Genomic DNA, 72,089 nt, shown 5'->3' on the forward strand with positions numbered 1-72,089 from the left:
TGAGATAAGGAAAGGAAATTAAAGACACCCAAATTAGAGAGTAAAATGTATAACTGTCTTTATTCATAGATAACATGATTGTCTATTTAGAAAATTCCATGAAACCTATCAAAATACCTCTAGAAATAATAATGTCTTTAACAAGACTTTGGGATATAAGACCAATTAAAAAAATAAATTCTATTTCTCTACACTGGCATTGAAAGTTTAGAAATTGAAATTTTAAAATCACTATTTACATTAGCTTCGAGAAATATTAAATATGAAGGCTAAGTCTGACTGAAGATATGCAAGACCCACACATTATAAACTATAATACACTGCTGAAAGGAATTAAACAAGATTTAAATAAATACAGCCTCATGAGTCTAAAGTCTCAAAATGCTTAAGACATCAATTTTCTCCAAATTGATCTGTAGATTCATTGCAATCCCAAGTAAGATCCCTGAAGGGGTTTGTGAGGGTGTTTTTGGTTTTTTTTTGGTTTTTTTTTTTACTTTATTTTGTTTTTGGTAGTTATTGACAAGCTGATCCAATGCAAAGAAACTAGAAAAGCCAGAACAGCAGAGAAGAAAGTTGGAGAACTTACACTACCCAAATTCTACACTCACTATAAAATTGCAGTAACAAAGACAATGTGATTTTGGCATAAAGACAGAAAAATAGATGAATGAAATAGAATGGAGTCCAGAAACAAACCCACACACTTATGTTCAATTGATTTTCAACAATGATCAAAGGGAATTGGTGTTAGAAGGATAGTCATTATAATGGTGTCTGAACAACTGAAAACCAGTATTAGTTTCTGCAACCCTGTAACAAATTATCACAAATGCAGTGACTTAAAACAAGCCAGATGTAACTACCTTACAGTTGTGGAGGTCAGAGATCTGAAACACATCTCACTGGGCTAAAATTGATGTATTAACAGGGATTTCCATTCTTTCTAGAGGTTCTAGGGGAGAATCTTGCTTCCTTGCTTTTCCCATCTTCTAGAAGCCTTCTTTAGCTTGTGTCTCCCTCCTTCTATCTTCAAAACCAGCAATACAGGCCAAGTCTGTCCTACACTGCCATCTCTCTGGTTCTCTTTCAGTTCCCCCTCCCACTCTTAAGGATCCCTGTGATTACACTGGGCCCACCCAAATAAATCTAGAATAATCTCCCTATTCTAAGGTCATCTGATTATCAATCTTAATTCCATCTAAAACCTTAATTCCCACTTGCCATGTAACACAACATATCTACAGGTTCTGGGGGCCAGAACATAGACATGTTTGGGGAAGGGTATTATTATTCTCCCTACATAATATCCTGTATGCAAAAAGAAAATTAACTTAGATCAGTATCTGATACAATATACAAAAAATTAACTTAAAATGGATCCCTCCTTTGCTGATGTATGGATGGCAAATAAACCCTTCAGAAAATACTCAACATCATTTGTCTTTAGGGAAATGCAAATTAAAACCACAATGAGATGTCACAATCTATTAAAATGTCTAAAATTTGGGGCGCCTGGGTGGCTCAGTGGCTTAAACCTCTGCCTTCAGCTCAGGTCATGACCTCAGGGTCCTGGGATGGAGCTCCGAATCAGGATCTCTGCTCAGCGGGGAGCCTGCTTCCCCCACCCACCCACCCACCCCGCCACTCTGTGCCTGCCTCTGCCTACTTGTGATCTCTCTGTCAAGTAAATAAATAAAATCTTTAAAAAAATAAAATAAAATAAAATGTGTACAATTAAGAAAACTTGCTCATCTCAAATGTTGGTGAAAACGTGAAACAACTGGAACTCTCTTGCACTTCTGGTGGGAATGTAAAATGGTGCAAACAGTTCAGAAAAGAGTTTGACAGTTTGACAGAAATCGTTTGACAGAAAATAGTTTGACATGCACTTGCCATATAACTCATTCTTGATATTTACCCAAGAGAAATAAAAGCATATATCCATGCAAAGGCCAGCACACAAATGTTCATAACAGCTTTATTTATAATAGCCCAAAACTGGAAGCCATCCAAACATCCATCAACAGGTGAGAGAATAAACAAATTACCATAAATACACATAATGGACTACTACTGGATAATAAAAAGGAATGAATTATTCCTATATCAACAATACATGGGTAAGACTCAAACCAGTTATGCTGAGTGAAAGAAGTCAGACCAAAAATAGTAAATACTAAATTATTCCATTTATATAAAGTTCTAGGAAATGCAGCAAAGTGACCTATGCTTGCAGAACACAGATCACTGGTTGTCTGGAGATGACCAGAGGGGCATACTGGGTGAGGAGGACCAGGAGGGTGGGATGACAAAGGGGAACAATGAAACTTTTGGAGGTGACAGATATGTTCTTCATTGTGGAGATGATTGCATAAGTGTATGGTTATGTCAAAACTGATCAAATTGTGCACTTTAAATACATCCAGGTCGGGGGCTCCTGCATGGCTCAGTCAGTTAAGCATCTGCCTTCAGCTCAGGTCATGATCCCAGAACACTGGGATTGGGCTCCCTGCTCAGCGGAGAGCCTGCTTCTCCCTCTCCCTCTGTCTGGTGTTCCCCCTGCTTGTGCTCTCTCTCTTTCTGTCAAATAAATAAATAAAATATTTAAATGAATAAATAAATGTAAAAAACGTCAAACATTTAGCAATAAAGCTATTTTTAAAAATGCTAATTTTTGTTAAAAAGAATGTAGTAAAACTCTACGTGCTTACAAGGAAATAGCAAGTTATCTTGTGGGAATTAAATGGGGTTTTCATGGTTTCAAAATATAGACGTTATATTTAAACATTTAAAATTCCATAACATGATTCTTTACAATGAAAGAGACTCATCACTCATGTAAGAGTCTTTCTTACATGGAGCACAAGAACGTCACAGTAGATGAAGGAGATATATTCATGTACGAGCAATAAAAAAAAAAAACCACTCAACCTTGACAGACACTCCCTTCTCTCCACTCCTCTTTGAAGATTTAAAGAGGAAGGGAAGAATGGGACAAGGTGGAAGAAATGTTTAGGAAGGGAGATGTGCCCAAAAGACTGGCCGGAGGAGTCTGGAGTCCATACCAACAGTTTAGGAGCAGAAGGTAAGCATGTCAAGGAGGAGGGAAGGAGGAGAGTGTGGAAGTCAATGAGAAGGACGGAGCAGTAGCATGTGTTGAAGGCTTGTATCTGGATTGGAGAAGATGTGGGCAGGAAAGAGGGAGTGGTGGGAAACAGGAGTTCAGGACACCTCTGGGCACGAGGCCACTGGAGGAATGCTGGCACAACTAACAGAAGAAAAAGAATCTGGGTGAGAAACCACACTGGGGAAAAAGAGGAAAGCAATTAAATAGGATATTATTTAGTCTAACCCCTCGGTTCACTGATGAGAAAACTGCTAACTGGAGAGTAAAATGACTTGCCCCCGTCACCTGGCAGACCCCAGAACTCATGACTCCTAGGCCGGTTTTCCAGGCTGCTTCCCCGTAATGCGTGTCCTCCTACCTGAGGAGTCTGAGGAGTGAGGGACATCCAGGTTTTCATGTCCTACCAGCAACTAGAACAGTCAGTGCAGCCCCTGGGATGGCTTGGGAGCTGGAAATATTGATTAAGGAGTCAGGAGTTGGCTGAAGCAGCAACAGCAAATGAGATAAAATGTTTTCTATCCATTTCCATTAACTTTCCCTCTTTAGCTATATTATCCACTTGTATGTCCTGCTTTCTACTCAAATTAAATTTGCCTTGGAAACAGCTCCTCTTCCCGACTTTTCTGACTTCATTATCCCAGTGTCACAGACTCAAACCCTGGGAGATTGCTTGGCCCCTCTGCCTCCTCTACGTCTTGCATCCATGCTGTCAGTAGGCCAAAGTTTTCCTTTGAAATGGCATCCATTGCCCCTTTTCCCTCCGACGCCATCCTAGCCCAGTCCTTGGCTCTGTAATCTTAAATTTCTACAATAGCTTGCCAACTGGCTTCCCCAGACAAGGTGTGGAAATAAAGCCAATACCCAAAAGAAACGGAGACAAAGTCACAGGAGCACACTGGCCATGGGGACAGGAGACAAGACTGTGTTGGGAGGCAGATGGGTGCAAAATGTCAGATGCCACAGAGAAGTGAGGGGCAGCAAGGACTGGGACATGGAGACAGGATTTGGTGAGTGCAGGCTACAGGCAGCCTGGAGAGAGAAAGTGGAGGGCAGAACCTGGCTGCAGATGGGGTGGGCAGCGTGTGGTGAGGGGATTGGAAGCAGCAGAGCTAAATCATCTTTCTATGAAGTTTGGGCAGTAAAGAAAGACAAACAGACAGACAGCATAGTTCACCAGGATGATCAAGTTTCCAAATATTCATTCCATTTCAGTTTTCAGAATGAAGCTAGCTATGCAGACTTGAAAGACAGCTGAGAGAAAAAGAGGGAAAGAGAAAATTCTGAAGCTGGAGAATGATCAGAGTCCCTCCAAAACTGGAAGGGCAGGTGACCTTCCTGTTGTAGTGATCAGTCAGCATCCAGAGGGTTGGCCTGCGTAGAGGAAGCCGGTGGAAGATATTTGGGCCTCAAATCTTGATTCCCAGCCCTCAGCCCATGCGGCACAGGAAATTTCTAACACAAAGCTGCTTCCTTTGTCACACTATTTTCTGTTTGGAGTAAGCATAGGAAATAATCTGTCCTTTTCTTTTAACAATTCCAAGGGAACGCCAAAACATCCCCTGGTCTTGGCCTTGCTCAATGTACAGTTGTGACAGAACCAAAGTTCTTCCTGACCTCTACTCTTAATCTTCCCTGCTGCAACTGAAGCGAATTCCCTCTCATCCTGTCTTCGAGGAGAAGCCCGTGGTGGCCAAAAAACCTGACTGGATGAGGAAATCTGCAGCATATCCAATATATCCAATATATTTTCCACATATCCAATATGTGGAAAATATAATTTTATGTGGAAAATATAATTTTAGCAGCAGGTAAAGTAATATGGATTTCTTCCAGATCCTAAGGAAGTTGTCCCCATAGAATGCATACCCACATTCCCCGCCAGCCTTGCCTACACTGAAAAGGTGGGGTACTCCAAAAGATTAAGGAACATGCAAATGCACCTGGATTTCCATTGATTTTGTAAGAGAAGGACCTCTTTGGTCATCTCAAAGATTCAGATCTGAGGAAGCTGGAAAGAATTCTGCAGCTAATAAACTGAAGCGTATCTTTAAGCTACCTAAGAAAAGTTACAAGCACTTTAAGTAGTCACCAGATACATAATCCAGTCAGCCCCAGGAGCCTCTCTTGTCACTAAGTAGACTCAGTGAAGAGTAAAGTTTCCTCTTTGATGCCATCTTCAGAGGCTAGGAGGATCTGCCAAGCATACCTTGGGGACACATCTTATAGCGAGTGACAAGAAAGAAATCAAGACGTTGAAAAGAAAGAGAAACAGATGAGGGTAAAAAAGGAATAAAAACAAAAGTGGGAGAGAGCTGTCGATAAGAAGAAAACAAGATAGGAGAGCGAGAGCTGTTGAGAAAGATGCGGAGCAAGGGAGAGAATTTCTTCCTGCTGTTCAGTTAGAGCAGAATCTCATAAATAAAGTTTTATTCAAACACAGGCATGCCCATTCATTTAATTAGTGTCTATGGCTGTTTCTGTGCTGTAACAGCAGAGCTGAGGAGTTGTGACAGAGACCATAGGGTCTGCCAAGTTGGAAATATTTACTATCTGGTCCTTTAAGGAAGAAGTTTTGATGACTCCTAACTTAGAGTGATAAATAATGTCATGATTTCCTCTAATACTAGTGAACTCTTCATGGTTCTTCAACTGTTCCTAATGCTAAAAGTTACCTTCAAAAACTATTATGCTGAAAAAAAACGAAGGCTGGAGCCAAGCAATGGGAAAATTATTCAGAGCTATAGCTTAGAGAGTGACCAAAGCAAATCTCACCAAGATACAAAAGAAATTTCAAAGCTGAAGAACAAATCTGACTCTCAAAAGACTGTTAGGGATGGGAAATATGTGTGTGGAAAATATAATTTTAGCATTGCTAAATACTAATCATAAATCTATATACAGAAATATATGTGTGTGTTTCTAAGTATTATATTTCTGATATACATTTTTTTCTGACTAGCAGTTAGCAGTACACAATTTCCAACTGTTCCATGGTAGAAAGTTTGTTTAGTATGGTATCCAAGGGAATTAAAGGAGTTGATCAATAGAATATGTGAATAATAATGATATAAAATTGAAATATGGATAACAGGTAAATTTAAGGAAAGAAAATAGTCTAAGGGTTTCCATGACTATGACATGAGTGTACCAGTTTGAAAGTGGTGTTTTTTGGACCTCTATACAACACGCTTGATACTGGAGACTTAGGAGGACAAAGGTTGAGAGCAAAGGAAGAATGCCACCTCACACAACTTGAAACAGGGTCATCTAGGCTGTTCTGAACCTTCTGCAGAGAAATTAAAGAGGCAGATAAAATCCCTATGTCCCCTCCATTTGGCTTATTTTTTTCCAATCTTATCTTCTTCAGATGACTCTTTCCCATACCCTCCCTATCTTGTCCATAGCCATCCCCATTTATCTTGTCCTGCCTACACACATACTCATGCTTCACCTCTTGCACAAGATTCTACATTTCATTCTCACTTATCCAGCAGTCCCTACCCTGAACCCATCCCTAACTTTCTGCTCAAAGGCACAGACACTGCTAGTTACCTCCCCAAATCCATACCTCCTCACTACGAGAACGGTCATATTATTCAGAAGAACAATGTGCCCAGCTAAAATGCTCACCTGTCCCAGCTCCTTTGTAATAGGGGTGGTCATGTAATCCATTACTTGTCATGAGACATGACTCAGAGAGAGTCAGCTTGGGAGTTGGGGAAAGTGTTTGCCTTCTTCATGCAGACCCTCCCTTTCTCTCCCACATGGCTTTCTCCTTTTTCTCTCCTTCCTTCCTCCTCCCTCCCTCCCTCCTCCCTCCCTCCCTCCCTTCCTTCCTTCCTTCCTTCTTCTTTCTCCTGTCTGGTCCACAAACAGGAGGCAGAAGGTAAAACAGCCATCTTGAGGCCAGGAGGCAACAAAGCCATAAGCTAAGGATGGTGGAGCAGAAAGAGAAAAGGAGCCTGGGGGACTGATGCCATCTTGGAGCTGTTGCACAGTCTTGGACTTCTTGCTCTGTGAGAATAATATGCCTCCATTTAGTTAAAGCCCTAGAGTCAGGTTTATTGATGAGTAGCATAATGCAACTCTTTGTCATACCCCTACTCTTCCTTCTACCTGGAAAATTGCTTTCTCCTCACCCCATAGGCAATTTTAGATGTCCTATGCTTTCTCCAAAGCCCACCTTAAATCCCACCTCTTTTGGGAAGACATTCTATGACATTTCTCTCATAGTCACATAGGGTACAACTGAAATCATTAAAATAGCATGGATGTATCAAGCCTGTTTGATGTCATAAATATTTATGTATGTTTATTCACAAACACCCCTGCTAGGTCGAGATCTGCTAAAGGCAAGGATTCTATTTCACTCATTTTGAATGCCCTGCAGCACCCAGTACATTGCCCAGAGCAGCCACTCAATAAAAGGTTGTTTACTTTGATTGGAGAAATGCTCCTTCCTTCCCAAGTGTATATTGTGGGTCAATTTAAAACACCTGGATTCTATGTAGATAGGGTGAGAAAGTTAGCCAGTGGGAAAAGACTTTAGAAATCCCCATCATATTTTCACTATGTTTTGACAGTTTTGAAACTGTGCAGTCTATTGCTGATGGAAGGCCCAGATGTATAAACTAAGTTCAAAAGAAGGGATGGAAAGGAGATGATATTTAAAGCAAGACTGGACCTACATACCATCAAAATAGCATGCTGGTTTCACCAAACTCAACTTCAAATCTGTATCTCCTAAAGGTAGATTCCTATCCACAGAAGTTAATGTATTACATTATGATTCCAATAATTTATTTAATTTATGTTGTTTGACAAGAAGTTCTTGAGCATCTACTAGGTGCCAAGCCTAAAGTGACCAATCATCCCAGTTTGCCTATGACAGAGGGGTTTCCTGAGATGCAGGACTTTTTAATGCTAAGACCAGAGAGTCCCAGACAAACCAAAATGGTTGGTTTCCAAAAAGCTCTGTGTTTGATGTTGGGTACAAAGCAGTAAAAAAAAAAAAAAAAAAAAAAAAGACAGAAATGGTCCCTGCCCATCGGGATCTCTATAGTCTAGCAGGCTTTTCTTTGTGTGTGTGTGGAGGGGGGGTTCCCAGCAATTACAAATAGGTTTGCACCCTTTAACTATACTTTCAAGTCATTCATGTTAGATTCTATTACACAGTAATCAAGTCCATCCAACACTTCCAGGTGCTAACACACAAATCTCTCAGCACAGCTAGCTGTCTGTGCGGAAGGAAGATGAAGGACTTTGGAATAGGAGAGTAAGCAGAAGTTCAGTTCATGAATGTGATCATTGTTCTGCCGGCTGTGAATTCCAACCAACTTTAATCACAGCCTGAGCCAGTTGTCTGTTGTTCTTGGATCAGCAGGCATACTCTATCTTCGGGTTCTCAATCCTCTTTGTGACACTAATTTTGACCTGTTGGGTGGAACAGTGCCTTCTTTGGAAAGGCTGGGAGATCTGAACCTTTCTGGGGGAATGTGGAAGTAATCTGACTGTGGCGTCTACTGATATGGCTATCACAGCTAGCTGGGACATGACTTTTTTTCCATCATTGTTCCATTTGCAATCCTCCTACAACTGTATGCTAGGTTAAAGAGAAAAACTCCTCTACTCTTGCGTCAAAGGCCTATGGATGACTTAGTTTACCTTGTAGAATGTCAACCCTTCTTCCAGATTGGGAGTATGAATTTAACAATCCGATGGTCCTATTCCCCATAGTCACCATCCACTCAACATGGCTGAGGATCCTGGTTCCTCCATTCCAAGAACCAGTGGAATACTTCTAACTCTATGGGGGGCTTTTCCCCCTTCAGTCCACAGTCTTCCATTCTGGTAGGCTTTAATAACAACTACCAGTTGGTTTTCTACACCATGCTAGTCATTTTTATATCCATTATCCTATTTAAACTGTTTAACAATTCAAATTGTTATTTAAATTGTTATTCCCACTTCCAGATGAGGCCCAGAAAGGTTAGGCTACTTTCCCAGGGTCACATATCATACATGGACAGAGTAGAATTTGAATCCTACTCTGTCAGACTCTTCTGAGTTGGTTTGGTGACCAGAAAAGGAACAGATCTTGTATGCTTGAAGGTAAGTGTGAGAACGTCTGCAGGAAGAAAAGCAATTTAGTGTCTGTTGCTTTCTAAATCTTGCCTGGGGAGGGGGTGGATAGAATGCTGCAAATCAGAAGGAAGGCTGGACAAAAGCCTTGGTCTACTGCTCTGCGTTAGATCAAATGTAAACCTAGTTTGTAACTATATATGAGTTTGTGCTTTGAAGCAATAAGAAATAATTTTAAAACTGCCTAAGAAGGATTTTTTAAGGGCAATTTTTTTTCAACAAATAAAACTAAAATGCTTAATTTTATTTCCATGGAACTTTTTATGGCAAAGATGCTCCAAGTAGCCTAGAATTACCCTCTGGAAAGATACAGATCAGAGAAGGGAAGGTGTCCTCCTGGTCAGCTTTGTCATTGAAGCACAACCTTGAGGGGCTAAGAGCCCAACTACATCACTACCCATATGATCCATCAATGCAGTGGTGGGATGGTGCAGGGATCCCAGAAGGAGCATTTACAAATGAGTAAAGTGATGCCTAGAGTCATGTGTCCCTAGTTTCCAGCAAACCACCTGATTTATAGCAGGTGCTCTATAATTTTATTGAATAAATGAACAAATAAATAAGCTAAGTGGTTTTTCAGAAGGTCACACAGCAGGGACAAAACTCCAATGTCCTAAATCTTAACTCCATCCTTGATCTATTTACATCATCCTCTAGGTGAGCTTGGCCAACTTTAAAGTAGATATTTGGATGTCAAAATGAATAGGGCACTGTGCCTACCTTAAGCAATATCAAAAATTTAATTATAGATGTGGAAAAGATGGAATTGTTGAAGCCCTCCTGCTATCCAGATGCCAGGACCATTCAGCATGGTTGGTTTGATTTCTAATGAGCCTCTGCTCCCCCTCTTCCCTCTTTCATACAATGCACAGTTCACATTACAAAGTCAACAGTTCGTTATCATGTGTGGTCATTTACCCTGTTGTTGTCTCTCCTTGGTGATTGTTTAATCTGGCTTCCCCACCACATTTCTTGGCTGCCTGCTCACTCCTGCCCTGTCAGTCAGGTTGTACGCAGGGAATATAAAGGCATAGAAAGCATTTCAAAGTCAATTATAACTGATTGGGTGTTTATCTACTGGTCTGGATTATCTCCATGCCCTATATAGATAAACAGCACAGGCTGTTTGAACAACCATCCGCACATTGGGGGACCATCTAAGATTGGTACTCAACTCTCCATTGTCCGTGGTAATAGAGGGATGAGGAGTGTGGATGCACAGAAGATACATTTTTAAAAATCAAGGTATAATTTACACCTGTTCTAACTGTACATTTTAATGAGTTTTAAGGTATTGTATATCTGTGTGACCATCACCGTAATTGAGACAAAGCACATTTCCAGCATCCCAAAACATTCTCTTGTGCCCCATCTCAGTTAATCTTGCCCTCTCTTGGCCCCAACCAACCAACAATCTACTTCTTGTCACTATAGATTAGATTTGTCTTTTGTAGGGTTTTCATATGAACAGAATCATAGAGAATGCACCCACCAAAGTTATTTTTACTTGACTTTGGAATAGCTTCTCCGATTTCCTTCCCAGTGATGTCTGGTTCAGGCTGATATTAAAATGAGTTCATGTTCCCTACACCCACAGTGATTTGACAAGGTGGGCAGAGCTAGGACTTGGAAGAAATCTGAGAGGTAAGAAGCAGAGGCCGGTGAGAATATAATTGGCAATGAGAAGAATGTTGGCTCTTAACGGCATTAGTAGAATATGACAAAGAGTGTGTGCCCACTTTGTGACCTGAACCTATTTTCAATGTCACTCAATAACTGCCTAGGAATTTTGTGCTCTTTGCCTTGAATGGGCACTTTATTTGGAAACTCCAGACTCCAGCCAGACCCTCTCAGCCACGGAGTCATTGCACCCTCTGGTGTAAACCCGGGGATCTGTCACCCCTGTGGCCTGAGGCATTCCCACCTCCAAGGCCATCTATTGCCCACCACAGCGCACCATCCCCACCCCCACCCCCCCACCCCCCCACCAGGCTTTAGATTCCCCTGGCCCCCTCAAGCAAGAATCCAAGAGTAGGGAAGTGTCAGACTCATTCCAGCTGCTGTTAGGTTCCTGGGTCAGAGGCTGAACTTGTGAATACATGAACATAGAGGAATACCAAGAGATTAACGGCTTGAGAGAAGACAGGAACAGAAGAAAGGAAACCCCAGAGAAGACAGAGCAAGCTAGACATGAAAGATGAAGAGGTGAAGGGCAGAGGCGCAGCCCCCAAAACAAAGCAGTAAGCAATAGAGGATGGGTTTGGTTTTTTTTCCATCTAAGAGAAATCCTAAAAATTCACTCCTTGGGGGCGGGGTAGGGATTCACTCCTCTGCCCAAAATAAATAGATTCAGACCCAAGCTAGGAGAATCCTTGAAAAGTGGATTTTAACATGGAAATCCTGATGAATCTTTTAAACAACTAGTACCCACCCCCACCCCCGCCAGGTATTGCTGGACCAGCTTAATCTCTTTAAATCTCCAATAACTTCAACTATGGTGTTTAAAGTCTCATAAATCTGCACTAGCTTAAAATAGGGAAATATAAATCATGTTCAGGAGCTTAGGGGTAGGGACAAAAGATGGGCACCCTAATGCCATTTAAAACCACAGCACAGGCTTTCCATCAAATTGTTCCAAGAGAAGCTGAAATGGAAAACGCTCAGGTTTCTGAGATGTGGTTCCATACGTTCTCAATTTGTTCTTTTTCCTTCTTTTTCAGGGGGTGGGGTGGAGTGCGAGGGAATGTTGACGAGCTGTGTAGCTGGAGAAAAAAAAAAGTTGTAAAGACCTATCTTGCTTAGTCCTATTTTTACACAAAATAAAACCCAAAACAAACAACAACAATTTTTAAAAACTACTGCCAGAAGTCATTAGCAAACAGCACTATTTCTAGTAAGGCACCAACAAAGATGATGTCTGGTTTTTGTTAAATGATTAATTCATGCCAGAAAGTAAAAATTGTGGATACGCTTCTACTAGTAATGGCTACTTTTTCTTTTTCATTCCTACTATATGCCAGGCACTCCCTGAGTGAAGAGGGCTCAATATCCTCTCTAATTAAATCCTCACAGCAGCCCCATGAGAAATATTATTCTCTCCGTTTTATAGATAAGGAAACTGAGGTTCAGATTGTTTAAGTATCTCGTCCAAAGCCACACTGCTGGTAAATGATGGAGCAAAAATTCAAACCCAGGGTTTGCTTTGGAAGCCCTGATCTTATCTACAGGGCCACCTCTCTTCTGTGGTGTAATGAAGGTAGCCCACAGACCACCTGGATGAATCCCAAATAACATACTCTGAGATCGGATGTGCTTTCATCTCTTTCTGGACCCGGTCCAATAACCTTTTCAAACCCCAAAGCCTTATAAAAGTCTGCTCTGTTAACTGAATCTTTACTCAAAGTTCAGACCCTGTAGAGAAAATCAGAGTTTCCCTGCTTGACGTTGCTTTCTTCAAATCCCAATTTGCCTGCACTGATGTACTACCAAGGGATCCTGGGAAAAGCTCTGAACTCTAGTTCAGAGTTCCTCACCTATTAAATAAGGATCTAGAGGACCAATGTTCTGGGTTGTTGGGAGAATTAATATATAGGAACACGGTCTGGAGATGGCAAAGGCCAGGCAATTGCTGGGTCTTATGATGATCATGGTACTTTAAATATAAGAAGGAGTAACAGCCCTACTAAAGTCTAGCTTCACAGGGAAGAGAGAAGAGAGAAGACATTTGAACCACTGGGATGAAAGTCTGAACTCTTCAAAACACTCATGAGTGAAAGACATGCATTTGGAAAAGGGAAAATACACATCTTTCTGCCATCACTTCCCAAACTGTTTTATTATTGGGCGGTATTAACAGATGTTTTCTCAGAAGGTTTATGGTCAAAGAAATTTGGAAAACTCCATTTCTCAGAGATCACAATGCACCTTTTTGTATTAAAGATCCTGAGAAGCCCTACCATAAAATAGTCTCTGATTTACCCAGCAATTCCTAAACGCATGACCATGGGAACTTGAATTTTGGGTTTCCATCTCTCAAGCATCTCCCAGAACACCATGGAACACAGTTTAGGAGATGCTACTCTCCATAAAGATGGCTCCCCTAGCCCCAATGAGTACAACATCTCAGTCAACTCTTTCCTTCTTTCATTTAAATTTCACATCACATCATAGTGAGGAGATTCCCCAACACCTGTGAACATGTTTGCACAATACCAGGCCTGCCCAGAGGACAGTACGCACAGCACACCCCCAGATCTCTGGATGCAAGCCCCACTGCCTTAGATGAGAAGACAGGAATAAAAGGAAGTGTGGCTCTCTTCAGCAGCTCTCCAGCAATGTGTGCATAGTGATGCTAACTTATCCTGGAGAATTGTCTTAGTTTGGGGTCCTCTAGAAGCCGACCTTGGAACAAGGATTTGAGAGCAAGTAGTTTATTTGGGATTTAATCCAAGGAAATACCAGCAAGAGAGTGAGGAAATGAGTCAGGGAGGGGAAGACAGCCAATAAAAAGTGAATTATGAAGCCAACCACACAGTGGACAACTATTGCTTAATCTTGCTAGGGCATGGTATAAAACGTACAACTCAGAATTACCCCATTCAAAGGATGAGGTTGCCGGGATATTTATGCATCAGCTCCCATCACTTATTGATTGAAAGATGCTCTGGGGGATTGGGGACAATTAATCTTCCAGAATGTCTGAACCGCCATGGATCTCAGGTCTAGTGACCTTCCAGGTTTCCAGATGCTTGGTCTTCAAGCACCAAGATGCAAATACTGGCAGGAGGAGGAGGTGTGGAGCACACTGAAATGGTAAGGCCTGAGTGATATGGATTTGCTTCTGTATCTCTTAACACTTGCTCCATATTTCCAGACAGAAACCAAATTGGAAAGAAGTTACGTGTACCTTTACCCCCACTCCGAGAAACTGTTCAGGTATTTTTGAGGTACAATACAATGCTAAATGTGAACTTGAGCCCATAGTCCCAGGCCAAGAAGATGACTGAGCCAAGGACACAGGTAGCCACTGCTTCCTCTTTCCCCTGATGCAGTGTCTCTCAGACTTTCTTCTGGCTCCACATCATTGCTATTTCTCATTATAAGCAGTGATTCTCAAAAGCCAAAAGTAGGAGGAAGCCACATTCCCCCAGAGGTGGTACATGGGAATCTGTCTTGTTACTGGCAATAACCCTCTACTCCTACAGATTTTCAAGTCCAAGGGAAGTCTCTTATGCACTCAAGAGCTTTTCTCTTGTTTTTCATCTCTGTTCCCACTTATTTTTTCTGGGACCACACTGATGTCTGTACCAAGGCTGGTGGCTGTAGGAGCTCCTAGAGCTACAAACCTCAAGGAATTCATGGTCCTATACTCCCCAGAGTCCTCCCTGGTTAAAGTCTTACAGAGTCTACATGCAGTGGGGACACTTCACCTGTGTAGAACACTTACCCCAGGGTTACCAAGCACCTCTGTTTATGTTCCTCTGCTCACAACAGCAGTCATGAGATCCTATTCTTCAGATCCTGCTTGAGTTGTTAGAACTTGGCTCATCATAAATACCCAGGAGAGACACCATGCCCCCTCCTGATTCCCCCTTTTTTCCCCAGAAACTTAAACAAAAACCTTCCCTCTTCCTTTACGCAAATCAACCCCTGGCACACCTGCCAACTTTTCTTCAGTGAGATAGGAATCTCCTTGAGGCTCCAGATCAGACAGCTATAAATCGTCTACATTGTAGTAGCTACATAGGGGAAAGCCACTCAGTGGGATTTAAAAAAAAAATTTTCTATATGTTGGTGCACCTCTGAACCCAAATGGCTGATGATGTCTTCATGGGACTCTAGCTGAAGTTTGTTCCCATTACAAATAATGAAAAACCCATGGATCCAAGAATCTCAGGGGTCAAAGGAGGAAGTTAAAATTACACATAAGTGATATAAAATCTAGAACTATATGATTTCTAGAACAAAATGGGAAAAAAAACTTTGCAACTTTGGGGTAGACAAAGATTTCTTAGTATACAGAAAACAGGAACAAATTAAAAAAAAAAAAGAGTTGATAAATTGGACCTAAACCAAAATTTTTAAATGTTAGTCTTTGAAAGATGGTTTAAAAAAATGAAAAGTTATGCCATAGAATGGGAGACATTATTTGCAATACACAAATCTGGCAAAGGACTTTTTCCAGAATTAATAAAGAATGCTTACAACTCAATGATTAAAAATACAAACAAAACAATCTTACTGTGGGCAAAAAATTTGAAGCAACAGTTCACCAAGGAACATATATGAATGGCTAATAAGCACATAAGAAAAGTTCAACATCATTAGTTGGTATTGTATATTGTCATTATACTAATTAAAACCACAATGAAACACCATTACACACCCATTCACATGGTAAAATATTTTAAAAAGCTGACCATACCAACTGTTGGCAAGAATGTGGGTCAACCGGAACTCTTCTAACAATGCTGTTAAGAATGTAAAATTGTACAAGCACTTTGAAAAAGCGTGTATCCGTTTTTTGTTTTTTTTTTAAGATTTTATTTATTTATTTGAGAGAGGGAGAGAATGAGAGAGAGAGAGAGAGCATGAGAGGAGAGAGGTCAGAGGAAGAAGCAGACTCCTTGCCAAGTAGGGAGCCTGATGTGGGACTCAATCCCTGGACTCCAGAATCATGACCTGAGCTGAAGGCAGCTGCTTAACCAACTGAGCCACCCAAGCACCCCTGTATCAGTTTTTTAAAATGTTAAGCATCTACCTGCCATTTGATCCAGTCGTTGAACTCCTATGTATCCAAGAGAACTAAACCAAACATGAAAGTTTTTACATGAATATTCATAATAGCTCCAAAAAGAAAATAAGTTCAATGTTTGTCAACAATTGAATAAAGAAAATGTCGTATATTGATACAGTGAAATACTATTCAGCAGTATAAAGGAAAAATTATTGATATGTCAATAAGATGAATTAATCTCAAAATAATTATATTGAGTGAAAAAAAATTCAGACACAGAAAAGTACCTACTATAAAATCCTATTTATAAACAGAACATCTAGGTGGCCCAGTTGGATGAGTGTCAGACTCCTATTAAGGTTCAGGTCATGATCTCAAGGTCATGATCTCAGGTCATGATCAAGCCCTGAGCAGAATCTGTGCTCAGGGTGGAATCTGCTTGAGATTCCCTCCCTCCTTCTCCCTCTGCTCCTCACCCCACTTGCGTGCTCTCTCTCTCTCTCAAATAAATAAAATCTTTTTAAAAATCCTATTTATACAGAATTCTGGAAAATGCCAACTTTCCTATAGTAACAAAAAGCAGATCCATGGATCTGTGGGGCAAGGGAAAGAGAGAAAGGTGGACTGCAAACATGGACAGGGAATGTTTGGGGGATGATGAAAATGTTCTATGTGTTGACTGTGCTGGTGATTTCCCAGGGGTATGCATCTGTCAAAACTCATCAATTGTATACATTTTGTCAAACTGTATACATTTACAACATGGCAAAGAGAGTTAAAGAAGGGAGGGAGTTGGAAGCTGAGAGCCCTCATGTCCTCAGCGAAGTCCAGAGAAGACCTCTTTATTGGGTGGGAGGGTGGGTAGGAGACTGCAGAGTGGACTGAGAGCCAGCCAGCTGCACTCAGAAGAAGGGAGATCTCTTCTGCCCTTGAGGACCACTCATTGGTGATCAGTTAGAGCACTTGTGAGCCCTGCACACATCCTCCCTGACTGAAAGGCTTTCCCCTCCTGGGGAAACAAGCCCCTCATTCACTCTGGTATAGCAATTCTGAAGGGCAATCAAAGACCTTAAAATCCAGCAAGCTGACCCTTGGGTATACACCTGGGGAAGTTCTCCTAGGAACACAAAGAGATGTACTGAAGGAAGTTCACTGCCACACCGTCGGGGGTAACCTAGGTGTCCATCTCTAAGGAATGTACAAGTAAAACGTAGTATCTGAATACACCAGGATAATGAACTAGATTTCCGCATAGCAATCTGGATTGATCTCAAGAACAGAGTTGAGAGGAAAAAGTAAAACAGAATTAAATTCATAGCATGATTCCATTTATATATTACACACCCACATAAAACAGTCTTGTGTATTTTTGTAAGGGTGCTCATATAGCTAAATAAACATGTCAGATGGATTGGAAAGACTATATTAAATAAATTTGAATGGATGCCTAGGGGAGGAGGGCAATGAGATTGGGAATGGTGGATGAAGGGAAAAAACAAGAAAGCAAACATATTTTTCTTATAAAAAGAGAGTCCTTCCATGGATACATGGACAGATGATTATATTCTGTGAACTGAGAATGGGATTAATACAAGCATATGCACCTGAATTCCAAAGGATATAAGAAGAAAACAGTTATAGACGGATGATCAGTACACACATACACATGTACACACACACACACGTATACACACATGCTGTTTCTGTGTTTGTTTCCATATTCAAAATAAACTATACTACCAGTGTAGTATATTAGTTTCCTATTGATGTTGCAACAAAGTACCACAAATTTAGGGGCTTAAAACAGGATAACTTCAGTGTCAGTTCAGTGTTGGTAGGAAGCCTAACACAGGTGTCACTGGAAAAGAAAAGCAAAGTGTGGGCAGGGCTTTCTGGAGGCTCCAGGGGAGAATCTGCTTCCTTGCCTTCTGCTTCTGCAGATGCCCCGCATTCCTCGACTCTGGGCTCCCTTCCTCTGGCTTCAAAGCAAGCAAAGGCAGGTCTAGTTCTTCTTACATTCTTTCCCTGACTCTGACCTCTTCTTCTGCCTCCCTCTTCCACTTTTCAGAACCACTATAATTACATCGGGCTTACCTGGGTAATCCAAGATCATCTTCCTGACAATCAGCTGATTAATTCCCCTTTGCCACATAAGGTAATAGATTCATAGGTTCCAGGGATTAGGACATGGACATTTTGAGATCCATTATTCTGCCTACCACACCTTTTACATATGGCAAAGAGCTAAACCACAAAACCACAAACTCTTTCTTACTGCGAATCAGTTATTTAGCCAAATAACGAAAAAATCTCTTGAGTCCTACTATGTGCCAGATCTCTGTGGTGAGAGCTAAGATTACAGTTTGGGTCAGAGATTGGGAGTTTGGTCATTTTTCCTTCTCTTTCCAACAAAATTCCCATCCTGGCTTATTTTAGTTAAGGAATAAATGAGAAGTAATCCGATTAAGCTGTCCTCACTACATTAAATGACTGGCCTATAGAAACCCTCTAGAGGAGACATTTACATTCTTTGTAAAGGAGCACCCTAACCCAAGGCTTCTTAAACTTCCATGGGCATACAAGTCACACGGGAATTTCATCACATGCAATTTTGATCCAGGAGGCCTGGCATGGGGTCTGAGCCTCTGCTTTTCAGACAAGCTCCCAGGCACTACTGCCACTGTCTATCCAGGAAAGCAGGTGGAGGAACAAGCCCTTAACTCAAGTATAGCTCTAATCCTAAGCAATCTTCAGTCTGATCCTGCCACCAATTCATCCTGAGGAAGGCTTACCTCCAAAGAGGAAATGGTAGTCAATAAGTCAACCACAGCACCACACTTTGTCACTATGACTAAACACCCATAGCAGAGGAGACACTCTGTCTTCTGGTCATAGTTTCCCACAAGGATGGTTTCTGACCAAGACTCACATTCATCCCAATATGGGGAGGAGTGGGGGTTATATTTTACAATCCTTAATATAATAATGAATCTCCAGGACTCCTAGGACAACATCCAAGGCTTATACTCCCCACCCCCAGGCAGTGGCTAAGTGACCCAGGACCCAAATTCATACCTATTCTTGAAAATTTGTAAGGTTCGAATCTTTCAGGACTCGCCTACCAGACAAGGTAACAAAGGCTGATAAGATTCAACTTGATCTCTCTAACGGGGATTCAGTTTTATAGACTTGCTCCTTTGGGGAGTGAAGGGATGACATGGGCAGGAGGGCAGAGTAGAAGCAACAGAATCTCTGTAGGTAAATTAAAGAGTCTTTACAGGGCTGATGAAACTTTAGTTAAGCACATGGACCAATGGGAGGACACATCACGGCCTGAAGTCAATTGATAATGTAATTTGTAAGGTAAAAGGAGGCAAGTTTCCATGTATACCACATGGCTCTTCTTGATTAATGAGTTTGGGCAAAACTCCCTGATAGTATACTTCTGAATATGAATGTACTTGGGTATATTCTGACCTATGACTTCCCAACACCCTTGTTTCAGTCTCAGAAAGAGATCACTTGGGAAAATGAAGCAGAACCACACCTACAGTTCCCTACCTTCTATTTGCAAGATAACTAGGTATCTCTCATCTTCTTGGCAGAGTGCTTTTGTAGCGCTTTCTCAATGTCTCAATGCCTCTTTGAGGACCCTCCATTTCATGTTACCTATGGGCCTCCTTCCTACCTTACCTTGGGTGGGTAGTTGCTAAAAACTCTCCTGCATGGCCTAATGTGGCTGGACCTCCCTGATGCAAATAGCACAGATCCAAACTTGGCAGTTGTGCAACAGAAAGCTGGTAAAGGCATGACTCTGCAATACTGAAAGGGAGCATACTCTGCCTAGAAAGGGGCTTAAGGCAATCCATTCAACTAGCATCTAAGCCGGATGTTCTCTAGCAGAGCTCTTCCCCATTGTAGAGCAGATCGAATTAGGCATTACTCTTCTCTCCGAGCCCAAGAATTATCCAAGGATTAAGGTGTCAAATTTTATACCTGGCAGCAGCTTTTAAGACCCAGTCTACATATACTGCTGTAAGGAAAAAGACAAAGAAGTCTAGATAAGGGAAGAAAATCATTCAAGCTCAAATGGTCAGTTCATAGCAGAGTCTATATTCAAACCCAGCTCACAGAGGTCAGCTAAGTCTGAGGTCATATGCCTAGTTGATGGCAACGTTGGAACTAGAATTGCCTCCAATTTCAAGACTTTTTTCCATGACAGCCTCCCTCAACCACAGCTAGAACACCCTTTCCCCTCCCCGATTATGGATTCACTGATGCCTTTGAAGATATCCAGCCTGGGTGTTGGGGAAGGGGGTCAGTGGAGCTACCTGGGAATGCTACTGATCATGCCTGGTCTTCTTGGCCACAGTCCTATTTACCTTGCCACCTAATGCCATTTTTTATGGCTTAAGCTTTTTAGTTCTTCCCCTACCTAATCTCTCTCCCATGCATGATTACTATCTTGCTATTTCAGGTTTCTGTCCGGCTGGGTAAAATCTTCAGTCTTTGTCCTGGCACTGGGTTTTTCTCTTTGGATGTCATGTCCTCTGCCTGGGGGGATGGCTTACCTTCCTACCCCTCCGTTGGCAGCTCACTCAGTTCTTCCCACAGCTCCACTTTCCACCACCGTCATACTTCCCACTTCCTCTCTCCCTTCCACTTCTCTCGGAATGACGGCTCCTGACTTTCTGGTCCCCACCCAAACTGGATGGCTTTTCTCCCTCTGCTTAAGGTGGGGGGACAAGCCGTGAAAGCCCCAAATGCCATCTTTCATCTTATTTCCTATTTCCAGCACATATCCTATTTATAACTCTGCCTCCCTCTTAGCGGATTGACACAGCATTCTGCTTGGTTCCCAGAATAAATGCAATTCAAGAATAAGAGACAAGTCCAGGCTCCCAGGATTCTTCTGCCGTCAGGCATTGGTTAGGAGTTTTTTTGCCAGCACTTGAGAAATGTCTCTGATGGCAGCTGCGCTTCTCTGAGCCCATCTTCCGCTGTCCTGGAAATTCCTTCCATACAGGATTTTCTTCCTGGCAGATTTCCCTTCCTGATTATGTCTAGACCAAGCTTATAATAAAGGTAGGTGTTGTTCCCCTAACATACATTGACTATACCATCAAAGATACTTAAAAATATTCATTGGGTGAATGAATGTTGGCATATTAAGAACAGGTCATAATTGGGTTTATGGAATGCCAATAAAGAATTATAGCTGATCCTAGGGGCGCCTGGGTGGCTCAGTGGGTTAAGCCGCTGCCTTCGGCTCAGGTCATGATCTCAGGGTCCTGGGATCGAGTCCCGCATCGGGCTCTCTGCTCAGCAGGGAGCCTGCTTCCCAATCTCTCTCTCTGCCTGCCTCTCTGTCTACTTGTGATCTCTGTCTGTCAAATAAACAAATAAAATCTTAAAAAAAAAAAAAAGAATTATAGCTGATCCAGAAAGTCAGCAATACATATAAAAATTCACATTTATAAAACAAAACCCAGTTTCTTATTGCACCCAATATCTCTGGTGTCCCCATTACCAAATCATTACAAAACCTGAAGGAAGGAGCAGCATTGATAGGATGTCTTCCACTATTAGGAATTGTGCTTTGTTCAAATTATTTCACTTATTGTACAACCTCTGAAACAGGATTTTCATCCCCATGTGTAGGTAACAAAACTGAGGCTCAGGTAGGGGAGCACTCTTGCCCTAAAAGAGTAAGTGGATTCAACCCAAGTCTATCTGCCTTCAAATCTCACTTTAAAAACCTAAAGAGAATGCTCTCAACATGGCATCTCTGGTTCAGCCTGTGTCTCCCTGCCTAGTTCTTCCTGACTTGACACATGGTAGGTGCTCAAGCAAAAAATTTGAATGAAATGGTCGGATATGCCATTTCAACTTAATTTCTTTTTTTTTTTTTTAAGATTTTATTTATTTATTTGACAGAGATCACAAGTAGGCAGAGGGGCAGGCAGAGGGAGAGAGAGAGGGAAGCAGGCTCCCCACTGAGCAGAGAACCTGATGTGGGGCTCGATCCCAGGACCCTGGGATCATGACCCGAGCTGAAGGCAGAGGCTTTAACCCACTGAGCCACCCAGGCGCCCCCATCTTAGTTTCTTAACATGGTATTCTAAAATTCTGAGCTTGATGGAGACACTTCAGAGGAAATCCACCCTCCAGCTTTAGAAGGTTATCAGATGAGGACACCCAGGCCAACATTCTGTCTTCACAAGGCAAACAGATCTGGAATGAGAGCAGAACAGGCAGGGTTTAGGTGAGAACTAAGGGAAACCTTATAAGATATCAGACCAGGCCGCTGCAAAAGACCATATATTTTGTCTGCCCCATCTCTCCGGGAGGAGCCGGATTCCTGCCTGCTGGGAAGGCTTTGCCTCTGAGGGTCCACAGAGGCATCAGGAGCTTCTCTCCTGCATTTGCTGCCGCAGAAACTGTCCTCATTCAGTGGCATCCTCTTCATAGTAACATGGAGTTGTTAGTTCCCTTGATTGCTCTCGGATGCGTAGCTTTAATTGTATCCTTGCTTTTATGTAGAGAGTAGAATCATTTTCCTAGGAAATTAGCTAGGAAAACCCATTGCTAGCCGTGGAATACAAATAGGAGCCTGCTGAAAATGCTGCTTCATGGGTGGGCACAGGGAAAAGGAGATGAGGGAGGACAGCTCTCTCCAAAGGTCTGGGGTTGATGCATGGAGGCGTTGCCACCCCAGTGAACTCTCCTAGGGCTGTGTTATTATTCATAGGAAGCTGCCTGGAAACTGCACGGGAAATTTCCCGTGCATGGGAAATTGCCTGTGAGGGAGGGTTTGTGTGGTGCTGAAAACCCACCATCCCCCCCCCCAGAAAGCTGTCCCTCATGGATAAAAGAGCTTCTGTGGGGTAGCACCACTGCTGACAAAATGATCTATTGACTTCCTCAATTTTTTATGCATGGTTCTCTATCACTGAGGTCATATTGTATGTAAATTTTATAATCTACCTCTTTTAGTTAACATTGTAATTTGTAAGCCTGGGGGGGTGAGGGGTGCAGTGAAATCTTGTCATTTTGCAGTAGAGGGTGACATCAGGCAGAATTAGCAGCAATGACCAGTACTGCTGGGTTGGCTCCTGGGAACTTGAGTGGTTCTGTCCCACTAGGCATTGGTTCACCCATTTGCACAACTTCAGGGAGCAGTGGGCAGTGGTTGGTTCTAGGAGGTAGGATTAAAAAAGTTTAGCTTTTTTTTTTTAATCTTCTTTCAATTTCTTTTATTTTCCAAATTTCATAAAAAACAAGTATGACTTTTATAGTCAGAAAAAATTATTTTAAGTGTTTCCTCCTTCCGCTGCCAAGAAAGCAGCAAGGCATCAGAATCTGAATCAGCTTAGTGAAGAAGCCACACAGTCTCATCTTATCATGCCTTAGGCTCCCCATCTGTAAAATGGAATAGTCACCCTGGACCCTCCCGTAGTAGAGACTATAACACCACCTGTAACCTGTACAGAAGGTGACGTCACCCTTGGATAAGTTGGAGAGGGAAGCAGCCCATTTCTGGGAGGTGGCTGAGCTTCATGATCTACTGCTCCCCATCCCTCCAAAGACCCCAGGTCTGTCAAAAGAAGATCATTTGGGGCGCCTGGGTGGCTCAGTGGGTTAAAGCCTCTGCCTTCGGCTCAGGTCATGGTCCCAGGGTCCTGGGATCAAGCCCCGCATCGGGCTCTCTGCTCGGCGGATAGCCTGCTTCCCTCTCTTTCTCTGCCTGCCTCTCTGCCTATTTGTGATCTCTGTCTGTCAAATAAATAAATAAAATCTTTAAAAAAAAAAAAAAAGGAAGATCATTCATTCACCTTATTTGTGGTCAAAATCTCCCAATGTAGGCACTGTTGAGAACAGACTGGAATCCAGGTATCTTTAGATCTTGAAAAAAGGGAGTCAAGCCACCCTCTTTTCCCACTGTCTATTTACAGGGCTAACATTCATTAGGCATAAGAGACATGGTGCCTAGGGACCACAATACTTTTAGAGGTCCACAGAAATGTTCTAATGGATAATATAGTTGTCATTCTGTCAACACAGTCATAAAATATAAGCTTTCATATTTTTCTGTCATGAAGGCAATAGTGCTTAAGGCCCATGAAAACCATAACGTGACCCTGATCAATCCATATCAGCCTCATATTTTCTAAGCCCTTCCATGAAGTCAAGGTGGATTGTGGACCAGAACGCTTACCACTCCTCTCTAGTCATCTTCTTCATCTTTCTAGTACAAAAAATGAAAAAACAAAACAAACAACAACAACAACAAACCACCCAGAACTTGGGTGTGGATTTTTGGCATGAAAATAACTAACGCTTAGGTCAGACTGAGACCCCACAGCAGAATTAGGCAGATGAAGACATATTTAGCAGACAGCAGAAGAAATAGCTTTTTTAATTGCCCACACAAACAACCATTACAACACAGGAAGGATAAGAAGCAATAACTCTAAGAAATGACTTGGCATTTCCCCCTCTTCTTAAGAATGATTACCCCTCATTCCTTAGGATGAGGTGTCTGTGAAATGCAAATATCCTCTTTAATAACTCCGGTCCTTCTTTTCAAATTAGAGTTATAAATAAATAAGTACAATTTGCAAAACCATTTGATTACATCCCTGTACTTTCCCAAGATTCCCTAGGGAGGCACTTACACCAATTTTTGCATCATTAAATATTTAAATAAAAACTCGAAGTGAATTGTGGGACAAAATGGCGTTTACGAAGCACACATTTGGGCACAACACAGCACCAAGTCTTAGACTCCAGCAGCAAGTAGAACATTTGATCCCTGCAGACCAGCAATAGAATAACTGAGTTCTGAAGGGAAAGAGTTCAGAAGGGAGAGCATCTTGCTTTCAAGGAAGAAAGCCAGTGCAGAAACCCCCAGTTTCACTCCGAGTCCCTCATTCAGGAGCCATGAATACACAGAAAGCCACCAGAACCAGGAAGTGAGGACACAAAGCCACCGAGCAGCCAGTCTCACGTCTCAAAGCCCATGCCTCCACTGGATTTAAAATGTGGTGTAAAAGTTGATTCAAATCACTCCAAACACCTATGGTATGAAATTAAGTAATTTAAATTCAGAACACTTTGTTTATGAAATCAGGTGATTTTTCGACACATTTTACCATGATTTTCCTTGGCAAATATTCATTGAGACGGCTCTACGCCAAGAGACTGTACATGACATATTAAAATAGCCTCCACCCACAGGAGTTTACGATGTGTTTGGGAAACACAGGAGATTCTAGATGTAAATGGATCACAGCAGTATCAGGAGTACACCCTGAGTGACATGGGAGCAGTCCCAGCTGTAAGTTGTGTGTGGGCACCAAGGGAAAGGCGAATTCTCAAGTGACTGCCGAGGCACTGAGGATCCAGCAGGAAGCAGATGGCACACTCAAAGGATTTAACTAGAGAGAGTTTAACTAAGGAAATACTGACTGAGGTGTGGGCAGAACATAAGCCAACTCAGCACAGTGGTGAATGCAGGGACTGGCAACAGTGGGAAGTCATTGCCACCATTGGCCTGAAGGCATAAGGCAAGGATGGTGTCACTGGAGCCCCACAAGGGTGGGGGCAATAGAAGAGGGGATGCTCTAGGTGAGCTGAAGCTGTAGACAGACAGGAAGCTCAGGTTGAGTTTGGGAAGCAAAGACCCAACCTGCAGTCACCTGCAGATACCTCCCACAGGCCAATCCCAGCCAGGAACTAGAGGTCAAGGGAGCCAGGAGACACAGTCCTGGGGCACAGATAAGGAGAGAGAAGAGCAGAGAGTGGACCCAGAGGGACCAACCCAGTTTACAAGCTGGACACCATGCTACAAGTTTTAAGAGAAAGGGGAGATTTCTTGGCATAGAGATGAAAGGGAAGGGCATCTGAGGTAGAGGAAGCCCGGCATATATATGGGAAATGGGAATTTTTAAATTTTTTTCTAGCAGGAAGTAATGTATATAAAGTGCATTTTCTTAAGAAGAGTTAGGCTATAACATTCAGGAAACATGGAGGAATGGACACGAAGCAGGGTTTCTCTGTCTCAGCACTATTGACATTTGGGGCTGGATGAGGCTTTGTTTGGGGACTGCTCTGAGCACTGTAGGATCTTTAGCAATATCCCTGGCCTCTACCCCCAGATGCTGGCATCCACTCCCAGGTGTGGTAACCGAAGGTATCTTCAGACACTGACCAATGTCTCCTGGGGGGCACAAAATTGCCCCTAACTGAGAATCACTGGGAGAGGAAAGGAAAGAGAGTTAAGAAGGTAGAAAACTATTGAAACAGTGAAGACAGGAGACACCAAGGGCTTGGAACCAGTGTCGCTCAGTGATATTGACAAGGAAAGGACCAATGCCACAGACCCCGTGTAGGGGAAGCAGACAGGCTGCATGAGGAGGGCAGAGGGGGTGCCAGAAGGTGACTTCGGTTTGTAGACTGGATAACAAGGAGGATGATGTCTCTACTGGCAGAGCTAGGAATGTGTGAGGCTGGCCTTGGGGAAGGATGATGTCTTCTGTGAACTTGTTTGAAGGAAGCCTGGGGCGTTTAGACAAGGGACTAAGTTGAGAAGGGAGGCTGGGACTGGAGGTGCGAATTTGAGTCATCTACAGAGAGACAGGCTTCTCTCCTCCTATGGATAGAAGTTCTCTGGGAGGAAGGTGGAGAAGCCAACCACTGAAGTTTTCTTTTTTCTTTTTTTTTTTTTTTTTGGCGGGGGACATGGTGATGTGCATATTTAGAATAATGTGAGATGGAAATAGCAGGCACCAGAGGCAGGAAAACCAGGCAGTTTTCTGTGGGGGAAAGCAGTTCAGCCCAGTGACTGTCCCTCTCACCAGCCCATCCACCCCAGGGCTATGTCTACTACAAGAGATCTCCTTTCTCTAATGTGGGAGCAGTCCTGAGGAGAATCAACAGTGCCACAGAAGCCACAAATGTCAAGACAAGAGCGGAGCTTTTTCCACCCCCTGCTCCCACAGAGTTAACAGTCCTCTATCTTCTTAAATCACTCAAATCCTGAAAGAAGTCGACTTTGATTAGGTGGAAATTTTCACTGACATGGACCAAACAGTTTGTTCTTCCTAAGTGAGGAAGTGTTGTTCCCCTAGAGTCCTGAGGGAAAGGTTACACACAGAGGCAGCAGTAAGACCTGAGGATCCAGACCAACAAAGGGTAGCCATACTTCTCTGTCAGTCCTTCTCTCTGAAGAAAGATGGTGGACCTTCATGTGTTTATTCCCCCTCACAAAGATAGAGTTTGTGGTAAGCAGAATTCTAAGATGGTCCTCAAAATTCTAGCCCCTAGTGTACACCCTTTATATAATCCCACCCCTTTGAGTATGGGTGGGACCTGTGGATGTGATGGGCTATCACTCCCAGGATTAAGATTATGTGGCAAAAGGGAATTTCCAAATGTAATTAAGGTCTCTAATTAGTTGGCTTTGGATTTCTCACAAAGGATATTGTCCTGGGCCAGCCTGACCTGATCCGCTGAGACTTTAAAACCAACTGAAAGAAAGCAAACAGCCATGTTGTGAGCTCTCATGAAAGAACTGCATTGCTGGGACCAGAGGGAGGCTTGTAGGAGCTGAAAGTGATTCCTGGCCAACAACAAACAAGAAAACGGGACTTCAGTCCTATAACAACAAGGAACTGAATTCTGCCGACAATCAGTGAGCGTGAAAAAGAACACTAAGCCTCCTGCAAGCTCATAGTCCCAGCCAACACTTATATTTTAGCCTGGTGAGACCCTTAGCAGAGGGTCCTGCCCTGCGGACACTGAGATCATACATATGTGTTGTTTTAGCTACTATGTTTGTGGTAATTTGTTATGTAGCAAGAGAAAACTAATATATAAATGAAGAGAGACTATGTCCACAGGGTGGCCTGGCTCCATGAGGAGACTGAAAACAACACCACACAGCTGAGCTCCATAAGTATGGGGGGGTCTGGGAGGGCTGATGGCGGTGTGACCCTTGCTGTTCCCTGGTCCCAGCTTCCCCATGACCCTACAGGCCATAACTCATTTCCTCCTAGGAAATGGCCAACTCAAGATCTGAAAAATCACCGCAAGATAAGCCACACAGGATAGGTAGAACTTACCATCTGAGCTGAGATGGCCATGGCCCTAAGGCAGGTCAGGAGTCCTACCCCTGGTGCCAGATCAGTCCCTTCCTTGGCCAAATATAACTTTAGACCCTCAGATACTGAGCTAGCAAATCTGAACAGATACTGATGTATCACTTCTCAGGAGGGCCTTTTAGAATCAGGAAGGAGAAGGAAGAAAGGTGGAAGAAAAAAAGAATTTTATTCAGCAAACAAATATTTATAGGGTTCATTACATGTGTAGCCCTATCCTAGGCTATCCTAGGCCCCAGCAACATACAGTGAATAAAACAAAAACCCATGCACTCCAGTGAGAGAATATAGACCAATGAATAAAACAAAAATTGGGGGTACCTGGGTGGCTCAGTCATTAAGCATCTGTCTTTGGCTCAGGTCATGATCCCAAAAGTCATTAAGCATCCCTGCTCAGAGGGAAGCCTGCTTTTCCCTCTCCCAATCCCCTACTTGTGTTGGGCTCCCTGCTCAGAGGGAAGCCTGCTTTTCCCTCTCCCAATCCCCTACTTGTGTTGCGTTTCTCTCAAATAAATAAATCTTTAAAAAATAAAACAAAAATTTAAAAATATAGTATGGAGTGATAATAAAGCAGAGGAGGAGCTGGAAGGGTGTAGGGTTTGGAAAGGGATATCAGGAGTAGAGTTTGGAGGGGTGCCTGGGTGGTTCAGTTGGTTAAACATCTGCCTTTGGCTCAGGTCATGATCTCTGGGTCTTGGGACTGAGCCCTGCAACTGGCTCCCTGCTCGGTGGGGAGTCTGCTTTGCCCTCTGTGCTCTCCCCTTCCCTAATAAATAAATAAAATCTTTTTTTAAAAAGGGTATAGTTTGGGACATATTAAGTGTGAGAAGTCTATTGGACACTCAGTGATGTTATCAAGTAGAGAATGGGATATTCTAGTGTGGAGCATAGGGAAGAATTGGGGCTGGAGATATAAATTTAGTATCTAAAACATAAGACCAGATGAGATAAAAAAAAAAAAAAAAAGGAGTACATGTGGATAAAGAAGAAGTCCAAGGGTAAATCCTGCAACTCTCTGACGTTAAGGTATCACAGAGAGAAGAAAGAATCAGGGTCAGAGATCAGACTTCTATAACAAAATACCACAGACTGGGGGGCTTAATCAATAGACATTAATTTCCCACAGTTCTAGAGGCTGGAAGTTCAAGATCAAAGTGCTGGCAGCGTGGTTCCTGGAAGGGCCCTTATCAAGATTTGCAGAGAGCCACTGTCCTGCTGTATCCTCACATGTCAGAGAGAGCAAGCTCTGGTCTCTCTTCCTAAAAGGACACTAAGACCATCATAGGAACTCCACTCCCACGACCTCATCTAAACCTAATTACCTCCCAAAAGTCCTCCTGACAAATACCATCACATTGGGGCTTAGGGCTTTAGCATATGCATTTGGGAGAGGGAGCACAAACATTGAGTCCTCAGCAACTAGCAAAAGAGATGAAAAGGAAGAGGCAGTGAGAAAGGAGCAAAACCAAGAGAGTGTGATGTCCTAGAAAGGGTTTCAAGGATTAGAGACTGATCATCAGGGTTAAGTGTTGCTGACGGTTGAGTTGAGGCTAAGAGATAATCTTCGATTTAACATCATGTCATTTTGGGATCTTGACAAGAATAGTCTCAGTGAGTGATGAGACTGAAAGCCTGATTCAGGTAGATTCAAGAGAGACTGGAAAGAGAAATTAGAGGCAGCAAGTGCAGACAACTCTTTAAACGAGCTTTGCAGTAAAGGGGAGTAGAGCAGTGGGGCAAAGCTGCAGGGGAATATGATGGGAGAAATTAGAGCGTACCTGGACATTGATGGGAATGAAGGGAAAATTAAATAATGAAAATGTATACAGTCAATTCTCAATTACACAAGAAAATAGAAATAGTGTGACCCATTTGATGAGTTTACATAGATTTTATGTAATAGCTGAAACATAAGAGAGAACATATAAATTCTGAAGCACAATGAACACCCACAAAACCACCAATCTCACCAAGAACGACCACCACCAACCATTTCCATTTATGGGCTCCTTGCTCTCCCACCCCAGGCCTCTCAAAAGAAAGCAACTTCCTGAATTTTATGGTTATCATTTCCTGTAAAGTCATATTCTCTTCACCATAATCTGTTCCTTTTATTACTGATAGATCAAGGATGACCTCACCTTTGTCCCTCAACCTACCTTCGGCAGACATCAGACCACCTTGGTCAGTATCACAAAATTCCTGCCACACTAAAAGTCCATTTCTCATCTTCTATCTCCAGCGGGCCACTGCTTTACCAGAAACACTCCTTCTTTGACATGAAGATCATTATTATTCATTCCTCTCTGTATAACGTCCTCCACATGAAAGCAGGAAGAGACAAGCACAACTTCTTCCCTCCTATGACACAAAATGGACCCCACTGGGGTCTTTTTCTCCTGGAAGAGGCCCCTGCAGCACTCAAACCTCCAGCCTCGCCCTATTCCTAAGGCAGATGCCAACACCTGGTAGACCGTTCATACAAGCTCAGGAAGGCAGGTGATGGCCAGTGGTTAGGTTCCTTTTATCCCCAAATCAGCTATGGGCAAGTGGCCATCCCCAGATCAGCCAGGACTCTCCAGGTATACAATGAGGACCTGCAAAACTTTGACAAATGCCAACAGACTGAGCCCTTCACAAATGGATGACCACAGGTTCTGAAAAGCCTTCTGCATACATAAACCAAACACCCAGCCCCCATGCCTATTCACTGATGCTTGAAATTGCTTTAAGGAGAGACAACGGCTTTCATCTCACAACTAGAGAAAGCTTTGAAGGCCCTGGATGAACTAACTCAATGATTTAGACTAGCACACACTAGTGTGTAAAAGGACTGAAAGACCTGATGATGCAAGGGCCACTTTAAAAATGAGTGTTAAGTGACAACAGCTGTAGCAGAAAAAGACGGGGCTTTTCTTGCCTCCTTGGGAGCTTAAAAAAAAATCTTGAAATCAGAATACCTGAAATCAAATTTGTCCCTACTGCCAGCTGTTGACCACAGGCAAGTTACTCAAAGTTTTGAACCTATTTTTTATTTCTAACCTTGTTTTTTTTTTGTTGTTTTTTTAAGTAGACTCTATGCCCAGCGAGGAGCCCAACGCAGCAGGACTTAAGGCATGACCCTGAGATCAAGACCTCAGAGAAGTAGAATAGAACACCTAACGAACTGAGACGCCCAGGCGCCCAGAAGCTACTTCTTATTTCTAAACTGAAGGTTAATACCTACCTCCAGAGTTACTGTGTGAGACTTTAATGTCATTCTCCTTGGTGAATATCTTCCTTCTTTCCCTGTGGCCTCAGGCATCTCGAGCTCTGTGGATTCCACACTAACTCTGTCCCCTGTTTTAGCATTATAGAGATAAAGAAAGGGGAATCTGGAACTACGCAACGTGGTTCACATCCTAACTCTACCACTTCCTGTGATCTTAGGCAACTTACTTGACCTCTCTGTGCCTTCTCCTCACCTGTAAATACGGAGATCGTAATAGTACTTGCCTCACGGGGAGATTTTAAGAGTTAATACGTGTCATGCACTTAGGAATCATTTGGGCACACACACAAAAGCACTGCAAATGCTGGCTACTATTATTCGCCTGCCTCCTCCTCACCTACCCACTTTCCACAAGCCAAAAGATCATTTTAAGCTCCTCCACTTCCGCTCTCTAATATACAAAGCCCACTGTAAACTGCCACTTTGCCAAAGCCCATTGTAAATCCCCCGGGTTTCCTAACGCCCCCGGCCCTAACCTTAAACAGCCAGGCCATCCGGTCCTCCCACCCCGAGCAAAACCCCGACAGTTCCTGGTGGGTTCGAACATTCCGCAACCCAGTCTCTGTTGGAAACCCTAGGAGGTAGGGTGGGAGGGAACAAGGTGGGACGGGGCGGGGCGTGACGGGGTGGGGCGGGGCGGGGCGGGGGGCGGCTCTGTGACGGCGCGCCCGGGCCCCACCCCCGCGGTTGCCAGGCAGCGCAGCCAGCGTCCAGGTTGCCAGGCGAAGGCCAAGCGCTAACAAAGCCCGATTGGTCCCACCCCACCTCCCCGGTCCCTTGAGCCCGAAGCCGGTACCGTCTTTCCCCGCCCGGGTTCTGCGGCTTTCCCCTCCGCCAAGGGTGCGTGGGACTGGCTCTGTCCCCACACCTCCTGCCTGAGGCCAGACGCGAGGTGTCGCCTCTTATCAGACAGCCGGTTTGGGAGCGAGCCTCAGGTAGCTACCCTAGAGGGGAAGTGGATGGAGGGAAGTGCTCTGAGCGCCTCCAGGGCTGCGCAGGTCTGAGGAAAGAGTCCTGACCATGGGCCCATCTGGATTCTGAAGCCCTCCTTGTTCACAGAGCAAGAGAAGAGGGCTGTGGTCTTTAAGAGAATGTGATCATGGGTGATTATTACTCTCTGCCCAAAGTATGTATTTTGTTCCCAAAGCTACTGTTTTATGATTTCTTGCACAGAGGGCAGTGATTTGAAACTAGAACAGAATCTGGGATCAGAGACTCCTCCAGACTAGCGAAACCACTTTTCCCCCCCATATTTATGGGAGGATTGTCATGAGGATTAATGGGTGTGAGTAAAACTTTAACAGCTGCTATCAATCATTCATTTTCCTAATATCTATTGATCACTGACTGTGTTCCAGGCTAGGCATTGGGGGATTCCGTAGTGAGCAGAAACTGATTGTCCCTACCCTCAAGTTTAGTCTTTTGGGGGTGGCAGAGGTTAATCGAAGAATGATACAAATACTGTAAAATTAGAGCTGAGCTACATGCTGCTAAGGAGAGGTAGGTAAGTGGTGCTCTGAGAAGGTGTAATGGTACTGACAGGTCAGAGAAAACTGTGCTGAAAAAGGCAAAAAAAAAAAAAAAAGGGGGGGGGGAGTGGGAGGTTCATTCCATGCAAGGATAGCCATGTGTCTAAAACCCACCATCTCCTATTCCACCCCAAACAAGTTTATACAATTGCCTGGTCCTTAGATCCAAGAGCTGTTCATAGCAACTGCCTCTGAGATTCTGGTGTTGGAGGCTTTTATTCATGTAACTACAGCCTTTCGTTATTATAACTGAAGCTCTGTCTAGCCTACACCAATAAAACAAAAATAAAGCAATTTCAGGAACAAATCTATACTACATATTTGATAAGACCTATATACTTCAGCATCCAACACATATGTGTTGACCTGCCATTCTACATTGGGAGTCCTGTAGGCTTCACAAAAAAAGGGAAATCTGTTGAATTTTAAAGAGTTGTGGGGGCCTGGGATAAATAAATGAGAAGACCTACCCTACTGAGAGCTTTAAGAGTAGAAAAGTACTTTATTTTTTTAAAAGATTTTATTTACTTGACAGAGAGAGATCACAAGTAGGCAGAGAGGCAGGCAGAGAGAGAGGAGGAAGCAGGTTCCCTGCTGAGCAGAGAGCAGGATGAAGGACTTGATCCCAAGACCCTGAGATCATGACCTGAGCCGAAGGCAGAGGCTCAACCCACTGAGCCACCCAGGAGCCCCAGAAAAGCACTTTATAAAACATTAGAATCATGGACTATTAAGATAGAATGGGCCTTTCCTCACTTCTTTTATCTGATGTGAACAGTCTATATTGCTCAAAGGCAGAAAAGTTGGGCTTTGGTGCCTCTTCAACCTAAGGAATCTATGATTCTAACTAAGTCTCTGTGGTTCAAAAGTACATGGAACTCCTGAGAGTAAAAAGGAACATGGCAGGAGAATCTGACCTGCTCCTTCTCCTGTGTTTTCCATTTGTACCACAGTATCACCATCTACCTAGTCATCCAAGCCTGAAGAGTGGGGAGTCACCCTACACTCCTTGTCCTCTTCCCACAGTGGTTACCAAGTCCTATTACTCCTGCCTCTCTTATCCCTCCCCATTGCACCTCCTAAAAGGCAATGAGGTTCTCAAGAGTTGTTGCCAAAAGTGCTGCCATATTCTTCTAACCAGGCACCCTGCCTAAAGTTTCACTCCACTCCCCTCAGCCCATCTATGCGGCTGTTGATGAATCAGTGTGTGTTCCAGAGTCCAAGAGAGAGAAATAATATACAAGTTTAACCAAGAAATTTCAACATAAGGAATTTTTAACTACAATGGGATTGGAGTAATGGAAGATTGGCTAGCAAGCTGTAAAGAGAGATCTAAAGTTTACAGGTATCACTAACATAAGGAGCAACCACTACCCCTGAGACAGATCACCCAAGAAGGAGCTGACCTCCCACGAGCCTGTCAACAAGGGTGTGGTCAGGGTTCATGAGGTGCCAGGCAGGCAAAAATCCGCAGTCTAGAATCCCAAAGAAGCCATTTATGAAAAGAACATGAACATGGGTGATTGTTGCTCTTTGCCACTGAGTTTGGGCAGAGAGGGGCCAAGGGAAGCTCGTGGCCATTGGGCATTGCTAGCTGCATGCAGGGTACCTTTGGAACTGAGCAGCAGTAAATTGGTAACTGGCTTATCAAGCTAACACTCAAATCTGATTGTGTGACTCTAGTGCTTAAATCTTCCAGTGGCTCTCTACTGCCTTCAAGATAAAGTTCTCAAGCCTTAGCACAGCATACCAGGCCTTCTATATTCTTGTCTTGGGCTCTAGTTCCAGGCCAAGGTACAATTACTCCACTTCTGCCCACCCTAATCCTCCATAATCATTCCCAGTCCCCTGAATTCACCACACTCTCTGATGCCTCCACACCTTTGTCTAAGGAGTCTGGCCACAAATAAATTCTCTCCATGCTTTCACCAGTAAACAGATGCTTATTGAGTACCTATTATATACATAGCACTTTTCTGGGGACTAAGAATACAGCAATGAGCAAACCAGGTTTCCACAAGTCTCTGTTCAATATCATCATTCTTATGGAAGTATTTTCTGATGACATTCTCTGACCGGCCAGTGTTAGATGTCTTATCTGGGAGATTCTGTTTTCCTATATCTAGGACAGCATTTTTAACACTTGTCCTACTTTATTTTATTATTATTTTTTAAGATTTTATTTGTTTATTTGACAGAGATCACAAGTAGGCAGAGAGGCAGGGGGATGCAGGCTCCCTGCTGAGCAGAGAACCTGATATGGGGCTCCATCCCAGGACCCTGAGATCATGACCTGAGCCGAAGGCAGAGGCTTAACCCACTGAGCCACCCAGGCACTCCAACACTTGTCCTATTTTAATCACTTAGTTTTCTATCAGTCTCTTCTAGCCTAAGAGCTCTCTGACGGCAGGGTGTATGACTCATTTATTTCTGTACTCCAGTATTCAGCACTAGTCCTGATACATAAGGTTTGATTGGATTAATTACTTGCTCAGGATCACATAATTAGTCAAAGACAGGCCCAGGACCAGAATCCTGGTCTCCTGTCTAATAGCCAGGAGTGCTTCTTCACTAGCATTTGCTCTGCTCTGTGGATGTTACAGCTCACCTAGCTGTGCAGGACAGTTTGTGTTGGAAGAGACAAGTACAGTGTTGAACATAATCAGGAATGGTTAAGGAAACAAGAAAAAAAAACCCTAGCCGCCTCCTTTTTTCTAAGATTTTATTTATGTGAGATAGACTGAGAGAAAGAGAGCACAAGCAGACAGAGCAGCAGAGGCAGAGGGAGAAGCAGGCTCTCCACTGAGCAGGGAGCCCAACTGGGGGCTTGATCCCAGAACCCCAGGATCATGACCTGAGCCAAAGACAGATGCTTAACTGACTGAGCCATGCAGGAGCCCCAATAGCCCTCTCTTCATATTGAAAACTATAGTGCATTCCCTCCGAGCCCCCTCATATTGGAGTTTCTGAATCATAGGAATGCTATAATGAAGTCAGAAGTTCAAAGGACAAGTAAAAGGAGGAAAATGATGTGAGGATATTCTGACGTTTCACCCTGAAAAAACGAAGCCTAATAAACTAATTAAAGACAGTGTTAAGGTGGCCCCAGGTTTGTACGCCAGATCCCCATATTAGGGGACGTGTTGCACAACTTTTGGGAACACAGTCAATAGGGCAGTCGGTAAATGGTGTCCCTGGGCTTGTGGACCATGATATGTACATGGAGGATTTAAAATAGGAGTTAAGATAAATGAAAAGGGATACCTGTTCACTTGTGAAATGATGAATATGTGGAACTCATATAATTTCCAAGAGGTGGTATTAGCATGATATATAAGCAATTTTGATAAATTTGCTGCTAACAAAGCCAAAAACTCCTGCTCAACAAAAAAGGACAAGGTCAGGGGGGACAGCTCTTAGCAATATTGCTGTTGGCATCCAGTGCTAGGTTGGCTTGACCATGGATTAAGCGCAGAATAGAAAATGATCCAGATTTCCGTGAAATAAAGTTGGAGAGGCAAAGCTAATATGAATAAGATGAATTGTGGCAAACTTGGAAGTCAGACAGGACATCATTTTGATGAGAAAAGAAATGAAGATCCTCTAAAGGTGTTTGAGAGTGATGTGATAATATGAGTGGCGAAGACATGTTACCTGGGAAAAGTAAGCCTCAGTTTCCTGGCTTTGGGAAAATGATTATAATATTAGAACCTTCCCACCCATAAGGTGTTGTGAAGATTAAATGAGATAGTGAATGAACATGAATGACTGCTCGTAGGCCTTTCTTATTCTGTCCATCCTTCCATTCTTTGCAACTGTATGGAACATAGTTGGACTAATTACCATATTTTCAGGACAAAACATTAAGACATACTCTGGCAAATAATTTTTGTTCTGCTTCAGTGTGTTAAAAAAATACTTTTCATGATGCAAAAGGGAATATCCAAGATTTAGGGAGACAGCAGGACATAATATTGGAGACAAGGGTTGTCCTAGAGAAAATCCATGTGTCAGTGCATTATTATTATTTAGAGAGAAGGAGGCAGTAAGATGTAGCATGGAGAGAGCAATGGTGTATGTAGACCCAGATTCTTGCATCTGCTCCGATGTAAACTGTTACCCTATGCCAGTCACTCCACCTCTCTGTACATGAGTTCTCTTGTTTGTAAACAATGTAAGCCAAACTCTTCCTTTATTTATTTATTTATTTTAAAGATTATTTATTTATTTGACAGAGAGAACGAGAGAGAGAGGTAGTGAGAGAGAGCAGGAACAGTGGGGAGAGGAAGAAGCAGGCTCCCTGCTGAGCAGGGAGCCCAACCCAGGGCTAGATTCCGGGACCCTGGGATCATGACCTGAGCCGAAGACAGACGTTTAACTGCCTGAGCCAGCCAGGCGCCCCAAACTCCTTCCTTTTTTAAAAGGTGTTCCTTTTTCTTTTCCTGACAGGCACTTTTCTTTAAAAAAGCTCATCAAGAGGCACCTGGGTGGCTCAGTGGGTTAAGCCTCTGCCTTAGGCTCAGGTCACGGTCTCAGGGTCCTGGGATCGAGTCCTGAATTGGGCTCTCTGCTCAGCAGGGAGGCTGCTTCCCCCTCTCTCTCTCTCTGCCTGCACCTCTGCCTACTTGTGATCTCTCTCTGTGTGTCAAATAAATAAATAAAATCTTTTAAAAAATATTTTTAAAAAAAGCTCATCAAGGACTGAACTGAGGAATGAAAGAGAAAGATGGATCAAAAATGGCCATGATACATCAGATAAGGCAATTGAGAGAGTAAAAGTCTGTTTGGGGCGCTTTTATGGGAGAGGAGAACCCTATAGTAGGTAGCTGGTGAAGACATTGCCGTGTAGTTGGGAGCCTACCTTGGGAAATTTGGGACACATCAGAATGGAGCTCTGGTTGAAGCCATGAAAATGGGCCTTATCTCCAGCTAGAAGATAGTAGGGTGCAGTAGCTCTAGAGTTCAACTACAACAACTTTTAAAACTCTAGAATATATGTGTATATGTATATGCATATGTATATGTATATATTTATACTCCCCACTCAGGGGCTCCCCACCCAGGACCCTAGGATCTTGATCTGAGCCAAAGACAGCTTCACGACTGAGCCCCACATACCCCTAGAAAATACATTTTTAAAAACGTTGTAGATAAGAGTGGAGAGCTTTAGAAGCAATGAGGTAGATGGATTAAAATTCCAGGAGGGTGTGGAGCCCCTCCAAGGTGAGCAGAGGATCACAAGCCATTTTTTTTCCCCTGGGGCCATTTGCCAACCCTGGCTGTGGACTAAGGATTGTGCTTGACCCTTGCAGAGCAACTATATTGGGGGAAAGGGAAAAACCTGCAAGGCTTTTGGTAGTCAAACAGCAGTGGCATGACAGATTAGAAATTTTTGGCACCCCAAGCACACTTTAGTTTTTAGACATCTAACATATAATTTAAAAAACATGGGGCATGCCAAAAGGATGGCAGTGTGGATTCATTCTGACTTCCTTGGTCTCACTCAGGTAGGGAATGGCTACATGTTCTCCAAGTGAGGATGATAGTTGGGTGGGATGCAGCCTTGGTCGGAAAGTCATCCACTGAAAATTAAATAAGAAATAGAATCATGTTGTTGGAGAATGTAAAGATCAAGCCAGGCAGAAGCAGGAGTGAAGGAGTTTGAGAGTAGAGGTGAAGCGTTGTTGGACTGTGCTGCACTGAATGATATTGTAAAGAGTATTATGCTGTTACCATTTTATAAAATAAAAATACATTTGTAATAGATTAGAAATTTTCTGTTCTTTCAAATTCAATCAGCAGATCTCAATCTTAGAATCATATATGACCATCTTAAAATTTGCTCATGCTTTGGTGTTTTATAGGTGTCAGAATCTTTTTTTTTTTTATAAAGATTTTATTTATTTATTTGAAAGACAGAGATCACAAGTAGGCAGAGAGACAGGCAGAGAGAGAGGAGGAAGCAGGCTCCCGCTGAGCAGAGAGCCCGATGCGGGGCTCGATCCCAGGACCCTGGGATCATGACCTGAGCCAAAGGCAGAGGCTTAACCCACTGAGCCACCCCGGTGCCCCTAGGTGTCAGAAATCTTAAGGACTATCCCCCCTTAACAACCCAGCAAGCAATTTCAATTCTCAAGAGGGGACCCCAGCTCCTATTAATAAATGAGTGCAAAGTTCCACTGCCTCCGAATGCTTCCTTAGTAAAGGAGTTTCTGCTAGCCATTAGTCAGATGTTCCTACTTCTTTCTCTTGGCTCCTCTTTTCTTTAGAAAGTACCAGCTGTCTTTAGTCTGTAGGATATTCTGTGAATTCTCTTTCCCTGCAATCGAAAGAAGTTTATACTTTGCTAATTTTTCAAATTTTTATTTTATTTTTATATTTTTATTTTATTCCCTTTGCTAATTTGTCTCAAACTTTCTTGCTGGCTTCTAATACTCTAGGTGAGCAATTTAAGCTAGAAGCTAATGTTTCCTTTAACAAGCAGTATTTTTATAGTTTACTTTCTAATAAACATTTTTTAATATATAACTCTCAGCTTTTACTAGAAATTGATCTCAATAACCAGCAGGATTTCCTTGAAATTCATCTTTGAAATTTCTTTGAAATTTCATCTTTGAAACACTACAACTTCAACACTGGAAGAAAACTTAAAAGCTTTTCAACAGAAGTACTTGAGCTTCCTCAGCCTTTTTCATTCCTAGCACACAAAGAAATATATGTAATGCACACTGGGGCAAACTGCAGGGTACTGGGAGATTTATACGGAGCTTATACAAAAATTCAATATAGGTTTATTACATAACTATAATTAAAAATAGAATACAGAGTAACAGTAAAGATATAACTGTTTAATTTGAATGAAACTCCCAAATAAACATTTTAAAGCTTTTTAAAGAGAAGTCAAGCTTGCTTTCTTATCAGGAGTTTGCTTTATACCAAGTTTTGTGTTGAAACAAATACATGAGGTTCCCAACAACAATCTTGTAATGATGTTCTCTTCAAATTCTTTTAGCTACCATCAGTGGAAAAGTTTGCCTCACAGATGCATCTTGGCAAGTAGTAGAAGGGTATTTACTGATTTTTCTCCAGTTGATAGAAACTCCTTTCTCACTACTAACCAGAATCTGGATCATTCAGTTCCTTCTTTCTTTCACTGAAACTCTCGTGATTACATGAATAGATTTCTAATGCGCTTGAAGTGTTTCATATCATGTATTTCCAAATAATGTGACACTTAACAGATGTTTTGCTGCTAGTCTTCTTTAGGATTGAAGCTAGAGTATCAGTTAAACTCCCCACTGAACTGCATGTCATCTCACTTTTCCTTTCAACCCATGAGCGTTGTTGGTATACTTATTTTCACACACTTCCTGAGATTTTGATTAAATTCATTCTGGTGTTCAAAAATGTCAACTAAGCCAATTTTCTGAAGACAATACTCTCCTTGATAACTCTGCAATAAAGATCATTGACTTTTTTTTTTTTTTCAAATTTTCTTTTAGCTCCTAATCTCCAGAGAAAGAGCTTTTCCTTTGATAGGTACCTTGGTAGGAAACAGCAAACAGTCCCTTCACATAAAGCTGGAAACAGAACCAGGATGGCTTGGATTTTATTAGTAACATCCTTTAAGGTGGAATTCACATTCACAGGGAACTCCAGACAAGAGCTTATTGTGGACAAAACAATGTCTTCACTTACGTCTCAGGCATTGAGAACATGGAGAGCAGATAAGATGGAAAGCCTTCCTGCCTTCCTGTCGTCACAGTTTTCCCACCAGTGCAGGAACTGCTGGGCTTGCATAATCTAGAACATCTGATTTGTGTTAAAGTGCTTAGTTACTCCACATACATTATCCTGAGTGGTTTGTTTTGGTACTTTTTGGCAACACAATCCATATTCTTCCAAGCATTCCTCCCCAGGGGTTCTAACTAGTGCGATTAACTGAGCACAGTGACTTAACATCTGTGGGTTCACCATTCTGCAAGGAAATGCTGTGATTAATTAGTCTTGTACAGAATGTCATTGATGCATCTTCTAATAGTATTATTCCAGAGTAACATTTATATATTTCCTTGGCTTCATTTAGTCCCAAATGTGTGCTCACTTTCCTGGCAGGTTGGTAAAATGAGTTAGCCCATAATTGTGGGAGACATTTTGGCTTTAGTTCCTAATTATGAGACCTTTTAACTAGCTTCTTCAATCCAGTCGGATGTAAACTACTGTTGTAAATACCGTTGTAAACCGTTTCCTAAAACAGTGGTTTTCGAAGTGTGGTTTCAGGGACTTCAGAGGAGCCTTGAGACTTTAGGAAGTAGGAGTGCATGAAGTTAAAACTGCTTTTGTAATAATACTAAGACATGATATGCCTTCTTCGGTCTTTTCCTTAAGAGTATACGGTGGAATTTTCCAGAAGCTACATGATGTGTGATATCATAACAGATTAAATGCAAAGCAGATATGAGAATCTGACTGTCTTCTATTAAGCCAGACATTAAGAGATTTGCAAAAAATGTAAAACAATGCCACTTTTCTCACTAAGGGGTTTTTTCTTTCTGGAAACTATAGTTATTTTACATTGAAATGTTGCTTATTATGTAAGGGATTTATTTTTATTTTAAAATTAATATTTAAACATTTTTGCTTTAATTTCTAAAATGATAAATATTGATCGATAAAGCCCATATTAACAAAAGCTCCTGGGGGTCTTCAATAACTTTTAAAGCGTCCAGAGACCAGAAACTTAAAGAATTATCCTCTTAAGAAACTATCTGTGTAACATAGACGTTTTCTGTTGAGGCCCTGGCATACTTTTCCTGGCACCAGTTTCTTCATTTGATAACTTTTCCATGAAAATAAGATATTTAGGCAGACAAAGGAAAAATTTTCAGAGCAAACAAATCTAAATCTGAAAAATCCTAAAAATAATAGATATTAATAAAAATGATTACTACTCAATCTTAAATTATACTTTATGGTAGGAAAATAAATAATATATTGAAAGTATTAAGGCAACTATGGGCCATTTTGACCATAACAAATCAATTTGCAAAGAAGATAAGGTTGTCCATTTCCTTATGAAGATTTTAAAATAAATTGCATAAAATTTTTGAAAAAGTAAGCATTTGATAGATAAGGTGGAATTTTGAAAATATGATTTAATAATCAAAGTGCTAGATTTCTTTTTTTTAATATATATATATATTTTTTTAATTTGAGGGACAGAGAGAGAGGGTGAGCCAGCAAGAGCATTTGCAAAAGGAGGGGGAAGGGCAGATGGAGAGGGAGAAGCAGGCTCCTGGCTGAGTGGGAGCCCCACATGGGGCAACACGGGGCTCAATTCCAGGACCCCGAGATCAGGACCTGAGCTGAAGGCAGACACTTAACCAACTGAGTAACCCAGGCACCCCAAAGTGCTAGATTTCTAATAATATAAGCAATTATTTATAATGAAGTGGAGTTAATATTTTGGAAAATATTTTTCAAAGAATATTGAAGAGCTCCAAACCCCTTTTCTAAACCAATTAAATTATTTTCTATTATTTGTTTTTAGAAACTTTTTTATTTCTACAAACAAGTAATGTCATTACAAAATTTCATTAAGAATTAGATTTTGGGGGCACCTGGGTGGCTCAGTGGGTTGAGCCTCTGCCTTTGGCTCTGGTCATGGTCTCTGGGTCCTGGGATTGAGCCCCACATTGGGCTCTCTTCTTAGCGGGGAGCCTGCTTCCCCCTGCCTCTCTGCCTACTTGTGATCTCTCTCTCTGCCAAATAAATAAATAAAATCTTAAAAAAAAGAGAATCAGATTTTGAATATTTTACATCAAAGGCCAAGAATAAATAACTATATATAAATCAAGTCACAATTTCAAACAATGAGCAAGTGGTGATGAAAATGATGAAGCACATATGTCTTCTTTGTTGGGAGAAAAATATAAAAAATAAAAGCAAATTAAATGAAAGCACTACACATTTGAAATGTATGCCCAAATGATTATCACTGGTAATAAACACATTACAATTAAGCGATATTAAGCAGACTCACAGAGATGGTTCTAACATGATGGATAAAGGGGGAAACCCTATACAAGCATCTCCTCTGGCAGGTGTTATGCATAGAACCTTAAGCACAAAAACAATAATTACTGAAATCTGGAGGTTTACTGACTGAGCCCAACTATTTCCGAATATAATTTCAACTGTTACAAATCAGTGAATCGTTGTAAAATGGTTGTAAATTTTGTATCACTATAAAAAGTTTACAACCATCCATCTCTCCTGGAGACACCTGTAACCCATTCTGCCATGGCCACTTGTGGAAAGCTCAGCTGTAGAGATCTGTAAAAGGCAGAATGGGATGAAATGGCAAAATGTGTATTACACATAATATCTGATGATCCCCGAGTTTTCTAGGAAGACCTATGACGTAGTAGAACTCAAGATGAACCTTAGGGGTGTGTGGAGTTTGAATAGATGGGAAAAAAAGAGAGCACTTCCAAGTAAACCTGCCAGAATTAGCAACATCCTGAGGGAACTAGAAATGCAAGACAGAGTTCTGTTAACAATGGATGAGCAACCTTCAGATACATAATCTGGAAGGATTGGAAGGATGCCAGAGTAGACTACACATTGGAAATTTGTGTTGGTAAATACTAGCAGAAAATTTCTAATTTAAAATTGTGTGTAAAGTATAGAGAACCTTGAAAGTCAGGATGGATATGATTGCCATTTTGTGAACAGGGCTCTCACATCTATTAACGGCAGCATAGAAGACTGATCTGGACACACTCAGAATAGACCAGGGAATGACCTGAGACAGGGACACCAGTTAGGAGCCTGCACAGTAGGTGGTGAGGGGCTGGACCAGGAGAAAAGAAGTAGACATAGAGAGGAAAGGATGAAAGGAAGACACATTTCAGAGGAAATATTTATCCATGGGATTTCATGAGATTCAACACATTGAAGAGAATGGATGGCCCAGGCTTTGAGGCCAAATGACTGAGAAAATAGTGGCGTGATTTTCAGACACAAAGTTGGGAAAGGGACTTAGATAGGAGATGGAGAATAAATTTTGGTGGAGATGTATCCTGGAAGCAGTAAGAAGTGAACAACAAAAGCACAGGTGAAAGGACAGGGATGGACAACAAGTATAATCACCACCATCTTGCGGTGGAGGAAGCCATGAGGGGATGTGAGCTCTCCAAAAAGAGTGACAGAAAGACATAAACTCAGAATGCTGAAGACTGAGCTTTGGGAAGATTGCAAACTCATGCTTAACACAAGAAAAGAGGAAAAATTACGGTGACAGGAGGCATGTGAAGGAAAATAGAAAAACAAGAATGGTATCTGCCATCAAAGGAAGAGAAAGCCTCAAGAAGGAAGGGACAGTCATGTTTAATGGCATGCCTCCCGCATCAGACTGTGTGTGTTCAAATCCTGCCTCTGTCACTTACGGGCTACATGTCATTTCAAAAGTTTTATTCTCTCTCTCAGTTTCATCATCTCTAAAATGGTGGTAAATCTACATCTTAGGGATATTTCGAGAATTAAGTGAGAAAATGTATGCAGAATACTTAACATAGCATCTGGTACAGACCAGAAGTTAATAGATGCAACTGATGATTTTAAGGGGAAAATGGTGGGGCAGGAGAGCAGAAAGAACTGCAAGAGGTTGAAGACGGACTAATCATGGAGAAAAAGAGATTGTTTGGCCAAAAATGGAGAGAGATCACGGAATGTTCTTAGAAGAGGCACGGGGTAAAGGCTTTGCTTAAATTTGCTCTGTACTGACCAAGGGTTATCATTGTTATTGTCATCCTGGAAGCCTAGTTAATTAGGGCTGGGCCATCTTCTCACTTATATAAGGCCATTTTAATCTTTAGAATAGAAATAAGACAATTGTACAACTAAAAGTTCTAAATATATACAAATAGTCTAAAATGCAACCTCTTTGAGGGAGCAGGATGGCACTGCCTCAAAAAATCCAAAATAGAATTACCATCTGATCCAGAAATCCCACTTCTGGGTATATGTCCAAAAGAATTGAAAGCAGGTACTTGAAAAGATATTTGTATACCCAGTTCGTAGCAGCATTATTCACAGTAGCCAAGAGACAAAAACAAAAAACAAAAAAAACAAACACCAACAAAACAAAACAAAACCAAATCCAAACGCTCAACAACAGAGGACTGTGGTATATATATCCAATGGAATATTATTCAGCTTTAAAAAGGGAAAATCAGACACACTCTTATAACCTGGGTGAAACTTAAGGTCATTATATTAAGTGAAATAAGCCAGATACAAAAGAGGAAATACTGTATGAATCTACTTACATGAAATACCTAGAGTAGTTAAATTCATAAATACAGAAAGCAGAATGCCAGGAGCTCAGGGGAGTGGGGAAATGGAAACATATTGTTGAATGGGTACAGAGTTTCAGTTTGGAACCATGAAAAATTCTAGAGATGGTTGGTGGTGATGGGTGCACAACAAGAAGAATGCATTTAATGCCTCTGAACCATATACTTAAAAGTGGTTACAGTGGTAAATTTCGTATATTTAATGACAATTTTATATATATGTGTGTGTGTGTGTGTGTGTGTGTGTGTGTATATATATGTATATACACATATACATATATATATATATATATACACATTTCCAGACAATAGGAGCAAAAAAAGATTGGTAAGTTACCAGAACAATACATTCTTAATGGTTACTTTTAAATTATGAAATACTTCATACATAGAAAATAAAATGCATGGGAGAACCTGGGTGCCTCTGTCTGTTAAGTGTCTGACTCTTGATTTTGGCTCAGGTTATGATCTCAAGGTCATGGGATCGAGCCCTGCATCAAGCTCTGTGCTTAGGACAGAGTCTTCTTGAGATTCTCTATCTTCCTCTCCCTCTGCCCCTCCCCCCACTTGCTCTCTAAATAAATAAATAGCATATACATGTAATCCTAAACGGTATTTTTTCCTTTCCATCTAACATTGCTAGATTCACCCATGGTGGTGTCTGTGGCCTACTCAATGAAAACTCTGTTGTCTTCTCAATGAAGCTTTTATCATTACGTGCTGACCCTCCTTACTCCTAATAGTGCATTTTGCCTTGAAGTTTCTTTTCTGGTATTAACATGCCTGCATTGATTTTCTTTTGGTTTTATTTGCCTATTTATCCATATATCCTTTCACCTTCAGTCTTTCTGTGTCGTTAGGTCTTTTCAGATGTGCCCATAGTTGGATTTTTTATAAATCTGGTCTGATAATTTCTGCATTTTGATGGCCACACTTGCTTTTTATTATGATTACTTGATATACACGGATTACTTTCTATCATGTTGTTCATCCACTTTTTCTATGTTCTTCTCCCCACTCTTCTCTTGCCTTCGTGTGGGTTGATCAAGTTGTTTTGTTCTTGTTGTTAAGTCTTTTTCTCTTTTCTTCTGGTTTGGTGGTTATATAATTTCTGTAGTAATTACTCTTGAAATTTACTATGCATACTTGACTTTTTGCAAAGTCTGAAATCAATCAACATCTTTGAACTCTTCTTCCTTCAAACAAAAGAACATTCAGTAAAGGAGAATGGAATACCACCAGGCTGGGGCCACTTTACCACCAACCTGAGGCCACTTTAGTTTATTTTCTTGGAATTTCCCAACAGGGACAGTGGTATAAATCTAAAACTTAGACTTAGTTCATGGCAAACAGACTTGTGGGAAACTATGTTGCCCCCAACAAGAAGCAGCAATGAAGACACATTTCTGGGTTGTTTCCCCCTGCCTGTAGGCACATATTTTTACTGCTTACATTGAGGGTGTGTTATCCTCTAGGGTCTCAGTCCAGCAGTTCATTTGTTCACTTTTGTGGCCTACTACCTGGTCTGTTTTCAACTTGTCTGATCATTTGTATGAAAGTTTCATCTTCCTGGCATCTACATTTGCCCCTTACTTTCTGCATTTGCTTACCAGTCTCCTTTCTGCTTTACTCGCTTTGTTTGGAACTTAAGGATTTCTCTCACTTTTTTTCAAGTTCAGCAAGACAATCTAATCTGAGAGGTGTGTTTGCTGGGTTTTGTCTAACGTGTAGGTGTGAAGATGGGGGCTTTTTGGATTATCTAGTCTCTTTTTTTCTACAAACATCAGGCAAAATCTTTTAATTTGCTGTTTGCATATTATCTATGGATTTTTATTATTTTTTTCAATTTGTCCTGGAAACTTTTGAATGAAATGTACAAGTTTCCTCTTTTACAATCAAAAAGATAAATACATGCAGGTGTAAGGAGAGTTATTCACCACATGGCTGTTTAGTGATTATTTTTATTTGGAAATAACCTAATATCAAGTAATAAAGGATTCACAGAGTAAATTTTGCTACAATTTATTCTTCCATAACAGTTGTGTGTGTGTGTGAGAGAGAGAGAAATGGAAGATGTTCGTAACCCCGTTTTTATTTATACAAACACATGTATATTTACACTGAAAAAATTCTGGAAGGAGATATCCAATATTTGGGGGTGACATCACTAAGGGATATTTTTGTTTACCTCTTGCTGATGTCTACTGGTTTTTTTTTTTAAGATTTATTTATTTATTTGACAGAGATCACAAGTAGGCAGAGAGGTAGGCAGGGTGGGGGGGGGGAAGCAGGCTCCCTGCTGAGCAGACACAGCCCGATGCAGGGCTGATCCCAGGACTCTGGGATCATGACCTGAGCTGAAGGCAAAAGCCTTAACCTTAACACTGAGCCACCCAGGCGCCCCTGATGTCTACTTTTTAAATGAAGAAGTATTGTGTGGTTTTTATGTAAAGGACATAATTATTTACAAGAACGAAAAGTAACGATTAGTAACTCATTCTCTAACTTCAGAGTTGTGTAACAACAGAATGCATACACCTTATGAGGGACTGAACTCTACCCAGTATAGAGAGTATCAAACAGAGGCAGGGTGGTATCCTGCCCAGGATCCCTCTCATTTTATGATTCAAAGATTCCCAATTTATTTATTTATCTTTCCCCTGCCATCAGGTCGACCAAGCAATGCCTCAGACAGATAAGCAAATATGCATCCCCCCGGAGCTGCCGGAATTGCTGAAGCAATTCACCAAAGCTGCCATTCGGACCCAGCCGCAGGATCTCATCCAGTGGGCTGCAGAGTACGTACTCGTTCTCACCTCAGCCCCGGGTGCCCCTTGCGGGTGGAGGCGGGGCGTGGAGGAGGGGAGGTCCTCGGGAAAACTGAGGAGGTTGTCATGGCTGCAGCCTGGGAGTCGGGACCGATTAGCATCATCTTATGATGTTCAGCTCTCGAATTGCTCTGGTGCTTTAAAATCCACCCATAAATACATCACGCTGGGTGAGGGTGGGTCGCCATCCCCTAAGCGACCCAGACTGAGCGATAGGACCCCAGAGCAACCGGCCGAGGTTCCTGGGGCGATCAGCAGGAGTTAGAGTCCCACAACGCGGCCGCACACGCACCTGGTGCGGTCCCTGCGCCCCCCTCCCCCGTCCCAGGGGAAACAGGCGCGGGGGGCGGGGGTAGGATGGGGAGGAGAGGGGGGGTGGGCTCTTGCAGCCCCGCCTGCCTTCCCTGGTCCGATATAGGGCCGGGTCTCGGGTCTCACCACTAGAGAGCAGCAGCGCGCCTCGGGGAGCCGGGCGCTGAGGCCGCGGGCTGGGCTGTGTGTGCTCGGTCCCAGTGGGTTCACCTCTGCGCTTGCGCCTTGTTGAGGACCACCCCCTACCCACCCACCCCTCTTCTTCCACTGCGGATCAAGCTCATTCTTGCCTCAACCAGAGACATTCTGTGGCTTGTCTTTGGGCAAATTCTATTTCGTGTTTGTTTGAACTCGTCTGTTCCTTCAACATGCACATGTCCACACAGTGCACATTGCACTCTGGAGAGAGAAGGCAGCCCTGAGTGCCGAGGGCAGGAAAAGCGGGCCAGGCTGAAAACACTGCGCCTCAAACTCAGGTTCCCCCTTTCAGGGGCGACCTCCGGAGGCTGTTCCATGGAAAGAGGTTGCACAGCGAGAGCTAGCTGTTGGCCTGGATTGAAACAGCTTTGCACCGAAAGCCTCTCATTTATGAAATGGCTTCTTAGGGACACATGCCCGCTTGACACTGGGGATCCGGGACTTGAGGCAGGGGTCGAGAACTAACCATACCTCCTGGATCATTTTCAGGCTAGTTTTACTGCTTAAGGATGACCTCCTTAGTAGCGTTTCAGAGGGAGAAGGGGAGTCAGAGATGCCTAGCTGGTGGGGTGAGGGGGGGCCGGAAGAAGGGAGAATGTCCTCAGCATGAGGTGTATTGAGCAGGTGGGAGGAAGGTGTGGACACCTTGAGAAAGCACACAATGTTATCCAAGATCAGCCCCACAGTCACAGCCAGTGCACTCCTGGTGCTGGGTTGAGTCAGGATGAACCTTTTACAGATGGAGGGAAAATAAGCCAGTGGTGCTCGTAAATAAGGGACATAATGGGGTTGCTTTGCTAGTAATGAACACTGTTTAGTTTTCCATTCTAAATTTTATATATTATCTCCAAGATTGTGTTTTGGCATCAGAAGACTAATTTCTTTTGGCATACTCAGACAGACTTTGTTTTATACCACACAATAGTTTAACCCCCCATTTTATTATGCCGCTGCTTTATAACAAGGAAAATGACATTTCTTGCCATTGTCCCTGACATTTATGGGAGAAAACATTCCACTGTTGTAGCCTGCTTGCTCCCTTTTTGTATCATGTGCTATAAATTTTTTAGATATCCACGAAGAATCAGTTTGTAGTTTAGCTACAATGAGAAAGGAAAGCATGATCCCAGAGCACTCTCCATCTATTAATACATGAAAAGCATTTATCAGATGGTTTTATGAGACTCACAAGCCCGTAGCACTTTGTAGAAACTCCACAAAGTATTCCCAAGACAAAATATGTGCTTAATTCATCACAAGCAAGAATTTCCCTGCATATGTGCTGTCTGAGAAGAAATCACCTCCCAGACATCTGCAGGATATAAACGTGTCTTGTGGTATGTGTGACCGCATGGATTTGTAATGTATGTGAACAACCGTGGAATTGTTCATTGCAAATGAAGCTAAATAACCCACAGAGTACTAAATTCCTGACTTCAGCCTCATTTCCACATTCTCTCACCAACTTGGTTAAAAAGTCCAAAGACATTGCTGCTGAGTATCACTCTCTATTTGGGCAGTCACTTCTGCCACATGACGTGCTGCGTTTCTATCTCTTCTGTTTATGCTGCCCAAGTTATTAGAGCCCACTCCTGTTGTCACCCTGAACCCACACGTATCCCAACACTGATCTGTCTGTGGAGGTTGCTCGTGCACATGGTAAACATCCAGACAGTATTTCTTCTGCCCTCCCTGCTGCTGACCTCCAAGGCAGTACCTGGAAGGTCTTATTTTGGTCCTTGTAGCTCTACATTGCTCTGGAACCTAGAGACAGGTAGTGGTGCATCCCTATCCTTGTATGGCTTGACCTTAGTATGGGCTTCTACAAAATTCCCTCTGTTATTCTTTTTATTCTCCTGGATCTGGAGAAAAATAATGAGACTATTTATTCATGAAAACTAAAGCAGAGAGGGGCAGAGGTGCATGATCCTGGGATTCTTAATAACAAGGCTTTTGATGGAGACAGACCCTTCCAGATAGCATTGGTGACCCATGTGTCAACTCCTATGTCCATTCCCTGCTACAGGCAGCCCTTTTTATCTTTTTTAAAAAAGATTTATTTGAGAGAGATAGAACAAGTGAAAGGACAGAGGGAGAGGACATTCGAGCAGACTCCTGCCAACTGAGGAGCCCAACACGGGGGCTCCATCCTAAGAGCCATGAGATCAGGACCTGAGCTAAATCCAAGAGAGTCAGATGCTTAACCAACGGAGCCCCAGGCGTCCCAGCTCTTTTGTCTAATATCAATCCTGAAACCGGACTCAGTACTTTTTCCATGTTGCACCCAGAGTCCACTCCACAAAATGTCAGTGAGTGGGAAGATTTTATTACAATTTTTGAGGAAAGATAGAGAAGAGTTTTACTTCACACACCCCCACATAAGATCGTCTCTCCCCTTCCGTGGCCTGTCTTCTCACCTGAGCCTCCCTCAGAGTGCCCTGCCAACCTTCTTTCTCTCTCCCCTTAAAGCCCCTTAAAGCCTTACGAACTCCAGCTGGAAACGTTTCTTTGCTCATCCCGAGAGCACCTCCTTCTCCTCCCCTTTCTTGTACAAGTCACTCTAGTGCTCTTCCAACTTTTTTCCAAGATTGCCTATTACATATTACCAGGATTACACATTACCCACTACCTAGATTACCCACTACCGAGACTACCTATTACATATTACGTATTACATATTACTCACTACCTAATAATCAACTTTAAGTATGTCAATAGCCATGTTACTGGAAATAAAGATTTTATGATTAAAAAACAGTTCCTCTAGGTACCAGGAATCTTCTTCCCTAAAAGAAAGTGGGGATTTAAAATAACAATGATCTTTTTCTCCCTCCTATTATATATATACTATATCATATATAATGTATATAATATATAATCTATGTATATGTGTATGTACATGTACATATTATATATTATATAATATATGTGTTCTATAAAATAGAGGAGAAACACAAATTACTGTTATATGATGTATTACATATGTATTATGTGTATATGTCATATATAATATCTTCTTTTCTATATAATGTATAATACATATATATTCTGTATCTCCTATTATATATATGTATATGTGTGTATGTAATGTGTGGTTGCACACATACACATGTGTATATTAAACACTTAGGAGGGATGACTGGGAAAAAAAATCCCAGACCCTATATGCTTCAGGGAATTCCATACCAAAATTTTTATTGATTATTTGTCATCCTTAGACACAAACAAATCTTTTTACTCACTAAGTGTTCTTTATACCTGGAATGGCAGGTAACACATTCGGGCTTTTCCTGTACATAAACGATCTAAACAAAGTGTCTGGCATATAGGAGTCCCTAACAAATGTTCTTTCCTCCATCCCCTGCCCTCAAGAAAAAGGAGAGGGGGTTCTCAAAGCAGCCAGAGACCACTGGAATGTAGGATTTTCTCCCTACCCCCTAACTTTTTTTCTTGTAGTTATTTCGGGGCTATGTCCCGTGGAGAGATTCCTCCAGTGAGAGAGCGGTCTGAGCGAGTGGCTTTGTCTAACTGGGCAGAACTTACACCTGAGCTGCTAAAGATCCTGCATTCTCGGGTAAGGGCTGTACCAGAGCATCAAGGGGGAAGATGGGGTAATACCGAGGCCAGGTGGGCACAGACAAAAGCTGGCCCTGGCCAATCAATATCATAAAATCCACTAAACTGTTCATTGAAAGCAAATCTTCTCTTAGGGATAGGAATGATATTGAAATGGGCCCCAAGCTGAGCTATTAGTGGGGTTATCCCAGATTTCCCTGAAGCTGGCAGGATGTCCAGGGAATCAACTCAATCATAATCCTTCTCTCCAGAAAAGCGCAGGTCCACAGTCCCTTGACTGTGACACTCTTATTGATCAAGAACATAATATGATGGCAATTCAGTTTGGAGAGGGGCATAATTTAGTTTCCCAGCTATCCCAGATGCAGACATAGCCTAGCTTTTAGGGAAAATCCTCGCTCTCTTCAAAGCCATATCATGCTGGGAGCTTTCCAGTGAATGGATGAGGAAGGTCTGACTTGAGAGAGTTGTAGTTTGGCCAGTTCCCAGGATATGGTTTAGCACCACTATACTCTGCTTTAAAATCCAGGACAGAGAGGTTTGGGGTGTTTGAGGACTGACAGCCAACTACCTTGCTCCAAGAGGCTTAGCATTTCACTAGAATCAGAGGGCCAGGGAAGGTGTGTGCTTCACTAGGGCATCTGTAGCCTTATCACACTGTTGGCCAACGAATGGCCATTTGTTCCCTTTCTCCTCTTAACCACCAAGCACCTTATGCCACAGACATGGCAGAGATCAGAGATCTGACATACCTGGGACCAAGCAATATTAGGCATCCAGACCACAGATCCCTTATTAGTCTTGGAAAAGCATGAGGGTTACATGTGAAGTCTAGTGCAAAGAACTCCACAGAACCTAGAAGCAAGAGACTTAACATCTAATTCTAATTTCACTACTGATTACTGGTCTCAGACAAGTCCTCAGCTCCTGGGTTTCATTTGCAGGCTGCCCTATCTCCCTTATAGGCACAACCTAGGGATAAAACAGCAGACAATAAAAGTATCAGAAAAAAATTAAAATGTAAAATAAAGATATTATTTCCCTATAATCTTGACATTGAGAGTTAAAATGATTGCATCATACTTCAGCACGCTTAACACTACACTGAATATTTCTCTACCCTTACAAAGAGGATGGCCAGAGTCCTGCCCTGATCCCACCCCCGCCATCAAACCCCTTGCTGGGTGCTGGGAAAATGTGGGCCTTGCTGGGCAGTGTCTCTTGGGGCATTCTCTCATCCTGTCCCTCCCTGTCCGTCGTCTGTCCCCTGACCTCCAGGTTGCTGGAAGACTGATTATCCACGCAGATGAGCTGGCCCAGATGTGGAAGGTGCTGAGTCTCCCAACAGACCTGTTTAATAGTGTGATGAATGTGGGCCGTTTCACGGAGGAGATCGAGTGGCTGAAGTTTTTAGCTCTTGCTTGCAGTTCTCTTGGAGTCGTAAGTGAGCTTTACTGCTTTCTGTTCCTTACCGGAAAAGCTCTGTCTGGGCCTGGAAGAGTAGTACCTCTGCACACACAGTCCGTCTTCTGGGCCGAGGACAAGCGTACCTGTCTTGTCTACTTCCCTTCCTCTGAATTAGGTCATTCCTCTGCTTCTCAGCCAGAAGCAGGGGCAGGAGGAGAGAGGGGAAACCTGTCATCAGACCCTGGGGAGAGTTTACTAGAATGTGGCTTCTGGATTATTTATGAATTTCAATCATTGCCTTCAGATTTATTTCCGTCACCGCTCCACTCATATTCCCAAAGATAACCAACAGCCGGCTGTAAGAGATTGGCTTCTACTTGGGTTCCAGACACCTAGAAGATACACCAACGGGGCCTTTGAAAAAGAGATGCAGGCTTACAGAAAACTACTATTTGATAAGCATAATTGGATACAAAAATCAGAGCTGAGAGATCAGGAAAGGAGAAATGAGGCTATTTCCAGACTTACCGTTACAACATCATCACGGATGTAGGATGCTCATACAAATTCATGCTTTTTCTAAGTTTGACTTGATTTACAATTGGAAAAGGAATGTTTCTGTTTTAAAGAAAAAGATATTGCACCCAGTTCATACATTTATTTAAAAGCTTTGGGCGTCATCTTATATATGGACTCACTCTTATTAAACACCTTTATAATAGCTTAAATGAAAATGAATCAGAAACATGTTTTTTTTTTAAATCCTGGAATATGTGCAAGTTTGAAAGTTAATGAGAAAATTATTGACTCTGCCAAAAGCAAATGGTACATAAAGTCTGAATCAGTCAACAACTCTAACTACCATCTTTTTCTTTCATCTAGAATACACATGGGATGCATATCTGACATTTTTGTTTGACAAAAATTATGAGAAATATTAGCAAGTTCAACTTTTCCTATAGGCTTCCCCTGCAACTTTCATTATAATTGTTTCTTTAGAGACAAGGAGAGGTGAAGCCATTCACAGTTTTTTTTATCTTCATTGTCCTGTATAGTAATACGATATAATGAATAAATTGCTTTCCTCCAAAGAGGAGAGGAAAAATGCAGCCAGTGCAGAAGTTTTGCCTATCAGCACTATCACACTTCTGTGAAAATAGCCCCAAAGGTTGGGGGGAAATCCAGGAGGACAAATTAAAAATAGACACATTTTATTAAATTCCCATAGGGTCACAAATTTACTCACACTACATGCAGAGATATCTGGAGTAGGGAGGAGGGAATGTACTTTATTTTATCTGTAGTTAATTCTGAGCTTCCTGATCTACTCCACCCACAGAGGGTTGAGTAGGAAAGTAAGTAGATTCAGTTCAATCCAGGAATTTTAGTCCGATGCAGTGCCAGAAACAGCTTTGACATAAATGCCCAGTCTCTCAGATTTTTCCACACCATTCTACTCTTCAAGATGGCAGCAGAGTGTGTAATAGGGAAATGGTGACTCCAGGACCACACAACCACCAAGCAAAGGATTTCCTACATGTCTTGGTCCTTGGAAATCCATGGGAATAAATACTGTCTGTGTGGTCTCAGGGGCTTGCAGCCTAAGTCCTAGGTCTCTTCTCTCTCACAGCGCAGTGCTCCTTCCCAACCCCCATCATTCTGGTGGCTTCTGAGGGCCTCTCTGAACCCTTTCAGGTTGCCTTCATTGGCACCCTGGCTCCGGTGGTCTACTTCACAGACCCTCACCACCTTGTGAGATGTATGAGTCCTCTCCCTCCACATGCCTTGCCGTAACAAAAAGTGACTACAGAATATTAAATTCCACTCCTCCCTCTGCTGAGTTCACAGTGCAGCTGCTAGGTTTACTTTGGTATGTCTGTCTCCCACACTGGGGATGGGGAAACCATGAGGTGAATTGTATCTTTTACCTCCCTTCCAAAACAGGGAGATTGGATTAGATGTTCCAAAAGTTCCTTCATCTCTGACAGACTATGATTCTAGTCTGCCTTCTCTATTTCTACTGAGACACCCTCAGGTCTGACTTTGGATAACAGTGAGGTCATCAGGTATCTAACTGTGCCCCTCATCACCCCAACATCACAGAACACCTCAAGGTGAAGTCAGCCTGAAGGGCTAGTCTGTAAATAAAGGGTGCCTCGTGAATCCAGGAACCAGGCCCATTATACCCATCTGTTTCACATTGGACTATTGCTGCGAACTTAAATGTCAGGTGTGAGGGTGTCAACAATCTGGTAGAGGCTTTGCAGTCTAGTTAAACCATATATCCTTAGGATGCCTGGGTGGCTCAGTCAGTTAAGTATCTGCCTTTGGCTCGGATGGTGATCTCAGGGTCCTGGGATGGAGCCCTGCTCTGGGCTCTCTGCTCAGCAGGGAGTCTGCCTCTCCCCCTCCCTCTGCCCCTCCCCCTGCTCGTGCTCTCTCTCTCTCTCTCTCTCTCTCTCTCTCAAATAAATGAATAAAATCTCCATATATATACATATACCCTTAGAGGCAAGCGCAGGAATTTCTCCTTCCTTTGCCAATTCACCAGTCAGACATGATCTCGGTGCCACTTAGAAAAACCAGTTCCTTCCTTTTGTCTAATGACAGGGACTTTCTTGAGCTCTCCCAATCTACACCCAGGATTCAAAAGACTGTGGCATGAAGACCTATATTTCTCTTCCCTCTCAGCACTCCTTCCTCTAGACTAGCCTCTATTCCCTCCTGTTCCACGGAGACTGATTGTAGAAAAGGAAGACCATAGGAAGGAAGGACATGTTTTGTTAGCAAATAATTCGCTTTCTGAGGCTTTCACCTCTGGGTTTGTGACTCTCAGAAGATGCTTTAAGGCTCCCTTTATCAAGCAGATCCCCATCTGATCAAAAAATCTTGTGCAACGAAACTCAGGTCCTTGTTTACTTTAGATTTATTTAAGTTCTAGTCCAGAGAATTCTTTATCCATTCATCCATGTATGAAATATTTTAAAATGTTGAGGACAATAAAACTTAAAGGTTTGTGTTTGATTAACAAAAGATACTGTTTGGGGTAGAAAGCACCTGTATTAGCTTGTAGGGCTGATGGAACAAAGTACCCCAGACTGGGTGGCTTAAACACTAGAAATTTATTTTCTCACAGTCCTAGAGGCTAGAAGTCTAAGATTAAGGTGTCTGAGGCCATTGTCCTTGGCTTGTAAATGGCCATTGTCTCCTTGTTTCTCTCTCTCTCTCTTTTTCTTTCTTTCTTTTCTTTATTTATTTATTTGAGAGAGAGAATGAGTGAGTGGAGGGAGGGAGAGGGGAAGAGAAAAACTTCAGTAGACTCCTTGCTGAGCTCTGAGCCTAATGTGTAGGGGGTTAAGCATAAGACCCTGAGATCATGACCTGAGCAGAAACCAAGAGTCAGACACTTAACGGGCTGAGCCACCCAGGCGCCCTTACCTGCTGCTTCCTATAGCTGTCCCTCTGGGTATGTATGTATCTGGCATGTCTATGTCCTAATCTCCTCTTATGAGGATAGCAATCTTATTTTAAGGCCCACTCCACAGACTTGATTTTAACTTAATTACCTCTAAAATGGCCCTATCTCCAAATAGAATCACGTTCTGAGGTCCTGGGGTTAGGGCTTCAGCATATGAATTTGGGGTGAACACAATTCAGTCCTTAACAGCACCCCAATATGGATGAGCCTGCAGGAAGAGGACAGCAGAACAAAGGCAGAGGGGATTTTTTTTTAAGAAAGGGAAGCAGAGAGGATGAGCTATGAGTGGAGATGATGGAGTTCATTGCACATAAGCTTACAAATTTACCCAAACCCCCCGTCATGCTGACCTCGCATCCCGCACATGCCCCACCATCTCACGGACAGCCTCTTCCCCAGCCTCTGGTCTGCCTGCCACTCACCCTCCTTCCTGGAAGCGTGTGGCACACTGCCACAGATGGCACTTCACAGCAGTTTCCAGGGCAGGGCTCCCAAGGGCAGAGGAGGGTCAATGAAAGGGACCTGCTGCAAACCCCAAATCTCTTTGACATCATGCGTTTTACTATTTTAAAATTCGTGTACCCTGATGATTCCAGTTCATAAGGTAGCAATGTTTATCAACATAAAGAAACAAAATGTAAAAATTAAATCAATTAAAGTTAATAACTAATGCAAACAATATTTAAATCACTTGTCATCAGGTAAAACTGTCTTTCTAGGAAGATGGCCAAGTTGATTCAGCGCCCTCATATACTTCCTGATACCTCCCCGCTTACACCCCTGGGTAACACACACAAGTTAAAGAGGCATCCTGTAGACATCCGTTATATTCAGGGGGAGGAAGGGAACAGAGGAGCCCGCAGCAGCTGCAGAGGAAGGGCAATGCCAGCCAGCCTTCTGGGGAGATAACAGCAGCTGCCTTTTCCTTCTCCCAGGCACACCTAGTTCACCACTCGGGACTCACTGTTCACTGGTCCCTGGAAGGTGTTTAAGGACAATCTACACATCATCTGTTTTGGTGAACTGCCCTGGTAGACACGCTGACCTATGTTTGCTAATTCAGAACTAAACAATCCTTTCTTCAAATCATTTCTTTCCTTTACCCCTGTAATTTCCCAACTCATTCACTTGAGAAATTTATGTAAAGAATAGGTTTATGGAAAGACACAGGTGAGTAAAAGCTAATTCTGAACATGACCTTTTGATGTTGGAAGTTTCATTGGTTTGCTCCTATACTGGAAACCTTTGGGCATCCATCATCTCCTAGTTCTTCCCCGGCAACAACGAGGTGAATGTCATGTCATATAAAATACAAGGTGTAAAACAAAAAACAACCAAGGTGTTCTGATTAGATGGATCTACATGTTTTAGAAGAACTGGTTTTGATGTCCAGTGTCACTTTTCCTGTATCTGGGACTCCTGTCTTCCCAGGGACTGACCCTTCTCCTCCTCCCTTCCCCCCCACTGTGGCATTGCTCCAAGTCCCACAGGAGCATATGAGCTAGACTAATTACCTCAACTCTTCAGAACGTAAGATTGGAGAGCAATAAGAATAAGAAATAATTTTAATTTTTTAGAATGTAAAATCAAATTCTCCTTTAGGGAGGTTATTTTGATGAAAATAATAAATATCTTAAAATATTCAGTTCATAAACTTAATTCCTTGAGAGTATTCCTCCAACAAAGAAAGGAAAGGAAAAAAAGAAAGAAACCCAGTACATCAATGTTTTTTAGATGGAATTCAATGATGTTTGGGTGTAAAAAGTTCAAGCTTTCCAGAATATTACATTATTCTCGCTTCATTTTATGAGAGCAATATTTTTATTTGTTTTCTTTTATCTAAACTGATCTTGCGGGGGGGATGCCTGGGTGGCTCAGTCTGTTAAGCCTCTGCCTTCCATTCAGGTCATGATTGAATGAGCCCCACCTGTGCTCCCTGCTCAGAGGGGAGTCCTTTTCTCCCTCTCCCTCTACCACCCCTCCCTACCACTCCTGCGTGTGGGTGCACACACACTCTTTCTTCCTCTCAGTTAAATAAATAAAACCTTTAAACTGATCTTAGGAATTTAGTTTGAAATAATGACTTTCTCATTTTATCTTATGCCTTTATAGACCATTGCCAAAACCCTCAAGATAGTGTGCGAGGTGTTATCATCTGACCATGACAGTGGACCTCCCCGGATCCCATTTAGCACCTTCCAGTTTCTCTACACATATATTGCTGAGGTGGACGGGGAGATCTCTGCCTCACATGTCAGCCGAATGCTGAACTACATTGAACAGGAAGTGTAAGTAAACTTTTACCCATCAGAGGGGAAAGAATACGGGGAAAACAAACCTAGCAGGCCATGATATAGCAAGTTTGCTATATTCTACTGCTCTGGGCACAGAAAAATGTGATGAAGAAAAAGAACTAAGGACCCAAAAGAGAAAGGGAAAGGCCAGGGAAGAATGGTGTAGGACAGTGATTCCGGTGATGAGTTGGAAATGCTAGTTCTCAGGCTGCCACCTGAAAATACCCAGTCACAAACTCAGGGGCAGGACCCAGATGTCTGCATTTTAGCAGGCCCTTCAGGTAACTGACTCACACTCAGATTTTAGGTAGTAAGGTAAGAGTGGGGGAGGAGGAGCAGGCTGCCAAGGTCAAAGAAAAAGACAGGCATTGAGGGCAGGATCCACAAAGAATTCATTTGGAAGGAGAGAGTTAATATACTGTCTTTCTTAAAACTGATTGTTCAACGAACTAACCCCAGATATATATTTTTCCCAAACAGAATTGGTCCTGATGGTTTAATCAAAGTCAATGACTTTACCCAAAACCCCAGGGTTCGGCTGGAGTAAAAGCACAGTTTGGGCCATTTTAAAGGAAGATAACAGAGTTGATTGTGCTTCAGAACGACTGAACCCCACGCATCATCTAATGTCAATTTTCTTGTACAACTGGTCCACACCAATAAACAATTAAGCAAACCTATGAACTCAAGAAATGTGTGGAATTAAGATGTAAAATTGTTGGAACAAAACACTTAAATGAACAGAAGATGCGTATCCTTCCCACATGGACACTGAGAATGGCTAACCAAGCAGGGTAAAAAATGTGTCTCAAGTCAAAGCCAGGCTGTCAAGATTTTCACAGGTAGCATGTTAACCAGACACAGTTTGGATGTTTTGTGATTATGAAGGATCTTCTACGTAGTCAATCCACATTTTCACCAGTTTGGCTCTCCATTTGTTGGGATGGTGCTAGTCACTCACGCACTCGCTAATGTTTGCCAAGGTTCGCTAAGTGCAAGGAATAGGATGCCAGATAAATACAGGACACCCTCTTAAGTTTGAATTTTGAATAAGCGAATAGCTTTTCAGTATTGTTTTGTTTTGTTTTCATGCTAAATCTGGCAACCCCAGCTAGGAACTATGCTGGCTTCTGGACATACAAAAATGAATCATATCTGAATTCTGCCTTCAGTGAGCTCACCATCTTACATGAACGCAAGACGTGAACTCAAATCACCTTTTATTTTTTTTCACACAAGAGAGCACACATCGGGGGTGGGGAGGGACAGAGGGAGAGGGAAAGAGAAAATCTTAAGCAGGCTCCATGTGCAGCATAAAGCCTGACCTGGGGCTCAGCCTCACGACCTGAGCTTGCCCTTAACTGACTTAGCCACCAAAGCACTCCTGAACTCAAATCATTTTAATGCAAGTCACTCTGAGAGGTACCATTATGTGTTACAGAGATTGGTATTAAAGGGGAAATGTCCCCAGATTTTTCTGACACTATATACAGATGTAAGGGGACCTTCTTGGGAATTGCCCTACATGACGTTAAGACCTCTGACAAGGTCTCTGAAAGATTTATCTTTCTTCCAGGAAGCAGATGAGATGAACAGTCTGTGGGGTTATTGTTCTTAAGGTCAGGTGTGCCAAGGTTGCTGGATTCCTTCTCTCTGCCATACTCTTCTCTCTTGAAAGTTTTTTTTTTTTTTTTAAGTTGTTTTGGTATAAGAATCATGTTAGCATGCCTTTTCCTTTACACGTATCTTCCTTCTGAACTGGCGAGAAATTCATCTGTTAGTGTCTAAATCAGTAAAAGAATATTGTGAAGGAACATCACCATAGGTCCTTTAATTTGGCTTAGAGTGAAGTACTAAAAAGAGCTGAAACACACTCTACCCGCCATGGCTATCCAGTTACACCTGCAGGGGGCGGGCAACAACCAATTCCCTCAGCTGTCTGCCATCTTAGCCAAAGCAGTCTATCATTTATATCCACCCTGGCACCTTCGGCTGTTGGAAAAGGCTGCAGCCCTGCAGGCAAATCCTGGCACTGGAATAAATTGGCGTTAAAGAATGAGTGAAACCCTTTAACCTGCCCCAGTCTCTCCATTTCTTTCACTATGATCAAAGAATTCCAATACGATCTTGTCGGGGGGTGGGGAGTGAAGGGGAGCAGAGGGAATAGCCCCAATTTGAAAGGCTCTAAAACAAGGTCATGAACATAATAGAAGCAGAAGAGGCCTTTGTATGTTTGAGAAAACAGATTAAACTAGAAACCAAACCTCAGTAGCCCTGAGCATAATCCCTCAAGAGTGAGGCTAATGAAACCACAACCATCAGAGTGAATAGAGGACCCAGATACAAAGTCACTGATGACACTGTGGCCCCCAGTTGAAACTCAGCATAACTGATGGTGCCACCTCTTCGGCTTCTAACACATCATGTGATGTCTGCTATCTTTCTGTCCTGCTTTGGCTGTCTGTGGCAAGTCTTCCTCTAAGCCACTGAGATTGATAAGCCCCAGATGCTCATTAGAAACAGATCCTAGAGCACAGCTGCCAAATTAGCCTACTTCAGAGGTCATCCCGAAGCTGAAAACCAGCTTTGGCCTCCACCTATGCCGTTCTATATTCACAGTATTATAAAGATGGTATTAATGTTCGTCACCAGCATGTATGAAGCACTTACTATGTGCAGCCCCTATGCACAAGGCTCTCTATACATGGTCAAAAATAACCTTTACAACCTGACCTTGCAAAGTCAATGTTATTGTCCCCATTTTATAGTTGAAGAAACAGACTTAGAGAAATTAAGTTGTTCACTCCCACTGGTAAGAGGAGTTTGAATCCAGGTCTGACTCCAAGCTTGGGCTGCCTTGTTTGCTCAGTGCGCTTTTTAGTAGTTTCTCCCCAGAAACAGCCTCTGAGATAAGGATTTAAGTGCAAGTAGTTTATACAGGAGGCAATACCAGGAAGAGTGGAAAGAGAGGAGGAAAAGTAAGATAATGATGGAAAGAAAACCAATAAACAGTGTGTTATCAAGCCACTTATCCATAAAGCCCAGTCATGCTGGAGGACTCTGGGAGAGAGGACAAAACACATCTATGAATTATTCCAACCAGAGGGATGAGGAAGCTCTTCATCATCGGCTAAGGGCTGCTTCCTTACCAAGTTCCCATCTGTCATTGACTGAGGGTTGTTTCCAGAGGCATTAATTTACTGGCATTTCCAGCTTGCCCAGCTTAAGGTGTGAGCTTTCTCCTTTTGAGGCAGAAGAATTGCTCTCAGGTTCAAAGTCATAGGTGTTTACCAAAACCAACCTTTGAACCTTTGAAGGCATTGGCATAGGGTATCACCAACATCTTCTACAATGCCTTACAGAGAGTTTAATAAAACAAAATTTTAGCGTTTTCATCACAATTGTTTCTTTCCTTGGGTCAAACTCAAGTCAGTAGAGGCTTCAGGGCAGTAAGTGACCTATGTGTGTTTAAATCACACTTAACCCTCAAACCTGACACATTGTCCCAAACCAGCAGTTTCTTCCCCATGATGAGATCATTCCAAAGGGACTTTCTTCATCCTTGCTGCTAATAGACCCTTGTCAGATCCATCCCATTGGCCATCCTATCATGACCAGAAAGAAATATTTGAATCTTAGCATGACCTCAGTTAAGCTGTCAGTCTGAGACCCCTGAAAGATATGGTTTATATTTTTCCTTTAAAAAGAAAAAACATTCAGGAAGAAATAAAATCAAGATTTTATAAAGATAAAGAAGTGGGCTCTTTCTTTCCTAAATTAAACTATTTTGATTAAAGTGAAGACTACAGATACATTTAAAGCTTCATTGGGAAATGCAAAGATTATGGCTCAATTCCATGTTCTCTGTTCTTCATGCCCCCTCTCTCCTTGATATTGTTCAATCGTGTAGTTTCTCTAACTATCCTTAGTTAACTATATATATATACATATATATGTATATATATATACATATATATGAAATGAGCACATTAGCACTTTTCTGGGGAAAAATAGAAAGCTTTTAGCAAATCCTCAAAATTGTATATGATCAAAAAAGGTTAAGAACCCTTGGATTAGAAATAATTCCAGAAGGCACAGAATGGCTTGAGGAAAAGCAACAGGGCAGCCTCAAATCTTCATAAGCAGAACTGAGGTCATTTTTCCAATATTTAATTTATAATCCAGTCCACAGCTTCTTTCTTTTTGAATCTTATATCATGGCTATATATCTTAATTGTGTTTTTACATTTTCATATACTTTGCAATTTTGTCTGTTTTCTATAAACTGGAGCTTGGTTAACAGGAATAGAGTCTTTCATACTTCAGAAGTGAACCAATGGGAAAAGTCATTGGCCCAATACTCTAAATTATGAAACCAAGCAAAGTCACTAAGCATGACACTAGAGGGACCTAAAGCTCCAATCAGGCTCAGAGGGCTGAGTCCTGAATAATCCTAATAACAGACCATCAAAATATATAAAGCAAAACTGACAGAACTGAAGGGAGAAATAAACAGCCATATAATAATAGTTGGAGACATAAATACTACACTTTCAATAATGGATACAACAATTAGAAGATAAATACAGGACTTAAGTAACACAATAAACCAAGTAAATCTAACACATATACAGAACATTCTAACCAACAACAGCATATACATTCTTTTCAAATGCACATAGGACATTTTGCAGAAGAGACCAGATGTTAGACCATGAATTAGGTCTCAATAAATATGAAAAGATAGACTATCATCCAAAGTATCTTCTTCAACCACAACAGGATGAAGTTAGAAATCAAAAATAAAACTGGAAAGGTCACAAACTGGTGGAAATCAAATAACATACTCTTAACCAATGGACCAAAAAAGAAATCACAGAGAGGAGTCATCAAGATGGCGGAGAAGTAGCAGGCTGAGATGACATCAGGTAATAGGAGATCAGCTAGATAGCTTATCAAACCATTCTGAACACCTAAAAATCCAACAGGAGATCGAAGAGAAGAAGAGCAGCAATTCTGGAAACAGAAAATCAACCACTTTCTGAAAGGTAGGACCGGTGGAGAAGTGAATCCAAAGCAACGGGAATATAGACCCCGCAGGGAGGGGTCGGCTCCCGGCAAGCAGCGGAGCAATGGAGCACAAAATCAGAACTTGTAAAAGTCTGCTCCACTGAGGGACATCGCTCCACAGGCTAAACCAAGGTGAAGCCCACGCGGGGTCAGCATGGCCTCAGGTCCCGCAGGGTCACAGAAGGATTGCGAGTGTCCGACTGTCGCAGAGCTCACGGATATTACAGCGGGGAAGCCGGCTACAGAGACAAAGTCAAGGAGTGAGCTCTCAACTCAGGGTTACCTTAAATTGTGATCTGTGGCACAGACCACTGTTCTGTGAGTGGGGACCCCACAAGATCCGGGAAGACCCCCCCCCCCCCCGGAAGAGCACAGGGATCTGCGGGGTTTGGAGACTCCAGGCGGGGCTGTGTGCCAGAGACAGAGATGCTTGGTCATAGGCTGGGTGAGCTTGGAGCATGGCCGGAGGTCAGGGAGACAGGAGTGATTGAGTGCTTTTCTCCAAGGGCGCACGGAGGAGTGGGGCCCTGAGCTCTTGGCTCATCCGGGACGGAGACTGGGAAGCCACCATTTTCATCTGAGTCCTCTGGAACTCTATGGAAAGTGCTCAGGGAACAAAAGCTCCCGAAAATGAACCCGAGCAGATTAGCCCAGCCCCTGGTAAGGGTGGTGCAATTCCTCCTCGGGCAAAGACACTTGAGAATCACTACAACAGGCCCCTCCCCAAGAAGATCAGCAAGAAATCCAGCCATGACCGAGTTCACTTACCAAGGAGAACAGTGGAATTCCAGAGGTGGATAAAGCAAAGCATGGAATTCATGGCTTTCTCCCCATGATTCTTTAGTCTGGCGAAGTTAATTAATTTTTTTTTAATTTTATTTTTTTCTTCCACTATATTTTTTTTAACTTTTACCCTTTCCTCTTTTAACGTTTTTTAACTAGTTTATCTTAACAATACCTTTAAAAAAAAATCCTTTGAACCTTCATTATTATAGTCATATTTTATTCTTCATTGTATCTAACTTTTTTTTTTTATAGATATAGGGTTTTTTCTTCTAAAGAAATTTGGGATACAACTTCTTCTAATAGATCAAAATATAACCTAAATCTAGCATAGGGCTTTGTTCTAGTCTCCAGCCTGAGCAAATTCTCTCCACTTTCTTTTTCTTTATTCTCCCAACCAACTTATCAACTACCTTTTTAGAAATTAAAAAAAAAATTTTGTTCATCTTTATAGTCATATTCCATCCCTTCATCATGTTTATCCTTATATATGTTTTTCATTCTTTAAAATTTTGGGAGATAGTTTCTTCTAAGAGACCAAAATACTCCCCCAAATTAAGTGGGTGACTCTGTTCTATTCACCAGTCTAATATATATATATATATTTTTCTTTTTTATATTTTTTCTTTATTTTTTTATTTTCTGAATTTTTTTTCTCTGAACTTCTTTTTACTCCCTTTCTTCCCCCCACGATTTGGGGTCTCTTCAGATTTGGTTAAAGCACATTTTCCTGGGGTCTTTGCCACCCTTTTAGTATTTTATTTGCCCCTTCATATATTCTTATCTGGATAAAATAACAAGGTAGAAAAACTCACCACACACACACACACACACACACACACACACACACAAAGAACAAGAGGCAATACCAAAGGCCAGGGACCTAATCAATACGGACATTGGTAATATGTCAGATCTAGAATTCAGAGTGACAATTCTCAAGGTGCTAGCTGGGCTCAAAAAAGGCATGGAAGATATTAGAGAAACCCTGTCTGGAGAAATAAAAGCCCTTTCTGGAGAAATAAAAGAACTAAAATCTAACCAAGCTGAAATTTTAAAAAGCTATTAATGAGGTGCAATAAAAAATGGAGGCTCTTACTGCTAGGTTAAATGAGGCAGAAGAGAGAATTAGTGATATAGAAGACCAAATGACAGAGAATAGAGAAGCTGAGCAAAAGAGAGACAAACAACTACTGGACCACGAGGGGAGAATTCGAGAGATAAGTGATAACATAAGATGAAACAACATTAGAATAATTGGGATTCCAGGAGAAGAAGAAAGAGAGAGGGAAGCAGAAGGTATATTGGAGATAAATATTGTAGAGAATTTCCCTAATATGGCAAAGGAAACAAGCATCAAAATCCAGGAGGTGCAAAGAACCCTCCTCAAAATCAATTAAGAATAGGTCCACATCCTGTCATCTAATAGTAAAATTTATAAGTCTTAGCGACAGAGAGAAAGTCCTGAAAGCAGTCCGGGACAAGAAGTCTGTAACATACAATGGTAAAAATATTAGATTGGCAACAGACTAATCCACAGAGACCTGGCAGGCCAGAAAGGACTGGCATGATATATTCAGAGCAGTAAATGAGAAAAACATGCAACCAACAATACTATATCCAGCTAGGCTATCATTGAAAATAGAAGGAGAGATAAAAAGCTTCTAGAACAAACAAAAACAAAAAGAATTTTCAAACACCAAACCAGCCCTACAGGAAATATTGAAAGGGGTCCTCTAAGCAAGGAGAGACCCTAAAAGTAGTAGATCAGAAAGGAACAGAGACAATATACAATAACAGTCACCTTACAGGCAATGCAATGGCACTAAATTCATCTTTCTCAATAGTTACCCTGAATGTAAATGGGCTAAATGCCCCAATCAAAAGACACAGGGTATCAGAATGGATAAAAAAACAAAACCCATCAATATGCTGTCTAAAAGAAACTCATTTTAGAACCAAAGACATCTCCAGATTTAAAGTGAGGGGGTGGAAAACAATTAACCATGCTAATGGACATCAAAAGAAAGCTGGGGTGACAATCCTTATATCAGATCAATTAGATTTTTAAGCCAAAGACTCTAATCAGAGATGAGGAAGGACACTATATCATACTCAAAGGGTCTGTCCAACAAGAAGATATAACAATTTTAAATATCTATGCCCCTAACATGGGAGCAGCCAACTATATAAACCAATTAATAACAAAATGAAAGAAACACATGGACAATAACACAATAATAGTAGGGGACTTTAACACTCCCCTCAGTGAAATGGACAGATCATCTAAGCAAAAGATCAACAAGGAAATAAAGGCCTTAAATGACATACCGGACCAGACGGACATCACAGATATATACAGAACATTCCATCCCAAAGCAACAGAATACACATTCTTCTCTAGTGCACATGGAACATTCTCCAGAATAGATCACATCCTGAGTCATAAATCAGGTCTCAACCAGTATCAAAAGATTGGGATGATTCCCGGGATATTTTCAGACCACAATGCTATGAAGCTAGAACTCAATCACGAGAGGAAATTTGGAAAGAACCCAAATACATGGAGACTAAAGAGCATCCTTCTAAAGAATGAATGGGTCAATCAGGAAATTAAAGAAGAATTGAAAAAGTTCATGGAAACAAGTGATAATGAAAACACAATGGTTCAAAATCTGTGGGACACAGCAAAGGAGCTCCTGAGAGGAAAATATATAGCAATCCAAGCCTTTCTCAAGAAACTAGAAAGGTCAGGGTGCCTGGGTGGCTCAGTGGGTTAGGTCATGATCATGATCATGGTTCAGGTCATGATCCCGACTCAGGTCATGATCCCAGCATCCTGGGATCAAGCCCCAGCGTCCTGGGATCAAGTCCCCCATTGGGCTCTCTGCTCAGCAGGGAGACTGCATCCTCCTCTCTCTGCCTGCCTCTCTGCCTACTTGTGATCTCTGTCTGTCAAATAGATAAATAAAATCTTAAAAAAAAAAAAAGGAAACAAGAAAGGTCTCAAATACACAACCTAACCCCACACCTAAAGGAGCTGGAGAAAGAACAACAAAGAAAGTTAAAACCAGCAGGAGAAGAGAAATGATAAAGATCAGTGCAGAAATCAATGAAATAGAAACCAAAAAAACCAATAGAACAAATCAAGGAATCTAGGAGTTGGTTCTTTGAAAGAATTAATAAGATTGATAAACCCCCGGCTAGACTTATCAAAAAGAAAAGAGAAAGGACCCAAACAAATAAAATCATGAATGAAAGAGGAGAGATCACAACCAACACCAAAGAAATGGAAACAATTATAAGAACATATTATAAGCAACTATATGCCAGCAAATTTGACAATCTGGAAGAAATGGATGCATTCCTAGAGCCATATAAACTACCAAAACTGAACCAGGAAGAAAAAGAAAACCTGAACAGCCCCATAAGCACTAAGGAGATTGAAGCAGTCATCAAAAATCTCCCAACAAACAAGAGCCCAGGGCCAGATGGCTTCACAGGGAAATTCTACCAAACATTTAAAGAATCAATTCCTATTCTCCTGAAACTGTTCCAAAAAATAGAAATGGGAGGAAAACTTCCAAACTCATTTTATGAGGCCAGCATTACCTTGATCCCCAAACCAGACAAGGATCCCATCAAAAAAAGAATTACAGACCAATATCCTTGATGAACACAAATGCAAAAATTCTCACCAAAATACTGGCCAATAGGACCCAACAGTACATGAAAAGGATTATTCACCATGACCAAGTGGGATTTATTCCAGGGCTGCAAGTTTGGTTCAACATCTGCAAATCAATCAATGTGATACAATACATTAAGAAAAGAAAGAACAAGAACCATATGATACTCTCGATAGATGCTGAAAAAACATTTGACAAAGTACAGCATCCTTTCCTGATCAAAACTCTGCAAAGTGTAGGGATAGAGGGTACATACCTCAATAACATCAAAGCCATCTATGAAAAACCCACCGCAAATATCATTCTCAATGGAGAAAACTGAGAGCTTTTCCGCTAAGGTCAGGAACACAGCAGGGATATCTATTATCACCACTGCTATTCAACATAGTACTAGAAGTCCTAGCCTCAGCAATCAGAAAACAAAAAGAAATTAAAGGAATCCAAATCAGCAAAGAAGAAGTCAAACTATCACTCCTTGCAGATGATGTGATACTATATGTAGAAAACCCAAAAGACTCCACTCCAAAACTGCTAGAACTTGTACAGGAATTCAGTAAAGTGTCAGGATATAAAATCAATGAACAGAAATCAGTTGCATTTCTTTAAACCAACAGTACAGAAGAAAAAGATATTAAGGAGTCAATCCCATTTACAATTACACCCAAAACTATAAGATACCTAGGAATAAACCTAACCAAAGAGGCTAAGAATCTATACTCAGAAAACTATAAAATACTCATGAAAGAAATTGAGGAAGACACGAAGAAATGGAAAAATGTTCCATGCTCCTGGATTGGAAGAACAAATGTTGTGAAAATGTCTATGCTTCCCAAAGCAATCTATACATTTAATGCAATCCCTATCAAAATCCCACCCATTTTTTTTTCCAAAGAAATGGAACAAACAATCCTAAAATTTATATGGAACCAGAAAAGACCTCAAATAGCCAAAGGAATATTGAAAAAGAAAGCCGAAGTTGGTGACATCACAGTTCCGGACTTCAAGCTCTATTACAAAGCTGTCATCATCAAGACAGCATGGTACTGGCACAAAAACAGACATATAGATCGATGGAACAGATTAGAGAGCCCAGAAATAGATCCTCAACTCTATGGTCATCTAATCTTCAACAAAGCAGGAAAGAATGTCCAATGGAAAAAAGACAGCCTCTTCAATAAATGGTGTTGGGAAGATTGGACAGCCACATGCAGAAAAATGAAATTGGATCATTTCCTTACACCACACACGAAAATAGACTCAAAATGGATGAAGGACCTCAATGTGAGAAAGGAATCCATCAGAATCCTTGAGGAGAACACAGGCAGCAACCTCTTCGACCTCAGCCGCAGCAACATCTTCCTAGGAACATTGCCAAAGGCAAGGGAAGCAAGGGCAAAAATGAACTATTGGGATTTCATCAAGATCAAAAGCTTTTGCACAGCAAAGGAAACAGTTAACAAAACCAAAAGACAACTAACAGAATGGGAGAAGATATTTGCAAACGACATATCAGATAAAGGGCTAGTGTCCAGAATCTATAAAGAACTTAGCCAACTCAACACCCAAAGAACAAATAATCCAATCAAGAAATGGGCAGAAGACATGAACAGACATTTCTATAAAGAAGACCTCCAGATGGCCAACAGACACATGAAAAAGTGCTCCACATCACTCGATATCAGGGAAATACAAATCAAAACCACAATGAGATACCACCTCACACCAGTCAGAATGGCTAAAACCAACAAGTCAGGAAACGACAGATGTTGGCGAGGATACGGAAAAAGGGGAACCCTCCTACACTGTTGGTAGGAATGCAAGCTGGTGCAACCACGCTGGAAAACAGCATGGAGGTTCCTCAAAATGTTGGAAATAGAACTACCCTATGACCCAGCAATTGCACTACTGGGTATTTACCCTAAAGATACAAACGTAGTGATCCGAAGGGGCACGTGCACCCGAATGTTTATAGCAGCTATGTCTACAATAGCCAAACTATTGAAAGAACCTAGATGTCCATCAACAGACGAATGGATAAAGAAGAAGTGGTATATATACACAATGGAATACTATGCAGCCATCAAAAGAAATGAAATCTTGCCATTTGCGACGACGTGGATGGAACTAGAGGGTATCATGCTAAGCGAAATTAAGTCAGTAAGAGAAAGACAGTTATCATATGATCTGTCTGATATGAGGAATTTGAGAGGCAGGGCAGGGGGTCATGGGGGGCAGGGAGGGGAAAAATGAAACAAGATGGGACTAGGGAGAGAGACAAACCATAACAGACTCTTAATCTCACAAAACAAACTGAGGGTTCCTGGGGTTAGGGGGGTAGAGATAGGGTGGCTGGGTTATGGACATTGGGGAGGGTATGTGTTGTGGTGAGTCCTGTAAATTGTGTAAGACTGATGATCCACAGACCTGTACATCTGAAGCAAATAATACAGTATATGTTAATTAAAAATAAAATAAATAAACAAATAAATAAAACATTAAAAAAAGACATACAATGAAAACTTCAAAACAATGATAAAAGAAATTAAAGATATAAATAAATGCAAACACATCCCATGTTCATGGATTGAAATACTTAATATTATTAAGATTTCAATATTATCCAAAGAGTATTACAGCTTAATCCCAATCATAATCCCAGTGACAGTTCTTGCAGAAATAGAAAATCTTCCTAAAATTCATATGGAATCTGAAGGGACGCTGAATAACCAATACTATATTTTTTTATTTTTTTAAGATTTTATTTACTTATTTGACAGACAGAGATCACAAGCAGGAAGAGAGGCAGGCAGAGTGAGAAGGGGGAAGCAGTCTCCCTACTGAGCAGAGAGCCTGATGTGGGGCTCAATCCCAGGACCCTGAGATCATGACCTGACCAAAGGAAGAAGGTTAACCCACTGAGCCACCTAGGCACCCCAACCAATACTATCTTGAAAGAGAACAAAAAAGCTGGATGATTCACCCTTTCTGATTTCAAACTTATTAGAATGCTACTGTAATAAAGACAGTGTGGTACTGGGATAATGACAAATATACAGACCAATGGAATTGATAGTCCAGAAATAAACCCTCACATATATCATCAAATGATTTTTGACAATGGACCATT

The 72,089-nt window shown here is 41.9% G+C and overlaps 1 protein-coding gene and 1 long non-coding RNA gene across 4 annotated transcripts; one reads left to right on the plus strand and one right to left on the minus strand.

Annotated features, from left to right (window-relative positions):
* Positions 1–22,064: 22,064 nt before the first annotated feature.
* LOC116874786 lies at positions 22,065–32,013 on the minus strand. The gene is made up of 3 exons (XR_004384062.1): positions 31,916–32,013; positions 31,395–31,500; positions 22,065–22,241 (listed from the first exon to the last, which is right to left on the minus strand). It is a non-coding gene; the product is annotated as an uncharacterized LOC116874786 (long non-coding RNA).
* Positions 32,014–32,147: 134 nt separating this feature from the next.
* On the plus strand, positions 32,148–60,104 carry ROPN1 (rhophilin associated tail protein 1). 3 transcript variants are annotated; one of them, XM_032869485.1, is made up of 6 exons: positions 32,148–32,374; positions 47,998–48,125; positions 52,122–52,239; positions 53,520–53,681; positions 59,239–59,414; positions 59,901–60,104. In XM_032869485.1, the coding sequence occupies exons 2-6, from the start codon at positions 48,010–48,012 to the stop codon at positions 59,965–59,967; spliced, it is 639 nt and encodes a 212-aa protein (XP_032725376.1). In that variant the 5' UTR covers positions 32,148–32,374; positions 47,998–48,009; the 3' UTR covers positions 59,968–60,104. The 3 variants fall into 3 exon arrangements, with proteins under 3 accessions (XP_032725376.1, XP_032725378.1, XP_032725377.1); XM_032869487.1 differs by lacking the exon at positions 32,148–32,374 and adding an exon at positions 32,857–32,939; XM_032869486.1 differs by lacking the exon at positions 32,148–32,374 and adding an exon at positions 32,860–32,943.
* Positions 60,105–72,089: the final 11,985 nt, after the last annotated feature.

The sequence above is a fragment of the Lontra canadensis genome, unplaced genomic scaffold (assembly GCF_010015895.1).
Source record: "Lontra canadensis isolate GAN:19392208 unplaced genomic scaffold, GSC_riverotter_1.0 scaffold38, whole genome shotgun sequence".
Classification (NCBI taxonomy): Eukaryota; Metazoa; Chordata; class Mammalia; order Carnivora; family Mustelidae; genus Lontra; species Lontra canadensis.

What these genes read in the sequence shown, in the direction of transcription:
- ROPN1 (XM_032869485.1), top strand. Translation starts at nt 48,010, where the DNA reads ATGCCTCAGACAGATAAGCAAATATGCATCCCCCCGGAGCTGCCGGAA. An exon ending in CTCATCCAGTGGGCTGCAGA is followed by an intron (nt 48,126 to 52,121) that starts GTACGTACTCGT and finishes TTTTTCTTGTAG; the next exon opens with TTATTTCGGGGCTATGTCCC. An exon ending in TAAAGATCCTGCATTCTCGG is followed by an intron (nt 52,240 to 53,519) that starts GTAAGGGCTGTA and finishes CCTGACCTCCAG; the next exon opens with GTTGCTGGAAGACTGATTAT.